The 60,948-nt window shown below is 35.4% G+C and overlaps 1 protein-coding gene across 1 annotated transcript; it reads right to left on the reverse strand.

The window, feature by feature from the left end:
• Positions 1 to 6,217: 6,217 nt before the first annotated feature.
• LOC135074813 (homeobox protein unc-4) lies at positions 6,218 to 57,642 on the reverse strand. The gene is made up of 5 exons (XM_063969193.1): positions 57,591 to 57,642; positions 54,843 to 55,097; positions 26,394 to 26,566; positions 13,208 to 13,347; positions 6,218 to 12,393 (listed from the first exon to the last, which is right to left on the reverse strand). The coding sequence occupies exons 1-5, from the start codon at positions 57,640 to 57,642 to the stop codon at positions 11,877 to 11,879; spliced, it is 1,137 nt and encodes a 378-aa protein (XP_063825263.1). The 3' UTR covers positions 6,218 to 11,876.
• Positions 57,643 to 60,948: the final 3,306 nt, after the last annotated feature.

The following is a 60,948-nucleotide window of genomic DNA, read 5'->3' on the forward strand; positions in this document are numbered from 1 at the left end:
AGCACTTAATTTCAGGCCCATTAAAATCAGATGAAATCATCTTAATTATGATAAAAAATAATCAAAACATTCTGGAGATCTGTGACCTATTCACTTATCAACTGTTTTCAAACGTCTAATAACGTAGGTATAATATCTTTATTGTCATTACATACATTAATGTATTCTTACCGTCACGGGGGCCAGGCGTACAAACGACGCTACCATTTCTCCTAATGCCATGCCGTGTGTTTCCGAATCAGATAAGCGTTCACATAGCAGTAGAAAGCTGAAAGGGCCGATCCTACAATTATAAAGGAATTAGCCCAAAAATTGCGCCTTCAATGGCCACAAATTGATATAATAAAATGTAGTATGGTTAGCGCGCTGGGCGCGGCGTAGGGGTGGCGCTGTGTGCGTTTGCAGCTATTATTTTATTTGGCTTTAGAAAAAAATGGTCATATTTGACGGGGCCTGTATAATTGACGTGCATATGATAGTGGTGTCTCATTCTGGGTTTATGGTAAATTTTTAGTCGTGTTCTTGAGTAATATTAAATGCAATAATAGTTTATTGGAGATTTTTGGAGTGAGACTATTGGTACTCGGTGACGATTTGATGTTTTCGGATTTACGCAATAGATTTTGTGCGTGCAATTAATGTAATTTGCATGCAGCATTGCCTGTCATAATAAGCAGTTATTGCTCTACCTTTATCATGATCTACAAGGCAACGTTTGCGGTATGTTCACGATTCTCAAAAGGTTGACTATCAAGCCAATTTTCTTAAGCAACTGAAACATCTTTGTTATCATTGACAAAAGTGTGTAATTAGATCTTAATCTCCGGCCTCTGGCAGCCCTGCAAGGCTGAGTAAGGTGTCGCTCAATAATTAAGTGGTTACGTTGGGAACGCGTGTCGGTGCGATTTGTATCACTGCTGCCATTAGGCCTGGAAACACTCAACCCTTATTACCTACACCAAAAAGTCCACTTTTGAACGAAACAAACGAAGATTAACAACGAATGGTCAAAAGTTGAAAAGCGAACAAATGTTTCTTTTGCCTCCAAAATACAAGTTTGAACGTAACGAAATTTAGTAGTGGCTATGTAATTCGTTTATTACCTATAAAAGTAATGTTTTACACCATCACTTCGTTTTGATGTTTTATTTTGATTGATCTGATAAAAGTAGTTACAGTTTTATTTATGTTTTGTTCTTATATCTGTGTTCTGATTGTTCTATTTGTTGGTAGAATTTTTCTGACCATGGAAGGATTAATGATTTTACTTTGATATTTTAACAATTTAGTAGGTACTTACCTACTACATATTTTTGTGACACGTTGTTAGTTGATTGAGGTCTTGCATGAAAAGTTATTGAATTTGACTCCTTTCCTCAAAGTATAATATTAAATTGATAATATACAGGGTGTTAGGTAAATGGGTATATGAGCCGACACTAGCCCATGTTAACATGGGCATATAAATGGTATGGTGAAGTCAGAAAATTGATATCTTCATTTTAATTTTCATACAAAGCTGATTTTATAAAATTTATTTTGAATGATAATTAAAAAAAAATGATATCAAATTTCTGACTTCACCATACCATTTATATGCCCATGTTAACATGGGTTAGTGTCGGCTCATATACCCATTTACCTAACACCCTGTATACAGAAAATGGTAGTTTGCAATAGCTAACTTCATATAAGTCGTCGAAATCTATTTTACTTATTCCCAAATCAAATTTCAAACAGCAAGAACCGTATATCTTGGTATAATTATTCAGACGTGTACTAATTGCTTCCAAGCGAGAGATTAGGCAGCGATACCTTTTAATGAAAACGCGCCGAATTGATTCATTTGGAAACGAATGACTTCATTAGCATACGCGGTAATTAGTTTGTTATTCCGGCATAACGGAGTAATGCCTTTGCTGGATTTGCTTTTAAAATCTATGCTCAGTGATTATGAAAAAAAAAACCGCTAAAAAGCGCGCGAAGCTTTAGAAGAAAATGCATTGTAAATTAAAAAATAAATAATATGACAACCATTTCATAAGTGGCCAGTCACTTTAATTTTAAAAAGTACCATCAAATTGTTAACGAACTTCTCGTCTGTTTCTTCTTTCAATATTCCCAATTAACTATACCTACTTATTTACATTAACATTTTCAAGCATTAAAACATAAGAAATGTAACGAGGAAGATGGATTCGGTTTTTATTATAATTTCATTTGAGTTTTTTACAGCTTTTTTGACGGGTGGTTAAAACACCGTGGAGTGTAAAATATAGTGCAAAAATGTCACTTGTTATCTGTCACGCTGAGACCATAAATATGTCAAAAAGTGGATGTTTAAAACGTCACCACGCGTGTAATTTACGATTTTGCATCAAAATTGACGAGTTTTACACATTAAACGTGCAGTTGTTTTAAGTTTGGGCAATTTTATTTCAAAATAAAACTTCGCATTGAAATAAATTAAAATAAACAATTGACAACTATCGATTATAAGTTTTGTAAAAAGAAAAAAAAAATGCTTCAAAACGTTCTTTAATCTGAGGATTTCTTTCGTTCTTTCAGTAAAAAGAAGTTAAATTATAAAATAATATTTTTCGGTTAATCATTTGTTTCTTCTATCACTACTTTCGTTTATTCTTTGCCAGTCATGGCTACTGCGCCACACAATGAAATACATTCCGTATTTACTTACGAATGGGCCGATTATTTATTTTATGCTCTATGGACTTACTGGATCGCATACATGGGAATTATTAATTTAATTGTGCCTCTATAGCCACCAATTTAGACGAAATTAATGGCAACGGATAGGTGGCTACGTAACTAATTGTATTATTAACTTGCACAAAATATTTGGTTCTCATTGTTTAATTTGGGGAATTATGAGATTTAATCTTCGCTGTGAGAATTTGAATACTTCCTAGTGCTTATTGTGGGGGTAATTAATACTGAAATTGCATTTTTGCCTATTATTTTACAAAGAGTAGGTACGTTATTTGAATACGACTAAATTGCCTTGCAAGTCATAGAATTTTGGAGGCAGAGCCTCTTACATTTTTACATAGAGATAACTTCACACACCCACCTGGTACTTTAAAATAAATTAAATAATATAATTAAAAGTATAAATAAAAGATATAGAAAGTACCTACTTACTGTATCTGTAAACTCTATTTGAGACTTAATAACAGTCGTAAGTGCCAGAGTTTTAGTGAGCTTAAATACCGGATGTAGTTCAAATAGAAGAGGCATTACACACTTACCCCTTGGGTATTTTTCTGATTGCAACTTCAAAAGCTGCGTAAAAATTGACAACCTGTATTGCTACACGTGTTGCAGACTTTTTTAGGTGAAAACGTCACTGAAATTAAAATTAACAAATAGAATAGCTTCAAAACTTATAGTTTTTATAATAGGTACAGCATTTTGAAATGTCATATATCCTATTAATGCTTACTACACGACATGCCGATTAGATTAGAACATCTTCTGTTAAACACTTCCGTACTAACCTTAATAGTGGATAAAACATCCCAGTGGGCACATACCCTAAGTCCAGAGCTGAGTTATGATGATTTCATGAGTGCATTAGTGCCACTAAGTGCCTCGGTTAGTGTGCACGCCTCTAATATAGTCAACAAATGGGCTATAATAACAGAAATCGCTAACGATCGCGGTAGAGATGACCTCTAGGGCTGTCCTCGGATGGTGGCAAAAGTAATGATAAAATAGGGTTGTGTCAGTTCTTGTCGGTACCGTTAAATGATACTTCATAGTACTGAAAGATCCTTGAAATAGTTCAAAGTTGTTGGTATAGACCAGGGGTGGTCAACCGGTCGATCGCGAGTATTAAGTCCAGTCGATCGTGGCAAGGCAAAAAATACTACATGATTGTGTACTAAACTATGCTGTTTCATTTAAGATTTCAAGAAGTATGTAAGTGGTAGATCGCCCAGGGTTTTGTTAGTAAACAGTAGATCTTATGTCTAATCAAGTTGGCCACCCCTGGTTTAGACTAAGCACATTATCATCGTCAGTAGCCTATCTAGTAATTGAAAGTTCTAGTTCTATCGAAATGACCCTTGTGAATACGGATTTAGAACTGTTTTTCAATGGGACGACTTCTGAACGTCCGAGATTTTGACTGTGTCAAAATACTTGAGTTAGGCCACAGGTCATACTGCAGGAGCACGAACTTAGTTAGAAACAGACAAAGGCATAATATGTAATAATATTAGTAAAAGTGAAATGTTTAATTCCAAAATTACGTACAAAAAATAGTGCTAAGCTCTTACCCATTTTCGGAGTACGCCTCAAAGCACGATCTCTGCTTCTTTCATCCAGTCATTGCCTGCTATCTTCTTGAGATCGTCAGTCCATTATTATTATTATTATAAAACTTATCGTATTTGTGTATATTTGTCATTCAGTTCCTAAAAGTAAAGTTTCCTTAAGGCAGACACCCCTGATTGTCGCAATAACTCAAAGAGACGGATGAATCGCGAGAAAGTTTGAAAGTAACACACGGCTTAATCAGCGTTAGATCTATATTATAATATTGCCTACTTATATTACTTTGTGTTATGCTTTTACATTTAATATAATCAAGGACATTGTAGGTAATTGCCAACGGCAGTAGCTCTATTTGTTTATATAAAAGGTGCGCGCGGAGTTGAAGGAGGTACAATCTATTGGTTCAACCTAATGAATTTGGTGATATCGCATTTTATGTGCTTTCTTTATGAAAAGTTCTCAGCTTTTGGGAGCCCAACTATTATGAATACGAACCTACATACAGTCAGTACAAAAGCTAACTAATATTTGTTCAGCAATTCCAAATTAGGGCTAATCTACTTAGGTTCTTTTAAGGTATAATGACTAAATGGTGAAATGTGAAGTGACTTTCATTACTTTAAGGGCCTACCTATATTATGTGCGCGAAAACTTATTTAGCTTTCCACAAATTATCTACAGTTTACAAGCAACCGTAACACCTCTTGCGGGATAAATTAGCAAACAAATCTATCACAGCATATTGCACCTGAAATGCTTGCCCTCACCAAAGCAAAAAGGTCGCACATGCGTACGCGCAGTGAGGTCGGCGGTCGCCATTACACGCCTCTCAGATGTCAAAGCGCCGCATTCGCCGTATAATTCGAGCGCATTTAAAATTATAACCGTCCATTGGTCACGGACCAAAATGCGCGTGTCATTTTCCAAAAAGTACTTGGATTTACATTGAATATTATTTTGAGATTAATTTCACAATGAACTGACTGAGTTTCTTCTGACACTTCTTATCAGCACCAGCCGATTTGTAGTGGGTGGGTAAGCTTTATTGGGACCTGTAAGTTCCCTGAAAAGGAAAAGTGAAAATATGATAATTTAATTTTTTCAGATGAAGTCAACAACCGCTTCAAATTGAGTTCGACCTCTGTCTGCAGAAGTCGACTACGCTGCCGACAGTCATCGAGAATTTTCATGTAGGTTCCTTTATGAAGAATCAATTGCAATTTATCTAGCCGAGTCCTAAGGTAATTTGGAAATCAGTAATTACTTCCTGTACAATTTTGCCCGAATCGCTCGAAAACTGAGAATGTTTTCAGACCCAAGACTGATTATATCTGTCAATGCGGCATTAAACCAATTTTGCTATAGGCTATTTGATTCGGTTTTCTATCTTAATCACCATGAAATGCTTATTACCTAAACTGATTTGAGGTTTATTTATTGCGACGGCAGCTTTTTCAGCGTTACAGATATAATTTAAGATACATAAATTAATAGCTCGAATTACATTACACCATGCCAAATAAGTGACTGTGTTGTGACGTAATCGCGGTGGAAATCCCATACAAATTGATAGTCATAAGCGTGTTTGTTGATGTAACAGTAGTAATCTGGTGAGTTCCGTTTCAGTTAAATGATGTCCAATGCTGGATCAATGCCTCAACAACGACTGATCCTGTGCCGCCCGCATTCAGGTCCCCGCCGCAGAAATATTCTCAAGTTCCATGGGTCGGAACTCAAGAACTTTTCTGCCCATACGGCAATCAATTCTACGACCTATTTGAAATTTCAAGATTTCTCGCAGGCAGTTGTAGTAGACAAGCTTGACTAGTAGAGACTAACTAGAGCTTTTTGATACTCTTAAATATCGTATATTTCAGTATTGTTATTTGATATGGTAATAACAAATAAAGGGCGTTCATGTGTTTTTAAATGTGTTATATTTTGATTCAATAAATTACTCACGTAACATACTTTTTACATCTTACACAATGTGATAAACAATTTACAAATATCCATCTATCCTCCATTCATAAATTAACTTAAGTATTTATTTTGTACCTAAATGTATGTGGGTCTACAAATGTACAAATATAATAGTAAAACATATAATTATAGGGACTTGACGGTTTTCTGCTGGTGTCTTTACTATTAAACAAAATTTTAAAATATTGTGAAAATGTTTTGCTATAATTTATCAACTTTTATTTCTCCAAGCCTGTATTTTTTCACAAAGACTGTAATACGTTGTGCTAACTTGATATACAGTATTAAAAACTATCAGTAGAAAATCGTAAAGTTTTATATCTCACATATTATTTCTTAATAAAGGAGATGTTACATTTAAAACAGTAATATTTTATGCGGTTGTTCAAATTATGAAACCCGAATATTGAATAACTTAAAATGGCCAGCTATTATAATAAATCTATGCTAGTTTATTTATACAACTGTTCAACCCCTCCTTGTTCCTCCATAATTTATTATACAAATTAATTTATACATAATATATAAAAATAATCATAGTAAATAGAATTAAACCAACTGTTTTAATAGCAATTTGGTCGTCTCCTAAATGTTTATTGCACATAACATATATAATTATCTTGCCTTTTAAAATGAAAAACGGCAAAATAACATAGAATTCTACAAAGTGGTCGTTTAAAATGTAACTGAACTTTTTGTGAGATACTTAGTCATGTTTTTTTCCTGAGTTAATACAATATACCTCTTTATTTTACATGAAATACCTAAAATAAATAAAATGTATTTCAGTCCTCTCTAGTCTCTAACAGATGTATGATTAATAATTGGAATAAACATATTTGTCAAGCTCACACTAATCATATAATTATGTCAAAAGGTTTAGGTACATGTTATATTTTGCGAGTTATGCGTTTGTTACTCTTTCACAACAAAATAGAAGAAATCCAAGTTATTTACTCTCCATAACATTGAATAGTTTTTGAAATAAATAAACTAATAAGTTTTTAGGTGAGGTAAGAATCTATCCACAGAACAGACTATGGAATAGAGCCTTTTAAATAGAGCATTATACGAGTAAGACCCTATTCTGCATAGCACCTACCTCCAAGTTATTTTAATGTTCATAGATTTTAACCAGAAAAAGTTTTGTACAGGAAATGCGTAAGCGCATTTGCCAGTTTTCATTGCGTTTTCTCACAATTAGTGCTGACGAGAAAGCCATATAAATAAAATGGACATTTTACGTGTCGGTGACTCCAGACAATGGATGCCATAGCCAATCGACTCGAACATTATTATGCAGCGTGTAATTAGGACTTTTATGCGTCGGCGACTTTGTCGTGCGATTTTTTCGACCTCAATATTAATAATTAATATTTTGATAACAAAAACTTTCATTAGCAATTGGAAGTTTTTCAGTTCCTGTAACGGCTTTTAATTTTGTTATTGACCATTGCTTCTTTTATTCGTAAGTATAGAATTTAAACTTTTGTTGATCATTTATTTAAATAGAAGATATTACCTACTCAATATTTGAATAACACTATGGAAATAACGCGAAACTAATAGTCTTCAGAAAACCTATCGTGAGAGAGGTTTACCTACATTATGATAACCACAAAATAATATCACAAGATTAAAAAAAAGTTTTATTGGGGCGTGTAATAGAGCTTTACAGAATATTATTAATACTTTTTGGGTTTATGAATTGTATGTGACAGCTACTCTATTTTAAGACCAACATTATGATAAGCCGATATGATTATGCCATATTTATTTATATTTAACGCGTCAGTCGCACGCGCAGGCACCGATGTAAAGTCGCGGCGGCCATGTTGTTTTGCTAATTGGCCCCTTATCGGAGTTTCGCATTACAAAGTTCATTAATTCTTGTTTTACGACAAGCGATTGTGTTTCTTTCGCCGAGTAATTGTCGCGACGCCATTTTTAATATGTTACATAGGTATTTTTGACCTGGGTTTATCTGAAAAGTGTAGGCATTTCTTTGAACCTATAAGCTTTCAAAATATTGACTAAATGATCTTGATACTTGATTTATACTATTAATACTTGATTTATATTCATTGGAATAAGTAATGGAAATTCTGTGCCTGTAGGCTATAAATGTTTTATTAGATCCAAAGAAAGCGTTCGCCTTTAAAGGTAATTCTTGTAAAAGTAACATTATTATAATTCATAAAGTTATTAGAAAACAGCAATTACCGTAGATCAATTATCTCATCAACAACTCAATTAATGTAGAAACTAAAGCAAAAAAGCCTTTTTTCTACTAAAGCGGAATAAAAAACTTGTGATCATTTTCTATTATTATCAATCACTCAGTCCTGCAAAGCCGCTCACAGGGATGTTATGGATATGAAGTTTCGGTTATGGATACGGTTACGGATATTAGAATAATATTATACCGGTTTCGGTTACAGATATGAAATCATTTCGGATTATCCGAAAGTTTCGGATGTTTTCGGTTACGGATATCAGAATTTTAAAAATGCAAAATTCAAATAGCAAGATGCTGCGCGACCCACATAGCTACTTTATGTAAGTACTTACTAAGACGGCACCTATGATAAAGGTAAAACAGGCGGGGTCAGATGGTGCCAAACAAGTAACCAATATTAAAAAATATTATTATTTAAGACTGCCTTTATCCGAAACCATCCGAAACTTTTGAATCGGTTTCAGTTACGGTTACGGATATTTTTTTATTTCGGATATCTGATAGTTTCGGTTACGGTTACGGATATCCATAAAATCCCTGCTCCATACCTACATCATCATCAGACGGGGCCAGATATGCAAATGTCATTATTGCGGCATAGTAATCGGAAATTATAGATATCCTATCAATTAGTATGACTTGACTAATCGTCATTATGCGCCCGGAAATCTCGTGAATATGTTAGTCCATTTGTAATCCTATATTATTGGGTCTTGGTGGTTTAATGTGGATTATTGGTTAGAACTCTATGATGACATTATTTAAGCTCAAAGTTGAATAAACTGAAAAATCGCCTGGTTTTCAGGCGAATAAGTCTTATGTTCGAAGAAACTTCGATTATTTTTGTTTGATTCTTTTGACTACGATTGAACTGTGTCAAACACCAGGGTTGTGACCGTAGTGGTAACAAATCACACGATGTAATACTGGTAATACTTTTTGAAAATAATTAGGTAAATAGCAGGCTGTATACAGATGATATCGTAGACATAACAAAAATTCAGATAAACGATTGTTGTTATTTATACAGACAACTTAGTAATTAGTGTTCTATATTAAAGTTTTGTTGCTATCCGAATCTCAAAACTTGCAGATTAACGCCGAATTGCGAACTTCAAAGTAGGTTATCTAATAAACAAACTATTAAATAATCTGAAATTATAGTCAATCTATGTAGGTAGTACTTAGTTTTGGATATCAGTATAACAGCGCAAAATATAATTACGCATAAAGGTACGTAACTTTTTTTTACTCTTTGATTGTATTTATTTTAAATAAGCTTTGTATCTTTGACTCGTTGTTCACAAAGCTTTTTAAATATAAAATCAAAGCGAAAAAGCATTAAATTCGCAAATATTTTAAGCTAAGTACTGATGGGCAACGTTACCCAGATTGACTGTATCAGCACGGTTTCATATTTAAAACTGTCATTTGTTTATAAATCTTTGAATAGCGTTTCTTTTGTTTTTCAATGAATATGCTATACTAATTTCTATGTTACACTCGTAATATCTATAAACTCAGCAATGTAGATATCAACTAAACATGCCCATTATGTAAAAACGAGTATTACAGACCAATTAGATAGTCCTCATTCGTTTTAATTAATGTCATTAATAAACACTGGCCGTGTACATAAGCCTAATCCAAGGCGCAAAATAACGATTAATTTAGCAGAATGGACTCGCCTGTGGGAGGGACAGTCTATCTAGAGTAATTGTAACGGAGTTAGCAAATAATGGTGTGCTAGTTATAACCAGTGGCTTTGCTTGGCCATAAACATAATTACTTGTAATTGCTTAAACTGATTATTACCACAGAATAAGTATTAGTACTTTGGTATTACTTGGGCACATTACATACAACTGAGGGCCTATTGAGTATTGATTTATTATCAATAGGAATAGATGATTAAATTTTTTTGGAAATATCATTTAGATTATGAAGAATGCCAACTCGAATTGGTCCCGTTAATTTAATTTATTTAATAAGTATTTACGCATTCAATTTAATGGCGTCGAAGATAATTCTAAGCCTTTTAAAGCAATTTAAGTGTCAACGATAGCTTTCTTTAGATTGATCGCATCGTAACGCATGCAAAAGATGAACTTACAGAAAAACTAATAAATAAGTTAGTATATGTAATGTAGTTGTGAAGGCGTAACAAACAGACATAATCATACAACAGTCAAAGATTACAATTGTAATTAGTGTAATTACCTCGGAGTTTAGTTAACGACCAATTGAAGTAGTGCGGCGGTAATTGTAATTCGTAATGCATCTGCCAGTAATTCGCACATAAAATTAAATTATGCACAGGAACGGGTAATATGGAACCGTTTATGGATATTATGGGGTTTGAAGCACATCATACTTTACATTTTAGTTGCAAAATAGCCTGTATAACAACGAGATAAAACCTAACTGTGAAAATTTGATGTGCTGTCGTCCGTATCTATGTGGATACAACTTAAGAGATCTCCGAAATAGACTTTGGCAGTCTCAAAGTATTAGATTTGATAAAAATCCACTAAACAGAGACTGAACTGTCACTGTGACCTTAACATTTTTCTTTGCAATGTTTGCTCAAATTACTACTGCGACAGAAAGTTTAGTGTCATCACAATTACAAACTTACAAAGATTGCCAAAATTTATTAGTACGTAGGAGTTAATTGTAAAGAGGAACAGATTGGCTAAAACTTTAACAGTTAACTCACACTGAGATGTTTTTGAAAGTTTACATCCTCGTCTGTTTAGTCTTAGGTCATATTATGCCATGTCTGTGTACAGGACTCGAGAATCCATACATATAATAATAAAAAGAAAGGTTTAAATAGATTTTGCTGTTACAATTTGCCAAAACTTACAATAAACAATGAAGAGATCAAAATGAGATGATTTGTTACTTTTTCTCCATAATGAAGTGTAAAGACTTCAAATTAAATACATAATAATTCAGATTTAAAAATATTATCTTAAAATGACACACTTCTATAAGTCTCAGCTCAATAAAATTTATAAATCGTACAAAAAATAAAATACCACATCATCAACAAACATTAAGTAAAATTATTGCCCCGAATCAAAGTAGAAATTATTAACAAGTCGAAAATAAATATGCGGAGTGGTCTATATACACTACAACTATATAATACAGTCGCCTACATCTAATATTCACACTGGATATGTTGTTATGGTACCTATCAAGTCTTTATTACTGAAGCCGATTAAAACTAATGATAATTAACAATTCATTAACGTTAAAGCAAAGGAACATCTCACGAAATGCCGGTATCTGAGAGTCACTGGGTGGTATCGGAGAGCCTCTATAGTCACGTCACTGTCAGTCACTTTCACGTATTAAGAAGGGAATCTATACTGAACGGGTTGTATTTCCTGGTGCCGCCATTTTTGGAGAGGTCCTCGGTGGCCGTGCCTCCGCCGCTGAGGTCTAAGGAGACGGCTCGTCCGGAGTCGAAGTCGAATTTGTCGAACGCGACGGCGGGGTTGCCGAACTGTTTGAAGAACGAAGGTTGAGGGTCGGGGAGGGGGCTGAAGTTCCTGCCAGAATGAGCATCTGAGGTCGAGCTGTCGGAGTTGTTGATACCGTCAGCGCCAGAGGGCGCTCGCAGCCGCCCTGACAGCGAGAAGTCTTCAGGTCCTGAGTCGTGGCAGGAGTCTCCCCCTACCACGTCGATCATGCACTCCTCGCCGTCGCCGTCTCCATCTGAATCAGAGTACAGGCCGCTATTCCGATGCTGGGCCAGGTACTCAGCCTTCAGCGCCTCCAGGTCTACCGCAATGCCCTTAGCCCGTAGCTTCCTCGCCTGCCGGTCTAGTGCTTTCGCCAGCTTCTTTCTTCTTCTCGCCCTGTTGATAAAATCATTAGGGCTTCATTAGTATAGAACCTAATAGCATGTCTACGGAGCTCGATGACAACAGTATTTGTCACAATCGCATTTTTATTCAAATTTTAAACCAATACCAGAAAGATTATCAGATTATGTATTATAATAAGCCTGATTTATAAAACTTAATGAGTGGCTGATTAAAATTTGAATTAATCAGTTCCATAAATTATGTGGCCTTTGATTGGATAACAAAAAGTTTTGGCTTTTATAAATATTTATTTATGGAGTCCTACTGACCCGAAGATAGGAATTTTTAACATACCTGATGCTAGTTAATTAATTTTGACATTTGTGGTTGTCATCACTTCGAAATAATGTAAGATTGGCTTGATTATAAAGGTAAAAGAGGTAAGCTTAGATTAGATTTGCTATGCTTTGTCTAACTATGCATGCATGAAAACATAGAGTTGGTTAATTAAGTAGATATAAAAACTATGATATCTTTTGTTTAATTGTAACGCCCGTATTCACAAATATTACTATGAGGTTTCACAGTGCGCGTGGTCGCACAGGGTGACACACGAACCAATCACAGAGCTCTATTCAACGCTGTGCGTTCGATTTGCTGCTTCACTTAAGCAAGCATCGTTTGTGAATACGGGCGTTAGAGTTACTAAAAAACACTGAGTTTTTCTGGGCTCTTTACTGATCATTTCAAGCCTACAATTTGAATTCTCAGGCATCGAAGAGTCATGGTCATGGTCATGGTCATTTGCTTGTTAACTAAGATTTTTATACTAATTTATATAGTATACGGATTGTGAGTGGCTCACCTCTCGCGGGCCCTCAGCTCATGAGGAGGGATGGGCTCCCCTGAACAAGACTGAGGGTGGGCGTTGTGCGCCGGCCGCCCTGGTCCCTTCTTGGTGTGTTCCTTCTTGCGCCATTTCGCTCGGCGGTTCTGGAACCATACCTGTGGACAAACGGAAAGTTGAAGAGTATGTTCTGAAATGCTGTAGTTTGAACTAGTTGTAGGGCGTGGAGTAGACAAGAGCCGATTAGTCGTCACTACTTTGGGAATCAGTTACACCATGAGCTTATTTCATTCAAATAATGAAGTTTTCCATGTGCAGAAAAGTATTGATTTTTTGGATTAGGTATCAAACCCCTTTTTCATATTAATTTACAAATCTACCATCAAACAGTTCTGTGTTATTAAAGATGAATAAAAGATAATTTTATCAAAGCTACAACCTAAACGTACAAAAGAACGGGAGCCGTAAAAATTCAGTAAATTGAATCAGTAAAAAAATATTTATGTAAACCGCTTGAAATAAATAGAAAACGTTCGTTCGTTTAACAGGTTTTTAAAGCTTATATTTTAAGCAGGGAATACAAGAAAATTCCCAGATTAGTCTAGTCTACTGAATGGTTAAGCAGGATATCTAACTTAGGAGATGATCTGCATCCCTCTGGCGGCGCGAGGCGTCGATGCACGCGCACGCCCTCTCCAGCGAATTTGCATACGAATGCTCGCGCATTGAAATTTAACGTCTCAATCATGCGCGCGATCACCGGCGTACGATCCACACATCGGACTATACAGTTTTATTGCAAAATAACCCCTATTACAACCTCAAAAGTCAGTGTAGAGCTTGACGTATTCTGTACCTTTATTGATGCAGTACACGGATTTAATAGCGATGCGATCATTTTTAACGCACTCGAATATGATTATGCTAATGCCAGGCTATGTTCGGTGCGGTTACTTACACTTTATTGTTTAGCACAAAAAATATAAGCATAAACGCGGCATATAAATTAATTTCGAAGGTTTTTAAGCAGGTTTCGTTAAATAGGTCTGAAAAGATATTTGCATCAGCATTTCTGTCGGATGTTAAGGATAATTTCTTTCTCCTTTACATTTTATGGAACAACATCGGATAACAACTCTTCTTTTGAAAAATTTCGACACAGTAACCCAATATCTTCGTAGCTTAGTGGTTAGACAAGAAGTTGTCTGGCAAGCTAATGATCGTAGGTTTGAGCCTCACTTGAGACAGCTGATCTCTTCAAAGTGAAAAATCAATTTTTATAATTGTCAAATTAAATCGTGATTAACAATGATTAACAAAGTTAAGGTTTGTACTGAGTGTCGTACAACATCCTCTTTAAAAGAGGATTGCAAAAACAGTCTCTTTCATTAATTTAATAACCGACCCATTGCATTAAAAAGGTTACACAAATCGTGTGTGATAGAGGTCAATTTAACGAGCGGCCGTCGCCGTTTTAATGGTTGCGGATTAATTTGGATTAATTTAATAAAATTTAACAGAACGCCTTGCCCCGGCGTAATCGCCGCATCAGTCCCTTGTTTATGGTCAGTAAATTAGTGTTGCGACGGTTTTAAGCAAAAAAACAAAGGTTCCGTGGTTAGGTAACGTACCAACACATGCGTTAGTGCTTTTTGATAGGTATTCTTTCACGCTAGTGTCCGTTACTACAAGCATAAATCGTAGTCGGTAACAACGCTATATTGTACTTTTTATATTTTTTTATTTTTAATTAGTGTTTTTATAATCCTTATAACGAATCAAAATTGTATTTTTATTAAACCTAAGTTAAAACGGCTTGCGTTTAGTAATAATAAACTGTTTTTATTAACTACTTGCATTACATTTCACTAAAAAACCTCATCTAAACAGTCATGATGTTTAATACACCTTTTAAATAGGCCGAGAACAATAACTTTCAGAAAATACGACAGTTCTTTATCAAACTTTTTTCAGAAATAAACAGGCACAGATAATTTTAATTCAAACTACTTAAATAACGGTTTCAATAATCATTCGTCACAAGACCCGATCGAAATAATCGCCCAACTGGTTCTACAATCGGCGCGTACGCAGCGATACTCGTTAGTGTGGTCCGATTCAATTACAGAACCCGATTAAAGATGCTAATTTAATAATTCAGCAAATGACTTCATTTGCAGCGTGCTATTAAGTGCCACCGTTTTCCAAAATGATTATACGTATGTGAAATTAAATATTAATTTTGTCCTTGGATTACTTATGTTCCGGTTTTTTGCCGGGAGTTAATCACTCCGGATAATAATTGCGAGTCAATTGTTTTCTGTTGTGTCTAGCACGCACTTGTTTTTATCATTTTTAAAGATTCTCTCACGTTTATGTCTTTGTGCTTTTAATTTTTTTTCTGTTGATTATTTTGAAAGAAAAAAGAATTATATCGTCATAATGATGTCAGTTTTAGAGAAATACATAATATCATTATATCGAAATACAAAAAAATACGTGGAAATTAAAAAGGGACTTTACGCCAAAACAATTTATGGGTAAAAAGGGGAGTTATTTATGTTTTGACCAGGCCATTTAACTTACTGAAAACTTACTATTTCTTTTGTATGTAAAAGCGTTATGAAACAATCGAATGGTATGAAATTATTATTTTTCCATTGTACCTACTATACATATTCCAATTAATTGGCATAGTAACTCAATTCAATCTGTTCGTTATAAAATTACCTATTCATAATGCAAAAATATCGTAAATGAATGGCGGCTCGATTTCATGGTTTGACATGGATATCGCGGTCTCAGTTATTTCACTTATTTATTACTCAAATGCGTAGCAAAAACAATTGCATTGTTTCATTATGAAATGCTTGACTGGTGGGAAGTGTAACTAGTAGGTTTTATACTTGTACGAGCATCTAAATCGTTTCTATTGACTGAATGGTCTGTCAACGTTCACAATCAAAATAGCTACTGATCTAAAGAATTTAATTTAGGTTTTAAACCTAACTTTAATGTATCGATTTGTTTCGCTTTGAATTTATCAAGAGGATAGAGGGGCTGAAAGCATGTACACGTGTGCCATATGTGGCACATAAATATCTTATACTCCGATTTACATATAAACACGTGATACCTACTTTATTTCTTTGAATCCCTTCTGAAAGAGAAAACTTAGGGGGTTGATATGATATTTTAGGTTTACGTAAATTATCAAAATTACAGGCAAAATCAGGGACAGGAGCTAGTATTGTTATTAAACAATAGCCTTAAATAATTTACTGACGATTCAGTTTCATATACCTAAACGACTGATTAATACATGATTGGGCACGCGCTAGTTTGGTTAATTATACATTCTTTTATATTTAATTGTGTAGTAGATTTTCTCAGTTATTGTTGAGCAGATGTTTTGTGTTGATGGATTAATTTAATAGATTAACTTTACGGCTCATATCTTGAGTGTATAAGCTTTATTATCAATTTAAATGTCTCTCCTAAATTACGATGTGAATTGCATTACGTAATCCTTAATAACAGACGTACAATAATTTATTTTTAGATTTTAGTTTAGTCATGATTCGATTTTAGCTTATCTATACTAATCTTTACTAATATTATAAATGCGAAAGTAACTCTGTCCGTCTGTCTGTCTGTCTGTCTGTCTGTCTGTCTTGCTTTCACGCCTAAACCACTTAACCGATTTTAATGAAATTTGGAAGCTAGTTATACATAAGATCACAGCTCTTTATTTTCCATAGGCGTCTGAAAGGTTAAATTACTCTCCGAAAGTCATAATATTTATATCAGGGCTGTATGGTCTTTACCAACTGGAAAGGAATACACAAAGTAATTTTATACTACAAGTGTCACACCAGGGAATCGTATCCAAAACCTGTGAGTTGATGGAGTCTGAAATTCTAAACTCTATTCCACATAGGAGAAGCTAAAAGCTTTACAATGTACACATACAAATAACATACAACACGAAAACCCTACCTAAACTCCGTCGGAGTAATGTTTTAATTATCCCCAGCCTCCCCTAATCGAACCGCATTGATTACGTCGAGCCGCCGTAATGGCCACGGTAGCCCGGCCCACCCTTAACGAGTGTGTTCGGTACATCACGTGTGTTATTTTGGATTTTACTGAGAGTAAAAAGAGTCGATTGGGCTATTTGCATTTGGATGTTGTTGCTAGTTAAAATTAGTTTATTAAATGCCGAAGGAACATTTTTTTTAGGTATTTTCGTAGCGTATTCAATTTCATTGCAAGTTTTAAAAATATTTGTAAGGCTTTTTAGGCAATGTCCCGTAAAGGCAAGAAAATTCACTGAAAAACTTGTTTGTTTTGTTTTGTGCGACTTTTTGCAGCAAAATCACGCACGGTTCAATCCAAACATGCTTTTAAATATCTTAAGCCCAACTTGTCACCAAACAACACATTATGATAGATCGCCCGGTGCTTTGTCCTGCTGGAAGCTCTTCTGGAAGGACTGGTCTTTTGTTCTAAACGTCCTGCCAGAAGATTATCGCAAGTCCTGCCCGCAGTACGCAATTTGTACGTGTTTGCTTGCTGGTCCTTCCAGCAGTACGGTGACCTTCAAATTTGAACTCATCCTCACCAGAAGTAGTAAACACTTGGTTAGTGTTTATTAAATAAAAAGTCATGTCGTAGAATCATTTTGTTTAACCAGTATTTTACTTTTCTTAATATATTATAAACTTGTTTATCTTCTTTCAACTTACCTAATAGGAACTATAATAAGGAACTTTAAATTAATTACTTTGGTACGTCACTTTGTATTAGAAATTACACCTATCACTTACAAATACACTACAAATTAAAAACAAAAACAAGAAATAAATTATAAATGTTTGATTAGGCTGGAATACTTCACATTCATTATAATATTATCGCCAAAATGTTGCCGACTCCACGCCCGGCGCGTCAAAATGTGTCGCGCGAGCGCGAACGCGCTGCCCCCCGTGTATACTCGTGCGCCATTGGGCTCCGACTAACGGTTAGTCGCGTTTTTCGATCTTGGGCACTATTGGGTGAAAGAGAGAGAAACACTCTATTTTTTCGTGTAAATTTGAAATTTGTACAATGTATACTTACGAAACTGTGATCTTTTAATTTTGCGTCCTACCGGAAGTACTTTAAGTCCTGCTGGCAGGACTCCGGGCGATCTATCAATTACCGTTGACAAAATGGCGTGAAAACTCAAAAATTCAGAGTCCCCTCTCTCCTAAAATTGCCTACTTAAAAAAGTCGGCGATAACGAAATTCATACGACAGACATTTGTGCAATCGTATTGTGTCCGCTATTGCCGAGCTTCCCCACTCGCCCTAGGTGTAAATAAGGCCTGATGCGGCGATACATTGACTTCTATTAAGGGTGTATTCCCTTTTATTTTTTGGGGGAAACCATTCGATCTTTTTGTCCTGTTATTTGAAACGAATCGTTTGTGACTTTTCGTGGAGTGAGTTTTGATTTTGAATGATAGCTGTAATTTACTAGTAAAAGCCTTCTTGAAACTGTTTATAATTTTGAAGTAGGTACCTTGAAGTAGGTAGGTTATTCATATTGGATTTTAGCCTTCAGGCCAGCACAGCGCTATTTGAGTTTGATTTACTTTACTTTGCCCCATCGCACCTCCCGCGACAAGCACTTTCAAACGTATGCATCCCCGCTTCTCAACAATATTGGCACCATTTAGAAGCCTAGTTCTAAACTTCATTTCATTAAAGGAAAGGTTTTTACCCCAAAAATGTGTCTTTAGAAGAATCCAGAGTCACTTCTTCAAAAAATAGGTAGTTACGCTACAGCCAACTTTTATGGCTATAAAACTGTGAAGTTGGGATTTATCGCTATCCATCTGTTAAAGAGGACACGTGAGATCATTATTTGGTTTTATAACCATAAAAATTGGTCTAATTGATCCCAGAGGTAAGCCCAAAGTGAGGTCTTTTTTAAGTCACATTTATGCTATATGTTAATCATTTATTAAGAAATTAAATGTGTTTTTCTTTAAGGATAGTTATTGGGCTTTCAAATAACACCAATATAGTTTGGGCACCATAATGGTGTCAGAAGAAAATCCTTAAAGTTCGCGTCGCGGAAGGTGCGATTTATTTGATGTTGAGTATATTTAAAAAGTTTACCTCAATAGTGCCCTGAAAAGGACCTGGCATATGTATACCAATTGAGACATTCAACTGACCTATACTGAAGAGATCTTGAAGACCATTAAAATAAAACTTTAATTTATAATGTAAATAACGAAACATACGAGTATCTTACACGCCTAGAGTTTTTAATCTTTTTTACTTCGATTTCCAATATAGATATATCAAAACATGTCGTAGTTCTTACCTAATTATCTTGCCTTGGAAAAGTGGTAAATAAACAGACCTCAGTCCGTAATTTAATTTGACGTTAACGAGTGCAGACTTAAGTGCCTACTTGGAAAGTTAATCTCAAATAGTTTAAGCACCCGACATAAAGCTGGTAAACACCTAATTACAAATAGGGCTACTTATATTGAAGAGTTATTACTATCTTATGATTGAGTTTTGATTTGTTGTGAGCTGAAAGTCCCCTTCGATTTTGAGTGAACGTGAAAGAAGAATATTATTTGTTGCATTTCACGAAGGCGAGTGAGCTTTACATGTGTGGTGGCTCGCTACTGTTCATTTTTCAAAAGTTTTGATATCCATTACACTATCGTTATGTGCATATACGCGTATACACACAAGTAAAGCTCACTCGCCTTCGTGAGTTGCAGTAACTATACATTTTTTTTAGTTTAGTTGAAATTAAGTTTAAATAGAACCTTACAACATAACAAATTAATATTGTTGTCCAAGACTAAACCGTCCCAGCTACGACAATGACAGGAGGGCGCTACTGTCAATACTGGGTTATTAGTTCTGATTTTTGCGGCGTTGGACAACACTGAAGTATTCAACATAATTATGACAATGTGACTGATTTTCTTGCGCGGCTTCTTCTCAGTAGGTACTGGCCCATTTATTGGCCCGAAGCAGTAGTAAGGTTAATACTGGGACGTGTAAAAGTGCTATTTAAAAGCCAATTTGCAAGAATAAATGAGTTTTATGAGTTTTTATGACATTTACAGGAGGGCTCTACCATTAATACTGGGTTCTTATTTTTGCCACTTGACGTTTCAGTATTAAGGTAGTTTTCCACAAGCTTGCAAAAGTTTTTACTCAACTAAATAATATACACTAACTAAAAGGATAAAAAAACGATTCAAATGCGCGGTGTTTCAGGCGCTCAATTACAGTCTGTCTCCTTTGTTTCAGAAAGCAAATTGATACTGGGATGCTGGTGTGACAGAGACAGATATATTCACGTGTTCATGTTGTGAGGATTGCCAACTTAGCATTGTTTTAGGGTTACCAAAGTTTGTTTCAAGTAGAGGAAAATCTTTCCTTGTATACTTACTTACTTGAATTTAAATAAACAAGTGGTGCTGTGGAAATTGGTATTTTTTGCCAAATACTAGAAATGTATCATTATAGGTTCAACTAGCGGCCGCCCGCGACTTCGTACGCGTGGATCCCGTTTTACCCCCTTCATCTATCTTACGCGGTTTAGATTTTTTTTTAGATTTTTCATACAAAAGCATTTTCCCGCTAATTCCTGTTCCCGTGGGAATTTCTAAGTATACTATAACTTGCCCAGGAGTATGAAGAATAATTGTACCAAGTTTCGTTAAAATCCGTCGAGTACTTTTTGTTTCTATAAGGAACATACAGACGGACAGACAGACAGACAGAAAGACAGACAGACAGACAGACAGACAGACAAAAATTTTACTGATTGCATTTTTGGCATCAGTATTGATCACTAATCACCCCCTGATAGTTATTTTGAAAATATATTTCATGTACAGAATTGACCTCTCAACAGATTTATTATAAGTTAGATGATCTGCATCTATCTACAGTACATAATGGTGTCGTAAATCCTTAGGGAACCCAAGATTTACACCTACGTAATATTGTACTCGCATCTTGATGTAACATGATTTATGTAACGTCGGAATACGCACACGCAAAACTCGTATCTCATTAGAACAGTAATTACATTAAATCACTTTAATATGAACCGTGGCTCGTTTGAAAGCGAGAAAATTATTCATGTGCGATAATTCGCCGCCTCGGGAGCAACCCTGCGAGCCGCCATGTCTATCTTTTACCGCTAAGCCTAGGGCGGTAAAGTCGGCTCATGTTTGATAGCACCGCACCGAGCGAGACAACAACAAACGGCGATCCAACAAAAAAGACAAGGATGCACGAGATCCTTAAATTTTATATTCTATCCGCATTTTGTCGCCTAAGCGTTCCATTTAGTGTTCCATATTTAAACCTCGCGCCATTCTTTTTTCTTCTCAGCCGAGCGCAGAATGTAAGGCGATTTTCTATTTTTTCTTTCTTTACTTTTAGGGGTGTACCCCGCGTCGAATGTGTGCAGCATACTGATGTGTGCGGCCGCCGACGCCCTGTTAGGGAATGAAATTGGCATATAAATGTAAATTTTATGCTATGAATTTTAAAATGAAGTCGATACTTCCGCGCTTACGGCGGAGCGGGTGAGCCGTTTTCGCAAGTTTTACGTCAGCCAGGGATGAAATTAGATTAGAATACGCCACTTTTGGTAAAGTATGGCCCTTTAACAGCTTTCGCGGAACCCTCATGTAATATAAGATCTCCATTATTCGCAACTTGTCCAAGGAAAAGACTCAGCGATTTATATTGAATACCCAAAGCCGCTGCGTTAGTTCGAATGATGCCTGTACGCGTCGTTTTAATGCCTATAAATGTTTCCGATTCCGAAGAAGTCTTTTATAGTTGAAAATTATTTTATATTGATTCGGTGTTAAAAAGCGCCATAAAAGCCGAGCGGTGCCCATATTGCTAAAGCGCGCTCAGAAACGAAAATTGAGACGTCGAGCGAACGAAGGAAAATAGAGGAATCAAAGAACAGGAAAAAATCCACTTTACAGACGAAAACAAGTCACTTTAACTTTATTGAGCTGTAATCGAATTGTGACGTCCCTGCGAGCGGCGGCGCGCTCGAGGTCGGAGCGGCGGGATCTGTAGCCATCCTTATCTGACCCGCCCATTTAAATCTATGCTATTCAATCGTGCCGTCTCGCTCGCGTCCCAGGGGTGCCGGCGAGATTGCAATCTTTTGATTTATGCCAACTATTAGGAGTGGTGCGGGATAGTCTGTCTCCGAAACGAGATGCTCCTCGATAAACGCGCGATACGATCGACGTAGTACTGATTATAGAAATGGAATTATTTATAACTTTGCTGTATTATTGCTTGTATCAAATTGAAATATTGAGAACTGACTTTCATGAATTGATAAGCCGGCTTTACGCAGTAATTCGTTGGTTCGAATGGTTTGCACTTTTACGACTGTATTAAGCTCTGATGAGGTAGAGTTGAAGAAAAATTATTCTTTTTTGCGCCTGTATAACTTGACTGTTTCATTTAAGTTATAATAGTAACTTATTCTTTTTTCTATTAACATTTTACAGGATTAAATTGTGAAAACGTGAAAAAAGTGAAAACAGTAAAAATAGTGAAAAAATAAAAAAGTAGAGTCAAGCGTGACCTAAGGTCACCTACTACACCACATACCTACCTAATTTACATTCTTTTTGCCCGATTGCGTCAGAATGGAGTGTTATTTTCAATCAGCAAGAAGATATAACCCAGAAAAATATTATTTAACTTTCAGAACACAGAAACTTTTCAGTTCACGTTCGTATCCTGAAAATATTCGCTGCAGTATTGTCCTAACTCGCTGATAGCATGTATCGAATGTGCTGGCCCTTAGATAATAATCCCCGTGGGCAGAAAAAAAGTTGTGGTGGGCAACTCCCCACAGAACGCTTAGTAGCTCCCGAAAATAAGGGAGAGCGTCCCTCATTTATATTGGACGGGAGCCTGCTTTTTGCCTGGACTCTATCTACAAATTGGGGTAAATGTTTGCCCATCGAATTTGGGTTTCAGTATTCACTGAAGGCGAAAGGAATTATAACAACAAAAACTTTGTTAATGTTACGAAATGAGTAGTTACTGGTAGAATACTGTGTGTTTTATTATTTGTGTCTTGCGCTTTTATAAATTGCTCGCTTTGATACTACTGTGGTTTCACCTAGCAAACATAGCTAAGATGATTTTTAAAAGGAAAAGGGACAATCATACTTAACTATAAACGTATTTTAAGTACCGTAATAAGCATCACTACTCAATATAATATACATCTTTTTTATGGAGAATGAGAACCTTTCAACACTGTCTCTTATTTAAAAGAAACACCTCACCAATTTTTATTTGTGAGTGTTGCGTATTTTCAGTGTTATTGTGGCGTGATGTTTAAAGATTAATAATGCCTTAACATTTCTTGAAGAAAGTAAGAACTAGTTAGTAGTTTAGATTTGATCTACCTTGTCTTAATTTCACCATCCTTATTGACCTTTACCCATGCTCCATTAAAAAGAAATTAAAACACAGTTTGCACAAAACAGCTATAATTCAACAATAACAGCTACCGTATTGATTAACTTGTACCTTATTAACACTTCAATTACAGATCGGCATCAAAACAAGGCTGTAATTGCAAACTGTATTTTGAAAGGTTCTTTCAGTGTAAGCTACAGACAAAAGCTCACTACTTTATCAAATTGTGTTGTAATTTTTGTCAATAGGTAATTGTCTCTAGTAAACACTGATAAGATTCCTTTCTGATAATTAATGTTTGTTTAGTACACTTAAGTAAAAATGTAATCTATCTTATTAACTAATTTAAAAGCCTCTGAAAATCGGTATTTTCTTTTTTAGTATGGGTTATGAACACAAATTATTTAGTGTTTCATTATTAAGTAGGCTAAAAAGCTTAAAACTACGTCAATGCAGACCACAAATAAAATGCTTATGAGAATTAAATAGGGTTTATCAAATTTAAAAGACCAGTTCTTCAGCAGTTGTAGAGTCATGAAATCTTATCTTACTAATATTATAAATGCGAAAGTTTGTATGGATGTCTGGATGTTTGTTACTCTTTTACGCAAAAACTACTGAACGGATTTTGAGGAAACTTTACAGTATTATTGTTTATAACCAAGAATAATACATAGGCTATAATTTATGACGATCGGTGACAAACTAAATTTCACGCGGGTGAAGCCGCGGGAAAAAGCTAGTAATGAATATTTGCAGTAGATAATAATAGAATTTAACCCCTTCACTGGCCAGAACCGTTCACGTCCGTTTTGTTCTTGTCCTTTTTAACACTAAACTTCGCAAACGTAAACGGAATTAAGACGTTACCCGTGACGAGTGGGCCCTTTCGTCACATGCTAAATATATTTAATAACCCCGGTCACAAAGGGCTTAATATCTGTGTCTAACACGTAGGAATAATGTTAGTGTTTTGTTATTATGTTTCCTGTCTCTCAATGTTTTAATTTATGTTCTAGCTAGTGTGAAGATTGCTTAAATATTTTACTGTTAGTTAAGGAAGAGTTTAGGAGATACGCATAGAACTTACTTTTTTGGGTTACAGTCGTACGTCGTTTTATTTGACTCTATTTTTTAATATTATTCCGAAAAAGTGTGAATTGGTATTTACGATGTTCTGGTACTATTTCCCCGTTACGATTACTATGTTCTACACGCTTCTTTCCTCATAGTATTTTTTACAAACGAATTGTCAGTTTTGTTATTTTTTCGGTTCGATGTTATTCAAGCATTGACGGCAACAAAAAAGATTGATTAGCCAGCATAAATTGGTATGCAGCAACAACAATTCGTGTAGTTTATTTCCTATTCAATTACGCCTCAATGTAAATACAAATGCTACAAACTACACATTTACAATTTTATTCGACACTGACGAACGTTTTACACTGAATAATGTTGTATTTACTAATGGAAACAAAGGGTTTACGCCCGCGACTAAACGCAGTGAAAATAGCTCTGACAATAGACGATTGTTACAGTAACGTCACTCCTAAAACATGGGTAACATGACGATAGCATTACGTCACACTACATTACATTAGTTAGCCCAAATATGTAGTTTATGAAAGTCGAAGAAATGACAATTGCTAAACTTTATTCTCATGGGTAGGGTCATTAGGATTAGATAATTTTTTACTGAAAATACAGACCAAGTAAAAAAAAAATACAAATATGTCTCAACATTGTCTTGCTTTTCATCTGAAATTGGGTGCTTTTCACGGACCAAAAGAACCTCCACTTATTTTAAGTAAGTTTGACGTACACTTTTCAAGTATTAAACTAAGTAATAATACATTTTCAATCTGTTTTTTGACGTAAGTAGTAGTTTTCTGTGCTACCTAAATAAAAACGTTTAGAACAAAGAATACTGACAACATTTCCATTGTGTGCAACGCCTGTAATTTACTAGCACTCTATGATACACGTTTCCTGTGACAGTTATTATTTGTGTGTTGGCACCGCGTTATCACCGTTTTGTATAATCTGTCAATCGATTTGTCACTATTATGAATAGGGCGGTGCTTGAATAGCTTTCACGAGTAAGTAGTTTAATTCGAAACGCTTTTTAAACATAGTGCTAACTAAAGTAAATAATGGTTTTAAATACATACTGGAAAACATAGACCACAGCAGGCTTAGTATCAATAAATGAATGGTAGGTGGTAAGAATTAGGTACGTGTAGTTATTAAGATATGATAGCGATGTTAGCTGAATGTATTAAGCTCTCTTTTGGATCACACAAACATGCTTGTAAAGTTGGTGCGAGCGCCAAAGGAAGAAATAGAAGTCAAACGTTACTTACAGGGCCTCTACTCTCCTTGAGGCCCAGCCGCACCTCGAGGGCTTCCCTCATGAACACGTCGGGGTAGTGGGAGGCGAGTAAGGCCCTCTCGAGCTCCTCCAGCTGCCACGAATTAAAGTCGATGCGAGCGCCAAAGGAAGAGATAGAAGTCAAATGTTACTTACAGCGACTCTGCTCTCCTTGAGGTCCAGCCGCATCGCGAGGGCTTCCCTCATAAACACGTCGGGGTATTGGGAGGCGAGGAAAGCCCTCTCGAGCTCCTCCAGTTGCCACGAGTTGAAGTCGATACGAGAGCCAAATGAAGATGATAGAAGTCAAATGTAACTTACAGCGACTCTGCTCTCCTTGAGGTCCAGCCGCATCGCGAGGGCTTCCCTCATGAACACGTCGGGGTAGTGGGAAGCAAGGAAGGCCCTCTCGAGCTCCTCCAGCTGCCACGAGTTAAAGTTGGTGCGCGAGCGTCTTCGCTTGCCGCTGTCGCCGTCGTCGTCGCCAATGCCACCTGGCGTGAATAGAAAAAAATAATTAAACACTGTTTATTATCTTAAATGTCATGTCAACAAGTTAGACAATTACTTTGCTTTTGCTACAGCTCATACGATAGAAAAAGAAACAGAACATCTTATAAGAGACCTAGATTTGTTCTGCTAATGTAAAGAATTGTAAGAGAAATCTCTTGAGACTACGCATCGCTTCAAAACTGACAAGGAGGTGCAAAATTCGGAAAATATTACAATTTTCAAGGCATTTTTTATTTAAAAGTTAAGACTGCTTAGTTTTTGTTCATGGAAGCTGTTAGTAGTAGTAGGTCTGTGATATCTATATATGTATATAAAAATGAAACCCGTTTTCCGTTGTCACGACATAACATGAAAACGGCTTGACCGATTTGGCTGATTTTTTTTTGTAGTTTTCTAATACTCTGTACAAGGTTTTTATGGAAAAAAATATAAAGAAAATCTCTACGCTAAGGCGGTACGAAGTTCGCCGGGTCAGCTAGTTTATGATAAAATTAACGTGGTTTAAATGTAGAAAATCGAAACAGTGGACTGTAGAATACAATTAACCTAAGTATAATCTGTTGTCACCAGGAAAGTCTAGTGACAAACCGGATTCATTGAATCCTTTGCAGACGGCGAAGGGGTTAACTAATGGCGAAACTTTGGAATTAATAGCCACAATGGGACACGCACTCAGGCTGAAGCAATGGGGTCATGGTCTATGCATCCCATGGATTTAGGCAAGTACCTATGAAAATCGATAAAATTGCCAAATGTAGATGGTAGAATCTTAATGGTAGTTGTATTCTTATGGCTGTATCTGTCAAAATTATCTATTTTTAAAGAAAATTTTGTTTAATGTGAATATCCATGAACTGCTTTAGACGTTCGTGCTTTCAGGCAGTTATTGCTTGGTAAACTGAATTTGGTTGATGAAAATCAGTGATCTGAAATTTGTAAAATACCAATTGTCTACTTTGAAATAATTTATACCCTATCATTATTATTATTATTATTATTTTTTTTTTTATGGTACCCCTAGGGATAAGCGCAGAGCCTTTTTAATGAAGTTTCAAACGAAGTCTTTATTAATATCAAGTAGCTAGGTAGGCCTGAATAGCCTTACAACTGATAACGATCCTATGATATCTATTTATTCTCATCTGCAATAAAACTACAGTCCCACGTGTTGCAGTTGCACCAAAAAAGTTGACGAGCACAGATTTTAATGGCAAATTAAAACAAAAGCCGTTCGACAAACCGCAGTATTGAAATGAGAAAGACATAACCATAAAGACACCGGGCTGCCTCAACAAAGTCAATTTAGACAATTCTTCAGTCGTTAAACCAAACTGGCGACCGGGGGATCATAAAAAAGAGATAATCTCCAACAAAGCGTCCGAACAAGTTTTTGAAAATAGAATATAATTTCTAATTTTCTCCCGGTGATTTTAATTAAAAATGGTCCCCCGAGAGCGGGACGGACGATCGCCCCGGGCCCGGGTTGGAGAGGGACGCCAATAAATTACGCAGCTTGCTCTCGGAGGGGCTAAATAAATTAGGAGTGATTAAGAGGTGCGCGCTTCTGTACGTTTGAACGTGTCATTATTTTGTTGGAATTATTCGTGAAACGTGAGCCAAGTGATTAACTCGATACAAAGTGTCGTTTAGGTCAGCTAATGATATTGAGTAGCCGCTTATTACGGTCGATACAACATTTCGGAAATTAATCCGTGTGATACGAATCAATGCGTGTTACATTTAAATTAGATTAATACTGTAGTAGTTAAAATATTAGTCCGTTATTGTTGTTTTGTTTTAGTTTAATTGCTCAGGATTTTGATGGCTTTCAATATAGTTTCAATGTTTTTATGTAATATCATTTCATGTAGAGAAGTAACCATAAAATAAACTAGACTATAATCTGTGACTATCTGACGCAAAATCGTTTTAAATTTTTATCACAACTTAATCTCAATTACTTCTCGTTGGAAAACACTCTAGATTCATCGATAATTACGTAAATAAGTAATTTTATAGTATTTGCATCAAAAGTAACTGGCGAGAAGTGTATGCGTTAGATAAGATAAGATATAATAATTTCCAATCTGACGTTTTATTTGAATTTGATTTTAAAATTATACACCGTTTATGAGCCAATTAAAAAAAATACTACAGTTTCTGAAGTGTTCAAACAGCGAACGTGTTAAGTGGGCGAGAGAGAAACAAAATCATGGATTATGTGAAGGGTGGTTAAGCGGAAAATATGATAAATTATTAATAAAAATGTATTATTAATAAACTTTAAAATCTAATTGTCTCAATTGAATATCAATATTAATCACTCGAAAAACGGAAAAAGTAAAAATTATAGGACAAACAATAAGATAGTATATTATGCCAATAGGACAGTATTATGACAGGCTCTAGAAAAGGACAGTTTATAAGTATGTAGAGTCCACATATAAATTAATTTGTCAGACAGTCGATTAAAACTCCTATGTTAACATTTTCAATGGCCGATCCATGCTAGAATTTCCATAAGCTTTGACGAACTTCGGTAGCTCTGCATCACAAAATTACTCGCGGGGGAGGTAGACAGATATACAAGTCTAATAAGGGGTGTGAAAGAGACGAGTATGGTTATTGTATTAAAACAAACGACCGCCTTGGGCCCACCGAGAACAGTTTTGGTGCGCTTTAATTTAGTCTCCTCAATGTTTTAAAGCCACAAGGGAGGGGGGAGGGGGGCTTACTAAGTATCTATTTGAGGGCTGTACAGCGCGGTTAATAAATTCGTACAGTTAATAATTCCGGTTGTTTTGAACTTGTGACGTGGCGGCGAGACGGTTTATTGTGAGCTATGAATTGACATTTCGAATGTATGACGTCAGAATAAAATTGTGTTTCAGTAGTATTCTAGATTTGCCCCTAGAAAATTAGAGTAACGTGCTACTGCTGCAATGGATGAAGTTGTGGACTAAATAAATGACTAGATCATGATGATGAATAAGATTCTATGGGTTTCATTCGTTTCAGTCAAATGACGTCCACTGCTGGACAAAGGCCTCCCCCAAGGATTTCCATAACCACCGGTCCTGTGCTGCCTGCATCCAGGCTCTTCCCGCGACCTTCACCAGATCGTCGGTCCACCTAGTGTTTAGTCTATGGGTTTAAACAAAGAATTTGAATGGTGGGGCTTTATCATTTATCTCTCTTTTCTCCAAATTTGCGACATCGCCAAACAATGTGACAATAGTTGTAATCAAATTCAATCGATGTTATTGCCTCTCTACATCAGCTGAATTTTTTAAGGGTGGCGAAGAGAGATCGCGATAAGCATGCATCTTGTTGTTGACCAAAAAACACTTTTTAATGTACTAAGTAAGAAAACCTCTAAACGCACATTTTGAGCTCACCTATATTCGAATAGGATTCAATGAAAACCTCGTAAAAATATTCAGGGGACGGTTTTTTGTCTCTTCTGAAAAAAAAAATGTTTTCGGTACTCCCGAGGTTTCTACTCGAAAACCTTTACACAAAATTTGAAGAAATGGCGGATGCTTTAAGCTGGAGCCAGTAATCCTTTAAGTGGTACGAGTAATCGAGGATGGGAGTTATTAACACGTTGACATCCACAAATAACTGGTTACGAGCGGTTAACCGGTTCACTAGTTATTATAACGTATTTAATTAAATATCTAGGTCATCATATTTAAAATTCAATTGTAAAATCGTAGCAAACAACAACACTAAAACCATAGAGCAATCTCATTGAGTGTCAATAGAATGTTTATTGCCCCAGATAAGCATAGACAATATTTTTATTTTATTCATAGAGATGTTATCGCTCAGCATCAAGTAAAATTAAGTCCATATTCAATAGAAGCGTTTTTATTCGCAATATACTTTATATTTCTATTACCCTGAGCTAGGGGAACTACCGGGTAGATATAATTTATAGGTTATGTCCGAGATTGTATCTTTATTTGTTGTCTATGCTCTATAGTGGACTAATAAAGTTTTGGGGTTATGGCACAATTGGTTATAAGATTGCCCTTTATGACTAGAGATGTAATTAACACGTTGAGTGCGAAACCAGGTCTATAGACCTTGTGTACGTCTCGCTTACCGTGCGGCTAAGAAAATTATAGTCTTCCTTGTCGTGCGAAAGGCATAACTTCAATTGGGTCCGGTGTAGGAAAGTGATGAATATATATCTATGATGTATTTTTAAAATAGAATCCAATGATGTACCTACCTTAATACCAGGTTTTTAGACCTGGTACCGCACGGAAGTAATAAAATGTCTTCACAATGCGAAACCAGGTCGAAGCACCTTGTACCCTGCGCACCTGGTACCGCACCCCACGCTAGCTTCGTGCAGCCAGTGTTGCCTCGCATTCGTAAGAAACGCACATGTCGACATGGCGTCAAGAGAAACAAACAAAATCAAAACTGCAAATTGATTATAATTTAATTTGCTACACGATTTATTGCTAATTTAAATAATGTTTTTCGTGACAAACATTTGAAGTTGTAACTAATATGTTTTCTTTAAATATAGCTTATTTAAGTATTTATGCACGTATGTCTCATTTGTAAAATATTTAGACTAAATTATTAAAACCTCTTTGTTTGTTACTTTTTTAAATTTATATTAAAACTTAATTTAAATTATCGATATTTGTATTTCACATCCCTAGAATACCCACCAGACTTCCCTACTTCAGTGCGGCACAGGGTGCATAAGCCTTGTATTTTGAAAATAGCTATAATTTTTATACTAAACAAGTTATTCAGGAACGCCTTCAGGTGTATGTCAATAAATGCATTATTATTAATATTCAAAGAAAAAAAACACAATATCTATTAACATGAAGCCAAAAATAAAATTAATATATCTTAAATATTACAAGGTCTTTAAGCCTTGTGCCGCCACAATGTAAGTTTTAATACCAGGTTTACTGACCTTGTACCGAAGGAATGGAAAGTATTAGAAAGTTACTGCCGCAGCAAAGGTGTTAAATGAATTATAGGAAATATGAGACAAGAGGTTTTTTTACAACGAAAACTTTTGAATATTGCTGAAATAAAAAAACACACTTATGTCTTCTACTTCAAAAAAAGAGAAAGATTGAAATGCAGCGAATCACTAGAATCTCTAATAACAGCAGATTTGGTCTTTATAGAATCCTTCTTAAAGAATCACTATATTGGATATAGCGTGCAACGTATACTTAAGTTAATGGCTTTATTTTATTAGCATGAATCTAAGATAACTCAAGATTGCAGTATGAGGGAACGCTGTATTAAGTCGTTATTATCGCAATTTTAACCCTTTCAATAAGTGCATAACTGTCCAGCTACATTAATTGGTTAATGAACAATTTATATTGACAACTTCCAGCACTATAATTGGTGGAAAATATTAAAATCCACTTTACAATCTTTATAAGTATTAAAATGAATTTATAAGAAGAAATTAAATTGCACGTAATCAAAACACTGGCTCGCATTGGTTTATAATTTCATTATTCCCAGAATCAATATATGGGATCGCGGGGCGTACTCGGGTGTAAAGATTCAGTAAATTTCGCCAATAATAATGTACCGTTGTAACCACCTAATAGCACAGTGCGCATGCGGTTAAAGTATAGCCGAACCGATAATTTTGGTACTTGGCCCGACACTATCCCAGCTACGTCATTAAACCAATAACAACTCTACACACACGTCTTAAGATTGCTTTTTCTTTGGTCACGAATGACAGTCGGGGCAATTTGTCTTATGCCCGTGTGTTCCCGTAATGTTCACACTATATCGATCGTCGATTGTCGTTTTCAGGAATCGATTAAAATAGGCGTAGGGTCTTATCGAGAAAGGCGTGATGATTGCCGAATCGATGGCGATTGTGCGGCGCCTTCAGACGAAAAAGGCTAGCCTAGCTATTACTGAGGCAAAGCGAGTTCAGTTTAGCGACTGGTTGTTGTAAAAACGAGTATTACCTGTAGCACGTATAAAGTGATTTTTATAGAGTCGTTAGCCACATTTTTTATTTATTGGACAGAGTATGACATTACACAAATTAATTAATTTCTGCTAAGTTTAGTACGTACATGATAATTGTTTTCAGAAGTTTATAGCAAGAACACGTGAAACACCTGCACATAACTAAGAATTCTGAACAAAACGTGTTATCCCAATTTAAAAATGTCAAGTAATACTATTTTACGAAATAAGAACCTTATACATCATTCAAAAATAATTATGAAAACACCAAGAGAAAATATGCAAAAAGGTCCCCAATCAACGCATCGCTCGCACGCCGCGCCCGCCACCACCGCGCAATTTGCGAGCGATCCCGAGAAATTAATTTCCAAAATCACCAGTAATAATAAAGTTATAATTTTGCCCTGAATAGGTACCTTGCTGTGTGGACAAGTTGTGCCAGGGCCGGACTGGGTTAAACGGTTGGAATTGAGTTTTTTCTTTGCATTCCCGCGATGCTAATGGAGCGATTGAGGGCTGTTTAAAAGTTGGTAGCTAATTTAAATTTTTTACCCTTGCATAATCAATTGATTTCAATCTTATTACGTTTGAATATTTTAAAGTAGATTAAATGCAAATGCTAGTTTGGGTAAGATATTTTGAATCGATTTTGAGAGCTACTTCGTACTATGAAAATTGGATTTGCAGTAGAATGATTATAGTTATTGAAATTTTAAAAGAAAATCGCAATCGAATTGTTTTAAATATTAAAGTACCTACCTACTTACATTATGAATAATAATAATAATGCAATTATAATAACATTATTATAATCATAATGACGCTCAAGTGCATCCCTGGTCCACTAATAAAGTCATCAGCCGCGGGAAATGGCTACCAAAGCGCGCGCGCAGATTCCGCGAACGCTAGAGCGTTATTAAACGCGATGTGTCGCGGCGGACAATAACAGCTTTTATTGCTCTTCTCTGTACTGTCGACGCGAGACGACTTTATTATGAAAGCATTATGGTAATTGAATGACTTGGAATAGCAATATCATGTGCGGTTGAACAAGAAATTAATAAACGCTAAAGTTTTTGAGTGTGATTGTTGTTGTTAAAAGTAAAAGTTTATGTCTAGTTTTGTTTTGTAATGGTTCTGCAGAAGTGAGAAGTTTAACTATTTGATTGATTTTCTGAACGTTTAAATAACAGGCTCATTTATTCAAATATATTATCGATTAAAGTGCCCTGAATAGATTCGAGCTTATTCAGGCACAAAACCCTATTTAACTTTTTTTAACTTTGATACACAGCACAGATCATGAAACTATAGGTACATTTTTGTTAAAAAATACCCCAACTGCATAGGATTTTACTGTTTTTAGCTTGACGTAGTGTCGCCTTTCCAAGCTGCAAGAGCTATTATTATGTACCTAGCAAATGCAAGTTTCAAAAAATATAACATCCACTAACATAAAACGTTTTAAGAAGCCAATATATTTGATTTACTTCTTTATAACTGTTAATCAATAAAAAACTCAATAATCGATAATCAATTTCGCCTCCCGAGTCCGTCTCTGCGCGCGTTGATGAAGACATCGCGGAAAGTGGGCCCATTATGTGCGCGCGCGCGTTCCGCGAACCCGCCACGCCCTCCTAATTGAATTTGTATGGCGTACGTGTCACCGTTAAAACGCGTGATACGGGTTTACGAGATGTGCCTAGATTTTATTTTGATTGATTCAGTAGATTGGATGGAGATAATTATCAATTCAATTAATTGTAGAGTCTCTAATAATTATGTCCTAGAAGGAACTATAGACTGAAAGTTGATTTTGAGTGTATTTGTGATAAAGAGATAAAATGTGGGTCATCTATAAAGGGAATAAAGAAGTAACTAAGTACTTGACTGATACGGAATTTTTACTGAAAGTATTTGCTATAAAGAAAATTCTGCGAAAATTGGGTAAGTAACAAGTATTATGATGATGCAATTTATTAATTCTCAATAACTATTTTGTTATGATAACAACAATAATACTTAATAGTTTTAATCTTACCAATCAAAATCGTTTTTATGAGTATGTCAAGAAACAGCTTTTTTACGAGTATGTCATTCTTTTCACAACGTAATTTTCAGTGCAAATAAAATGTTAGAAAAATTATAATTTCTTGACATATTTTAGTAAAAAACCTAATTGTCTAGGGCCCTACAAGTTAATATACCATAATATCCGTAATATTAAGAGCACCAATGCCATCCATTGGCATAACGCCGTCCAGCGTAATGGCCGCTCATTAGGGGACTTTTGAAATTATTAGCAATATACATATCATTTCAAAGTATTAAGCCATATTAACGACAGACGCGAGTTTTTCCAGTGAATTTTACCAGTGGCTTTTAATATGTGCAGGGTGACCGACCACGGCAGGCGAAATGCACTTTTATAGTGGTACTATTTAGGCACACTTTCTTTAAAAATGGGACATTGGGACCTTTTGAAATGAAGTAAGTCCCATCTAAAATAGTGAGGCGAAAGTCCAATTTTCCAATGTTTTTTTTTTCATTGGCAACTAATAATCTGACATTAACCTTTGTTTTACATTTGTCAATTAAAATAGATATTTTATTGTACAAACACAGTATGAAACCACGAGGCTCAATTTAAGCAACCAGGCATGCAAACACCACAGGACGTGGAAAAATACAAAGCGCTATCAATTTCAAAACAGCATACGGCCCATAATCAGGCGGTTCACCCTACAATTTTTTATACCTTAGAAGTGTGAAGGTGGTAAGGTAATTACCATAGCTGAATTAACATAGCCGTACTTAACGAGAATGGCGTTCGATTAAACGAATTAGTTATTTGACAGGAAAATTGTTTGTCCCGCTCTAATGGACGTTATGATAGAGCAGTAAAAGGATACGGGGAAAAAACTCACAGGGTAAGTACTTAATATTAACTAGGGTATTTACCCATTCTTGTTTATAATATGAGGTTGTTACAACGTAATTTATTGTGGTTTTAGTTTAAAAATGTTTCAATAGAACTTAAAAGGAATAGATGTTGATTATTCTTCATAAATTGTCGACGTTAATTGCTTCCGTAGACGGAATAAAAAAAAACGAAAAAAGTTTAAGATTAAAAAAATCTGCCCCACTCCTGTTCAGATTTGAATTAATTTACCAAATACATGTTCGTTACACTTATGTTTATGCAACGGCTGACTCATGACTTCTAAATCACCATAAACGTCTACCTTATTTATTCCCGAGTTGCCAGTAAAAAAACAAAAAGTTAACCGATACGCTATCAGCGTTTGCCCATCACAAAATAGACGTCTTCATTATATTAGCCGTGTTTTTGAAGCTGGTAGCCCCGGGCGAGTCCAGATTGGTACATGATAAATCGACACTACCACACGGTAACCTTGTCTGGTTGTAGACCCTTGTGGAAACAAAACATTATGTTAGAAACTTAGGTCCGTATACGAAACACTCAAATATTAATTTAGGCTGTGAGAGGTCTACATATTAAAAATGAACGAAACATAGACTTGATTGTGTACTTGATTTGAATTATTTTTTTAGAAAATGTATGTAGAATGTATTAACCCCCATAACCCCTCCACAACGACGAGTATCGGACCCATAAAAACTCATAAAACTCATTTATATTTTGCAATTAAGCTTTTAAAAAGCGCTTTCACACGTCCCACTATAGCTCTACCTGCTTCAGGACAATAATTGCTGAGAATAAGCAGCTACTACTAATACCCACACCCGAATGAGTTCAGTCCGATGCCGACACCATTGAACGTTGTCGCTTCTCTAATCTAATAAAATTACTAATCATTTCTTTCTTCTTTATTGCTAAAGGATGTCCCTTAAAATCTTAGTAGTAGACGTTATGAGTCACCACCATAAAATCATTTCCCTCGAAGGTAGACTAATCGCGAATAATCCAGCTACTTATGTAAAACTTACTTATTTCTGAAACATACTGGTTTTGCTTTGAAGCCATAATTGAAGCTGCGGGCAAGTCTAGCCTCGATAAAGTGTTTAAGTTATGTCCGTCCATATTATTTCATCAATAGGTTTAGTCATAAAATAATAATTTTCTCTTTTAGCTATTTCTTAAGTTTCTACGACATTCTCTTTTCTTGTAACCGTTAGCATTTTCAATTTCTTTGGATCTGTCGCAAGAGGTTAATTAGTATTGCCCTACTATGGGCTGCTGCATACGGAGTGGGATGTAATAAAATTTAATGCTTTAAGAAAATAATATTGGTCGCCTTGGCACACGCCGGTATGGCCAACCTTTTGAGCACAACCGAAAAAAGTTAAATTATGTTTTCCTGTAGTTTGACTGATGTTGCATTGTTGTTTCCAGAAACTTGACTGATGTTGAAACAGCAAGGCTTGTATATTTTAGTTATTTTCATAGTATTATGTCTTATGGTCTTTTACTGTGGGGCTCAGCAGCAGACATAGAATCAATTTTCATTTTACAGAAAAGAGCTGTTCGGGCAATATACGATCTTAAACCACGTGACTCGCTTAGAGAAGTTTTTAAAGAAATCAATATATTGACTGTGGCTTCGCAATATATATTTGATAACATTATGTATGTCCGTAAACATATACATTTATTTACTAAGAAAAGTGACGTCCACTCATTTAACACGAGACATAAGAATAAACTTGCTGTTCCATCATTTAGGTTGCATAAGATAGGTAATTCATTCTTGGGGAAATGTATTACCATATTTAACAAAATACCACACAACCTTGTCGAATTGCCAATAAACAAAGGACAATGGGCAAAATGGTACCCGGCACCAATAGATATGTGTCTAATATCGTTTGAAAGGTCTTACCAAGATGAACAACTTTTACTATGACCACCAGCCTCAGATCTGGTTGTGTACGAAGATATACATACTTTTTTGCAGAATGGTAGCCGGCTCCAATAGTTATGTTTGTAGTGTCATTTGAAAGGTCTTACCAAGACGAACAACATTTACTATGGCCACCAGCCTCAGATCTGGTTGCGTTCGATAAAGATACTTTTTGTGTAACCTAAGTATAATACAGTATGGAAGGCAGACGCGCTCGGGGCAGGGCACCGACAAGATGGTCGGACGCGGTGAGGAAGACGGTGGGCGGGAGTTTGCATCGTGCGGTCCACACAGCTTATGACCGCAGTCTGTGGAGGAACACTATCTGTGGTCGCGATCCTCATCAGTGAGGGACCGAGGAAGAAGAAGAAGAAGTATCATACGTGTCCATCGTATGGTACTTAGGTTATGCGAGGCAGGAAGGGTTTACTGCTCCAGCATCCTTCCTTAACTCTATTATTATATTATTGATGGGGATAGTTGTGAAATAAATATTTTTATTTAAAGAAGTACTACCCCCTTATTAATAAAAAGTTACACCTAGGAAGAACCTTGGATTAAAATGACATTTCCATACCAAGTGACAATTTAAGCCAGAGTTCAACTAGGGTGTAACTTTTATTAATAAAGGGGTTGGAGTTTTATTACTTCTTAAGGGTTTTATTATGGGTTGCTAAAGCGAATAAACCCACAAGACCCAATAAGTCCACCCACAAGATGGACCGACGACCTCATAAAGGTAGCGGGAAGGCGCTGGATGCAGGCCGCCACCAACCGGCCATTGTGGAAATCATTAGGGGAGGCCTATGTTCAACTGGACGTCCTATGGCTAAAATGATCATGATGATGATGATGAAAGCGAATAAAGGGCTAATAGCTTGGATAGTTCATCGTAGGTATAATCCTTTCCTTTTCAATGCTTCTTTTAGTTATATTAATAGATTGTAGTCATAGTAATACTCGTATACATGGATGATTGTGTTATACTTTCATTATAATACTTAGTGGAATTACTGCTTTCAAAACGTGAATTAGAACTGGCCCCATAGCAGACATTTTCCTACATCTAAAGGCCTTTTAAAATATATATTGGTTATGGCTATTGGAGCGGGTACCACTTTCCATACATTTGTGCCCATCATCCTTTAAGATACATATAAAAAATACCCTTATGTCCAAGGTTCGAGACTATATTGATGACAAGGATGCGTGGTCAGTTCAGTCTGCACATATTTGATGTACTTAAATTTGACTATTCTTACCGTTAGATAATTCCTGGCAATAAGTGGTGACTGAGTTTGTTCCGGCGTTTCTTCTCAGCACTTGCCATATGTTTGTCTCGAAGCGCTGGTAGGGCCCAAAAGATAAGGAGACATGTAAAGTGCCCCATAAGGGCTATTATTTTCTATTGACGTTCATAAGTGCCACTTGTGGTCTAAACTGAATAAATATTTTTGATTTTGATTTTTTGTGAAAAGTAAACAGAGTGGTTAAAACTTAAAACATACCTAAGCTGTAGTTTCTCGTAAAGCTCTAAAATTGATTTTAATTACTATATATTAGATCATGTACGAGTATCATCTTACTCTAGAAAGAGAAACAAAACAGTTTTTTTTCTGAAAGTTCAGTTGTCCTAAAACTCTGTGCGTGAAATAGTAGTTTTATGTTGTAGTACCCTAATAGTTTAAAAGGCCATTCTCCTGTGTTTTGTTCATCTTTCTGGTGTTTTTGCAATGTAAACAATATTATAGTCTGATACACCCAGCATAAAGTGTCGGTCCAGTTGTGCAGTGATACAGCAGTAATCATCGTCGATGAGTCCCATGAGCATCGACATCTGACTGTGGTGCTAGTGGTGTACAAAATATCGATAAAGTTTTTAAAGGTAGAGCTTTTGTTAATGTTACTTTTCAATCAATTAAAATGTAGTTTTTATGGACATGCAGTAACATGTGTTTAATTTTGACACTATCGAAAATATCTACTGAAAATTTAATGTAATTTATTGGCACATTAACAATTAATTTAAGTAATTAATTAATTCTGATTACATCTAGTCTCTGTTATCTTTGTGGTCTAGTTAATTTCTGGGACACACAAATCGAAACATTACTGTATGCAATTATTCCTAGATAGCTTGATTGAGCCATAATAGGCTTAAAGAATATCTCCTTAGATTCCATTAGCCAGAAGGATTAATCGAAAAGGACAAAGGTCTAAACAAATCTGAATTACCTACATGATAGCTAAAATCATTTGCATTAGTAACTATCACAAATACACGACTACCAAATAATCACATTACATCACAATAACAACATAGTTCCATTCCACAATTTTCCGAACAAAAACTTATCGGCCACAGATACAGAAACGTTGCAAAAACGCAACATCATCTGTTATTCATAGCATCACTAGTTCTTGCGCCCCAGGGGGGCGATAACTCACCGCTGTGCGCCCAGTTGTGGGGTGTAAGTGTTTGGTGATACCAGTTGTTTTAAATCTGTATGTTTTATTTACTGCGCTTGCCGATTTCGGGTTAGATTTAAAGGAGTTTAAAATTGAGTTCCAATCTGTCCAATAGCGATTATTGATTGATTTTGATTGAATATCCATAAGGCTTCTTCACTTAATTTAATAATGTAGACTGTCTGACTCTATCTACACATTAAAGTTTGGTGAAGACTAGGCTTGGAAAATACTGAAAATTATTTCTTAAGCTTCAACTTACATAATAAAAACCACATAGAAACTAGAACTTGAAATTTAAAACAATATTTTATTATATGTTTAATCCAAATCAACGGATTAAAGATAGATCCATTTTAATAAAAAGCTTCGAAAATATTAAATAATTGTAAAATACTAAGGTTGTCAGCAAGACTGTGACTACTGGTCTCATACGAGTTTAAATTTAATTAATCTCAATCATAATTACGAGTATTTTACCAGTTCAGAAGAACAATGCAGATTGACATAACAAAACGCCTTTTCCCCCACCGCGTTCATAACCGCAAACGCAAACAAACTAATGAACACAAATGTGTGTTCGCAACTCAGGCGCGCTTGTAATCTATTGTCGTATTTATTATAAAACAATGGCTCTCACTCGGGGGAGGGATAAATCAGGCAGTCGGCAGAGACAATTGAGCATCAGAGACGCCGCAGAAGTTAACTTGGAAAGACGTAAAGAAAGTAAACTGTGGAATGGCCATACACGCATAATGTTAAGTGTAGAATGGTCACTGGTTTTCTTTGAAGTCTTATGAGTTAAGCGAACGGTCATGAAAAAGGCGCTTTAGTCCTATTCTCTTTTAGTTTTGTTCTTCAGTTCAAAATATAATGCTCTACAGTCAATCAGGCTATTATACATTTTTTGTTACAAAGTTACAACTATAACTAATTAAATTTATGTAATACATTATTATTTCCGTATATAAACAAAAGCATTGTTCGAATCAATTAACGTATTTTATACTACATATCTTCATTTTAAAAACTATACTAACCTATACTTTTAGAGACATTCGAAATTAGTATTAAAACTGAATATCCTACTAAACACTACATTACTGCATTCATACTTCCTGAAAATTGGATGTTGCCTGCCTGAACTCACGGTTGGAAATATAAGTTACGATAAAAAGCTCTCTATGAAATTGATTCATGAATTTTGGTGTCTGCGTCGCTGAATGATCTGTAACGCAGGCACTCCTTACAACTGAAATTATGAACTCTTAAACCCTTTGAAATACAGGTGAAATTTGAAAAGCAAATGAGTAGGTGCGGTGACATTTCTTGTAGGGCATAAAGCAACGAATTTGAATATTTTGATGAATTGCATATTATTGCGATGGCGAAACTTTTTGTTTTGTTGTGTAAATTTTGTTACAGAAAATAATTGCTTAATAATTTTGCCATTGCACCCCACAATTACATGACTTAAATTGAATGTTCTAGTGTTTTATTACGACTGAGTTTTCATTCTCATGTTATAATGCTACAATTCATTAAAAATAATGTCACATTTTAAGTTTAACGAACATAGGGAATACTGATAGTACTTTTAATGCCAACTTAAAATATGAAATGCTTCACAATACCCTTCTTTCTTGCTTAGACTAACTAAGAAATAATTACCTGACACTTCTAGAGTAGTCCCTTGCAAACGATCTGCGTCAAATAATAGAAATGTTTCAATTTCATTCCTTCTGTTTTTTTTTTCAGAAAATAGAGCCTTCACCTTAGAAGAATCATCCTTCTGAATCTATGGTACTCGTACCTATACTGTGGCGCTATCTGTAACGACGTTAGATTTATTGCACTTATTATCTCTGCCCTTCCAGAGACAATGGAGGAGTGTGCGTATATTGACTTCGCACAATAACTTCATATAGGATAATATTATAGAACTATGTATATGGGATATCTTCATGTCGAAATATAACTTTTATGACTTATTGAGCTTTTTTCATGAACTTAATCACTTAACTTTATTTTCTAATAAATACATACGAGTATATTGTAGAGCCAAGTAAATAGCGGTTTTGAGTTTGTTTCAGAGACTGTTAACTTGATTGTACGCTCTTTTTATTCATTATTAAACTGTGTTTTTATTAAAACAGAGAAACACCGGTCTCAACGCTTGTATTTATTAATAAAGAGTCAATATTAGCTAAGTACGATTATACTTTTTAGAATTACGTTTGTTTCGGAATGTATTATTGTGAACGCAATTAGCTAACTCAATTAAATCTTCTTAGTTTTTAATTGAGCTTTACATCTACACAAATCCACCCTAACCCGTCAAAAGTCATGCCAATATTTGCGTTAGAATAATCCTCAAAAGTGACCCGGGTCCCTGCGACCCGCAGCGTGACGCACGGGTTAATTTTATGCTACATTAATACGGGGGCCACTTTTTAATGGGGTTAGTTATGGGTACCCTACACCCCTGCTTTCTCAGCGGCAATATGTTATAGGGATTCATGGGATTAGCGTTTGTTGTGATAAGCCGGCTTGAGCCGCGCTAAATGGTGTCTCTATGGTGAATGGGTCTGGGTGTTTGTTATTCTCTTAGAACAATGCTCTTTGGGTCTTGTTTTCAATTGACGTGGTACTTGGTGGTTGGAGTACCTACTATTTGCTTCTTGTTTGATAAAGTGTTCTTATTTCCAAAGTAACTTCTCATTCATAGGGCAAACCCAATTAATTTACGTAATATCTATATTGTATTTTTATTGGGGTAAATTAATTCAATACAAAAACCGTTATTTAAAAAGGTCAATAATAGAATTGTAAAAAAACCTTATTGAAATTAATGGCATCATTAATCATTTCACAATAAACAAGTACCTTCCTACTAAATAAGTAACTATACCCAACTTTGGAAGTGCAAATTAAAACACACTAATAAAGAAGGTAAGTATCTAGAATCTCTTCAGGTTTAAACACTTTAATAAAGCTCAAAAAGCTTGTTTCATTCCTTTCTAATAAAATACTATGATGATGATGATCGAGGTCCTCGTTGAAAATCAATAACAAAAACCATCACTTGTAACAATCGCAGATGGCAGTCTGGAGCGAGACGAAACGGTAAACGACCACAATACAAGAAGCCATATTGCTTTTTGACCATTGCCAACATGACAACAAGTATAATCGCGCACAATATCAATTTAGCCAACTGAAAGGTGATAGATTTTTTTTTCTATTTTTCAAATTGTATTTGAATTGTCTTTTTTTTCTTTGCTAAATTGATTGAAAAGTGGCCAGTAATTTTTATTTTGCAGTAACAATACGAACAAAAGCGCCAAGATGTTGAAACTCTGGCATCTTTTAAATTTTTAAGTTTTAAACACGACAATTACGTATATTGTACAACGTGAAATTACATTTTTTCGCAGTCAAATTATTCCTTACCAAAAATTATTAAACATCAAAAGAATTCCGAGATAACCTTGTCTTTATCTGACTATATTTAGTGACTTAATTAATGCAATATTCATTTCTTTACATACATTTCAATAATTATTAATTTCCTAGTGTCGACAGTAATTATTATGTAAAATTAATGGCGAGTTGCATAAATCTCAATTGTTAATTTCGATTGGTATGTAGTAGATATCCTGCCTTTATAGCCGTCATAAACTTGTAACTTTAGTTTCAATTTCATTTAAAATTGATGATTGAATTACAATATCAATAAAAAAAACTTAAAAAAGTAATATACGTGACTACTTACCCTAATAACTAATACAAAACAAAGCATGAATGAATCATATTAGTAATAGGCACAAAAACAAGTAACGGTTCATTCAATCACACAAAAAAACTTAATTTATTCATACAACATACGGGACCGCGAAATCACTTGTTAATTCTTTTGTTTTTTTTAAGCAAAAAAACATGGGTGACATTTTTTTGTTCGATCCCACGCGAACTGTACTAATTTATTTATAGAATTGAACCGATTCGATCCGATCTGCAAAACAATAGATTTCAAAAACTATTTATTATTATTTTTGGTTAATTTTATTGTAAAGCATAAAACACTGGCTAGCACACAGAACCATTAAAAAAAAGTCATAGAATATATTTCTGGCACTTCACAGTTGTTTTGTAACCTTAAAATGTCTTTAAAAAAATATAGAGCGGCTGGATAGTCAATAATTCCTTTGCCCGAGGGGCCTATTTCGGTGTATCGGCAATAAACCGGTAAACCTCGCACATATTGGCGGGAAATCTCGCGTCTCCCGTGACCAATCAGAAAGGGGTGATGGTGAAACACAAGGATGGGATCACCAGATTCCAATTTTGAGTATTTACATGACAGACCTTGGTTAATCTTGCTATAATGGAGCCAGATGTTAGAATCTCTCAATTAATGGTTTAAGCTGTTCAAAATCTGTTCAAATTCTGTTAAACTATGTTAAAATGAGGACTGATATCTGTCATACTTACAAGATAATTGTTTTCACTGTTGATAAATTTAAGCTCTGTTACATCTACTGGCGGTAGCTTCAGTTAATGATTCGAAATCAACACTTCTTTGGGATAATTTTATGAAAGATCATGTTGGTGAAATACCAAAGTAAAGAAAGTCATACCTAAAGTCACTGAAATGTGTACAAGCTTTATTAGATGTAATTGTTTTAAACTATACAGTTAACAGTACACCAGACTAAGGCTGGGTTGCACCATCTTACTTTAACTTTGACAAATGCCAAACTCCATACAAAAAACACCGGTTATCGTTATAGTTGTTGTCAAAGTTAGGTGGTGTAACTCAGCCTAAGTAAACCTTCATTTTTATTGCAAATTAGCACCTATTTTCACATTGTTGCATTTGTACAACATTGTAGTAGCTTATTTTGTTGCACCGGGTGTTATTTTGTACCTTAACTATATAATTTGACGAGCTGTAGGTACACCTATATATGTACATGAATACATTCATCATCATCAATCTCTACAACTTCACTGCGAGCAGTTTTACACTCAACATAGACACGTATATTACTTTCTAGGATTCATTGGTAGGGCAAAACTTAACAAAGTCTATAAAAAACATCATTAGAACAACTAATTTTACTAATCCTCTAATTAATTGTTATATTGGTAGCAAATCTGTCGTCTCGGGTGACCAAAGAGACAGGGGTGACTCTATGAAAAAGTAAACACCAAAAAAGCGGATCGAATTTGACAAATGCGTGTTTTGAGCACGCGCGGCGATTCGATGCGGAGCGTGTGCGCAGGCCTTTATGAGGGCGTATTTTTAGATGGTTTTATAAGCCTTTGTTGAAGGAAACTTTATAAGGATTTCAAATAATGCGACAGATGTGATAGAACTACTGAGAGAAAAAGGAATTAGGAAGAATTTACATTCGTTTACTTATAAAACTTTAAGCTCGTAATGTGAGTAAGCATTCGTGTTCAAAGCTAGTACGGTTGGTAAGCTATTAAACAAGAGAAGCAGTCTCGTGAAAATTAAAGAAAGTAAGCAATTTACCTTCTTAAAATTTCATTTTTCTTTTTTTAATGTCATGCATGGTGTAATTATTAAGTACATATTTTTGAAACTATGAACTTTAAATCAATACTTACAAAATTAAATGTAGGCAATTATAACATAATAAGTCAATAACGAATGAAAGTGAAATGCAGCAAAACATATGACTAATGAATGAATGAGGCAATTACTTGGAAAATAAATAGCTTATGAATTCATAAACGCTTCATCTCGCGATTACGAATTAATAACAGCGATAAGAATAATTAACACGAAAAAAGTAACGCAGATTGTTACTTTGAAAAGTTTGAAACAACAGCTGTGACAGTTATAAAAACATGGCGTCGGGTTCTTATTTTTAAATTCCCCGCGCGGGGTGTGAGTGAAATGGCCCTTGAAATTGGGACGGCTCGGTTACACCGCGCACCTTGCAGCGTTGACTAATAGGCCTTATTACAGACATTTTTGGCCTTTTGTCACTTGTTTGGAGTAATGACGTGGTTTTTGCAATCTCTATACTTTCACCGGGGTGTTTCGCGCCTTCCGCGAAGCTGGTGTAAGTTATCTGTGGCCATGAGGGGCTTTACCGAGATTATGGTTACATTTCGAAGATGTATTTCCTAAGATTTGGTGATTTGATTCGGTTATTGAAAATATCACTTTTATGTCAGTAACATGTTAATTTTTAAGCTAGTATTTTTTTTGTTTTCATTACTCACAACTGAAATATTTAGTCTTTATTTCAATCTTGAGCCACACGAAGATTTGGCGACGTATTCCACTTAGAGCACCCGTTATGGCATTTAGGCAAAAAATTAAATAAAGAAGTAGACACACAGAAGATAGCAATTAATCCTTGGAGCCTTTAAAGCCTTATCTTGACTAGAAAAGTAATTAGTAACTTAAAACTAAAAATATTGTGTGAACTTTCTTGAGCAGACAAAATAATTAATACAAAAAGCTGCCAAAAACCTGCAAATAAATTGGCCTTAGTTATCATTCAATATCACCTACCTAAAAAGCTATTTTCAATCAGCTAACTCGATTGCTTTTCCCTTATTATCCGTTATAACTTCATTAACAGTTTCTATTTTGTAAACAAGTTCATCTACACAATAGGTTTGTTTGGGGCTTGTTGGAGGCGAGTGGAGGGTAGGCGTAATTTATTTGCTGCTTGCGCCCTCGCTGCGGTGACTGCTCTTTTCATTAGATTTACTACAAGTCAATAAGTGGGTACATTGCTAGTATTTGGTAGGACATAATTAGCAATTAATATTGATGATTAGAAGTGATTGGAGTTTTTGTTTGGAGTCTTGGTGATTTATGAGCCATAATCAGAAAGAAAACCATTATTATTCATCAGCATTGACTTCTAGAAGAAGTAATTGTACAAAAACCGTTCTACAAGAAGTAATCGCTAGGTTTTCAGCAGTTATCAATCAGATTAAAAAAGCCCCAGATTCTGATGAAGCTGAAATTTTAACTCAACATTTTAACTTATTTATTTTATAGTAAAACAATGCTATACTGTGATTTATCCATAAGATGGTTAGTCAAAAAAGACAGGTTTACAATAACTCTTTTTTTTAAATTTACTTTTACACTTATTTAGGTAAACTAACGTCACGTGATTAAAGTTTTGATGAATGATGCGAAAGATATAGTTAACGTGCAAAATAAAAAATATTACTGATATTACTAGACCTTATTTATACCAGGACAATAATTCAAAACTTGTTAGTGCTTTGACAAGTAATTACTTACCTGTATCATATTACAGATTTATGAAACTTGTATCTGGTTCAGTAGGTAGTTAGTATTAAGATGAATCTACAGGACTCTATATTGAACGGAATTGCATTAGGAACTGAAATAAGTACCTACTCGTAAGAATATTAAATTTTTCTCTATTTTTGTTACGATTGAATTGAAAATGTAGAGAATCTGCCATAAATAATCATTTTAATAAAATTCTTAGGTAGTTAATTTGATTTGGTAATGTAAGTAGGTTCATAAAACCATGCGTAACATACCAAAAAGTTTTACGCCCGTATTCACAAACGATACTTGCTTAAGTGAAGCAGAAAATCGAACGCACAGCGTTGAATAGAGCTCTGTGATTGGGTCGTGTGTCACCCTGTGCGTCCACGCGCACTGTGAGACCCCATAGTAACGTTTGTGAATACGAGTGTTAATTTTTTTTTATGGACTGCGAACTGGCAGTTTAAATAGCTTCCCCTGTACGCAATGCCTAAAAAAACTAATTCCCGCCACTCTCATAATGTAACAAAAGAACAACCTATCAAGGATTGCAGAAAAAGTGACAGTTCATGTCATTTTACTAATCAAAACAAAAAACTAGACTAGTGTTGGTTTTATTGGGGTGAAATAGCTGGGAGGTTATTTGCTCACTTACCGCCGGCGCCCCTCGCAAAAGCTCTGTGATTGTGCTTTTGACTAGCACGGATTAGTTTACTAACGTGTAAATAGCATGGTTTCAAAACAATTATATTATGATTTTTTTTCAAACGTCCAATTTTAAATATTATCGGTGTGAAAAAATAATGGCATATCCAATTTATGTAAATAAGCAAGTGCTTCTATTTTTCAAAAGCTTGTGCTCTCGCTAAGATATAAATAGCAATATTAATTACGCATCACATAAACATGGCTCTACAGTCTACACTCGTTCGTTCGTTCGTTTCAGCCAAATGACGTCCACTGCTGGACAGAGGCCTCCTACAAGGTTTTCCACTATGCACGGTCCTGCGCTGCCCAAATACAGTCTACACTGATTTGGCTAATAGGTACTTACCCACCTAAGGGTGCAAATGAAAAAAATGGCTAGACTAGTGGTAGTAAAATTATTAAATTATCAAAATATATTTTCCGATGACGAACGCCGATAGAATTTTATATTAACAGAAGTGATAGGTACCCAGGTATAAGAAACACAGATGCGTTATGCAGGCATTTCAAAACTTGACGCATGTATTTTCACGACGATGACGAAATATTTCCATACAATTGCTATAAAATATTCATGTTACTGTCTCGAGCATCTCCACCAAGTTTATTGCGCTTTGTTTTCACAATTATCTTGACATTTTTATTGGTTAATCGCTTTGTTTAATATTTTTATCACGTGCAATGAAATTAATAAGGCGTTTTAACCAACATGGCGGGCGTTATCGCTGGTTGTCTCTTTCTGACACTTGAAGTGTTAAGAAATTGTTATTTTAATATTAACAACCAAGGTTAGATTTGATATAGTAATCGTGGCGTCGTAAGTTTTATAAATAAATAGGTATTAAGTGTAAAGCACAGTCGTCAATTTAATTAAAGCAGAATTGAAAGCGTCACTCAAATCTAAACATTGAATTTCAGCTACAGTGGATAATCACAGCACAACTTATTATGGCTATTAAATTTAAATAAATTAATAGTATAGTTATTTTAACTGGCCCAAGAGTAGGTACCTAAATGAAATCCCATACCTAAAAATAAACTAATAAATAAGTGTCAATTGCTTCAACAACAAGCAAAAAAGCAACTTAGGTATTATCTTCAACACAGACTTAACCTTCTTACAGTCATAATAAAACATTAAATTCAGTCAACCGACATATTTCCAAACCACTGTCCACAAATAATGTTTTCACGAGACAAATGAATTGGATTTGCTCAAACAGACACCCCACAATTGTTTGTTTAAACAATTTCCGTCGACGAAAACAATATTTTTTAAACTCCGCAGAGCAGTGAACTGAAAATATCCAATCAAACCGCGTTTTGGATCATTGATTAGAAAACGCTGAGCTAGTGATGTGCTTAATCAAAACTTTTGCGATACCTACTTCAGTGCTTCTTTAAAATTTTAAAATTTACAAGATTTACAAAATTAACAAAGCAATTAACAATTTAAACATGCGTGCGATTCAAGAACTTAGCGGGATAATTTTATTATTTTACTTAAATAAAGATCAATTTTCCATTCAATTAATTAACATAACACTATAGTGAGAAAAACCTTATTTTGGAAAAGTTTTGGTTTTGAATTTTTTCGTTCACGCTGCTGATTTTCTACTTTATCACAACTAACATTCACTCAAAAATTACATTAGTAGGTATTGATTTTTCACATCACTACAGAAAGCGGATTAAAATTAGCAAATACTGACCGAGTCTAAAATAATTTTCGCCGTCTTCAGTTTCCGGTTAATCACTTTTTAATTACTTAAAAGTCTAGGTAAAAATGACTTAATTGTAGAGTTTACATAATTTGAAGATTGTTCAGAGTTGAAGGAAACGTTACTCTATCACTAGGGTTTCTGCTCGAGCTTTCTCGAACTCGAGAAAATTCGAGAAAATTGGCTTCATTCGAGACGAGAAAAAAATTACCGGAGCTCGAGAATTCTCGAGTTTCGATTTTGAAGCTTTAATATTCTTGAAAGCCGTTCTTTTTAGACAAAAGTAATTTTTTATTATTTAATAGGTCAACGTTGCTTTTAGACTGGCCTAGTCTTTCCTATTTTAACTGATTTGATTTGCAAGTCATGATCTCAATCGAAACTAAGTACATAATAATGTTCACCAACGAGTATGCTATATTTATTATGTATGTTTAATCTGACTGAAAAATTTGTTAAGTAGACAGTTACCTTACCTAACAGACGTTAGGTTAGGTACTCGTGCCTCCTCGTCAAGTTAATTCAAGTTTTTTTTGTTCATAAAAAAAAAATTATTTATTTATTTAAGGACAGCTAACAAGACATACACAATTAACTGGAAAAAACATTGAAAACAATACGTGTTTATAGTGTAGCCTTAATTAAAAGCTGCCACGACATGTGCATAGATTGCGTGGAAGCGTGGTATCGACTAGTCTAGTCTAAAAAAAATTGAAAATTTATTTATTTATTTATCGTAATTATTTTGCTATTTGGACTTGTGTTCTTTAGAAAACAAGGGATTCAATTGTAGCTCCAGATTTTTATTGTTATTTATCCTTAAAGTGCACGCGACTTTATGACTTTTGTTATGATTATTAGTAAATATTAATTATGAAAGAAGATTTTATTTTTTGTTTATTTCCTTACCAAAATAAGTGGTACTAAATTCTAATATTGATTGCTGTGCATAAAAGTAGGTTTAATAGATTAAAAAAAACTGTGTTTTTATTAAATTTCAACCGATTTCAGCAGTTTTCATTAAAAGACTCGAGACCCGAGAAAACTCGAGACTTTGGCCTCGAGAATTCTCGAAACTCGAGAAAAAAAATAGGTCGAGAAATCAGAAACCCTATCTATCACTAAATAATATTAATTTGTTTCTTTTTGTCAATTGTTTCATTATGTTTTTTATCAAGATAATTAAGAACCTCCTTAGCTTTTCTTTTTTTTACTTTTATATTTTCAGCCAACCCAATTGAACAAAAAAGTTTCTATTCCCATCTCTTTCATTGTAAAAGTTAGAAACCTGTTCAGTATGAAAAGTTTAAAAAAGTTAACTAGCTATATCTTAATTTATATCGCACATGTGTGATGAGCACCTCAACTTAGTGTTAGCAGGTGTTAGAATATGCTAAGTACCTAAATTACAGCAACAAAGTCACCCCGGTGTTCCTAGTTATGTGTAATTATGCGAAGTAATAATAAAATTACCTCAGTTTAAATTGAGACCTCATTATTGAAGTAGTCTTTTCTTGCAAGTTACCCATTGATCGCAAATTATAGAAATAATAAAGGCCAACCTTTAATAAGGTCTGAAGTAAGTAAAAAGGTGAGAATAGAGACCTATTATAGCGTTGTTATACAAATTATGTATGTTAGAACGCTGAGCGGAATAGTAACACAGTCGTGCTCTGGTGATTAGAGGCACAAGTCCAGGGTTCAGTTTCTGATAGGGTCATACTTTTTTATGCAAGATTCAAATTCAAATAGTTTATTCAGTACATAGGACCTTTCCAGGGCACTTAATACACGTCCCAAATATAGCTTGCCCTACCACCACTTCGGGACAACATATGGGCTGGTGCTGAGAAGAAGTGGCGGAAGAAACTCAGTCACCTTTGTCATTAATTAGGCTTGCTTCATCTACCTGTTTGTATAAATAGAAATATATTACGTAATTTCAAGCCTTTGGGAGCTTTAGGCCTTTTGCTCGTCACAGATATTAAACCAACAACAATGAAGCGCAATAAAATTATTATTAATCTAGCAATCATTTTATTACTATACTTACTTGTGTATAATGTTATAAACTCAAAACAATAGACTTACATAACATAAAATCAACCGACAAATAAACATAAGGGCATTGTTTCATCACATACGTTCAAGTAATTAGCGCTATAAAATGACATACAAATAATGTTTTAATAAATCAGTTGTAGCGCTGTCCACGGCTAATTTATATAACAATACGCTGTCTGTCCGTGTAAACACGCGAATTAATCAGTACATTTAATTAACGGCTGTTAAAGTAACACGCTCACTATCTGTCCTCCTTGCAATATTGATAAAAACTAAAATAAATTCTATTGAGCTTTTATGTTGTTGATGTAAATTTGTGTTATTAGTACATTAGGTATTATGTTATTACTTAGTTTTTTTAGTATTACTATTAATTAATTTAATGAGTAATTAAATGTCCTGTTCTAACTTTTTGTCTTTCATGTAATTGACAAATTTTTTTGATTATAATATTAGTTTTTTTTATAAAATAAATTAAGTACGTCATAATTTTAGCCAAGATATGTCATCTGTCGAAGGATAAGTACAGGCTACGGCAAGTTAAACACTGTAGAATCTTATTCAGTTTTTATAGAGTCGATTTTACAATAAAATGTACAATCTGAGGTTCAACCACCTTTACAAATAGGTAGTTAGATTAATAGAAGGTATAAAATAGGTATAGACACAGCAAAGTTGTTCATATTATCTCATCTGGGTACGAAAAGGCAATCATGTGAAACTGCAAAACACGACCGACATTTTAAAATTGCTCTCATGCACAATCACGTATTATTTCATAATTCTTGTGACATTTATTGGTTCAATTAAGCCCTTGCGTGGGGAGGCGTGGGCGAAGTGACACCGAATCGCGAGCGATCTTGTTTATTCGATCGAATATTGTTATCGAAAAACACGGTACATTTCACGCATTTGCATAAAAAAAGCCTATTGATATTTCTATTATAATAATGATATGATAAAAAATACACAATGGTATAGGCCACAAAGCGCTATGCGTCATCTTCGAAACATTTAACATCCTAATTTCGTAAGTAACACCTCAGCGCTAGAGCCGACAAAGGCCTCGATAAAATCTGGGCACAGATCGGCGCGCGCGCAGCGGGGGCCGCGCAACTAATAACTTACATTTGGATTACACTCGTTAGCCTCTTCGCACCTTGCCCGACGTTTATTTTTTATTAATACAAAATTTATTCAAACGAGACCCGAGAATATTTCGGGAATAATGCCTTAATATTATTAAAGCTATAACTTACGACTAGAAGGATCGGGGCGAGCGCATTATTTATTTTTGAAGTTATACGGAGTCGGTATTAAGGTGTCGTTGTAAAATAGGCGTTTTATTATTGGATTACAAACGCCGCGTGAATGAGTAATTGGCCTTGCTGGTTGATTAGTGATTTGTAAGGCATTAGAGATTGGGCAGTGCTGTGTCATAAATTAATAACTGATTTTGACGGTCACGCGCAGATAAACATGGCGCAACAAGGCGCAGGTTTGTTTGGAAATTGTACAAAATCTTGTCATCGATCATTAATTATTAGAAGTATAAAGATATCAGCGAATTTCGATTAAGATAGCGCTTGAGAGTGAAAGAAACAATTAAGCGGCATTCAACATTAATCACGAGAATAATGATAACTCTATTACGGGATCTATAGATCACTGTCAGGAGGTTTAAAATAAATCTAATTTGATTTAGTAATGTCATTGTGATACTCGGAACTTTTATGTTCCGAGATATTCTTTTTGTAACGTGTTTTGTTATAAATGTAGAGTTTGGGATATTATGACAATGAAATACACCTACAGGATATTTTTCTATGTGAACTAATTGAAAGACCTACGTCCTACATGCTATTTTTCTAGATGTACTAATTAAGAGCTTGATATTATTTGTATTGTAATTAATGAGATTGTATTTTGCTTTTCATTAAATCACAGAACTATGAAAATAAAATATCAATTTCAAACTTCTTTACACTTGAGATTTTAATAAAATATAATACTCAAAATGGATTGTGCAGTGTTTGGATGTTTTATAATATAGGTCTAATATTTTGAATTTAGGTAATAAACAAATAAATCTTTATTTACCAATAAACATGTTTCAAAAGTTTTTATTGCCTACATAATTCTAAGCAACTATTTAAAGCACTTTGATATACATAGTGATATTTCCTAGGCAGGCATAAAATAAAGGACAAGTATAAAATATTTTGGGTTTTAATATAAATAACTACATTCATTTAATAAATAAATTAAATAACTAATAGGCAAAAAGTTCACATTTAACATATTTAGGTAATTTCTTCGCACTACCTATTAATGTAATTATTATAGGTACATTTGATATTTTATATTACGAGTATTTCCATCCATAACCATCGTCACACACAACAATATTGTTGAAAACATTAAATTAGAATCACATATTTTATTAATATCATTACTTATAAAAGATGATTTTTTGTAATTTTATAAGTACAGAACTTTAAAATTCACCCGTCGGCGGTTGCTGCTACGATGCGCTACGGCGCTTACCTACTACGTAAAATTAAGCGACTCTACATTTAGATTTCTATTGTATCTATTATTCTCCGTTGTATTTCTTTGATGTTATTGTAAATATAATTTTCATACAATTAATGGGTTGCCACTTGCCGCTACGATGCGCTACAGCGTTTATACTACCTACTACGCGCAATATTATTAGCGTCTCTACATTCAGATTTCTACTTTGACAATTTTCCTTATTTGTTTGCTCTTGTTGGAAATTAAATCATAAAAATAGCAGATTCTAACTTATTATTTATTTAGCGATTCTCGAGTAGACTGTGCTGTTTAAATAAACTGGATCTTGATTACTTAGTTGATGTATAAATTCTATTGAATCTTGAAAATCGGTAAAGGTTAATCCTTAAATAGAAAAATATCTATGTGGCCATTTAAATACAAAACTTAAGGCTTCGTAGCAAAAGTTACTTCCTTCTATGTTTGTAAACATTTATTTTTTGTAAGTTTAATAACATTGCTGTGTAGTTTTATTTCGCCATTGTAAATTGAAACATTTTCTTACTCTTAATTATTATTGTCTATTTTTATGACCTACCTTTACTGCTGCCACCGTCTTCGTTAGAGTCCTCGCTGGGCGGCCCGTGCGGCGCGCGCGCCGGCATCGGGTGCGGCAGCCGCGGCCGCGCCAGGAACGGCGGCGGCACGCCGAAAAACGGCAGGAACGGCGGCCACGCCGGACGCGGGGCCAGCTGCGCCGCCGCCGCCGCGTACAGCTGCAGCGGCGCCGGCAGCCCGCCCTCCAGCACCATGCCGCCGCCGCCGCCGCCTCGGCCCGCGCTCGATATCTTGCCTACCGACCCACAACACTACACCCGACTCGCATTCTCAACTGTCATATTCCAAACACAACCGTCTTCTGTTTATTTTCCAATTTCAAGTTTGTTCACGCACTCAAACTTTACGAGTCAAGCACACATCGCTCCGCTCCGTAGTACAGTCGCGACGCTAGCCCGCCCGGCACTGATGGCGAGCCGGCGGGGCGGAGCGACGGCCCCCCTACCCCCACTCCCTCACAAATTAATTCTCCGCCTCCTCCATATTATAGATTTATTCCTTCCACCGTACCAAACGCCGCGCTAAACCGTTCTAAACCTTATGCCGTAAACTCACAGATCGCTTTCGAATAGCCCACAATAAATTAAGATCGGGCATACATTGAATTAACGGAAACATAGGAGACGGCGCGGCCGTCTCGAAATGTGCTTTAGGGGGTTTTAATAACGTCTGTTATCGCGTGGCGGGTGGGCGCACATCGGATTTATGGCGTTGTCGTCCGTTTACACGGCTGCGGCCGTCATAATCTTTTTTAGCCGCATGGCGCGCTACAAACAGAAATGCAGAGAATCGCTAAGGCGCTATGTTATGGAACTGCCGCAAACGCCCGCGTCTTGTCGACGTATTTCCTTGTTATGACAATGTTATTTCGGAATATGAATAATAAACGTTAGACTTTCTTCAGATGATATTTTGATGTTATGAGGAAAAGCTCATTTTAAGGAGTGATAAGACTACTATTTTGCAATTCTGTCTTATCTTGATCAGGAAAATTTACTATGATTTATTAATAGATGAAAATGAAATATGATTATCGATAAGGCGTGCTCAGAATATTATTTCATGATAATGCGAAGGAGCTTTCTCCGACATGAAATTTGAATAATAGACACAATTACACTTCCACTCATCAATTTAATTTGACAGGTGTCAGAGCAATCAAAGGCTGAGGCTGGGCATTAATGCATTATTACGTCTAACAATAGATCGTTGCGTAAAACTAGATTACGCTTCAGCCGCGCTCTAATGACCACAGACTATCAATCATACAAAATTAACACGTTTCAGATTATATTTTTGACAGTGATGAATCATAAGCGACCGAAAGGCAATCAATTTCACAACCAATTCCTTATTCCATTAAACAAAAAAGTAATAACCTAATTGACATAAATAATAATAAAATATGTCAAGACAGCGTAACGACCGCTGGACGCGACATGACAGTTCTATCAGGAATCTCTCACTGACTGTACTGGAGGCCCCGCCCACTGGTTGTAGAGCGCCGCTGGGGGTTCCGATTGGCCGCTGGGTGAAGAGAGGGGGAGTGGGAGGGGCGTATTAGGGGGGGGGGTGTTGGGAAAGCTTAGTGTTGCATGAATTTAATTAGTGTGAAGAGCACCTCGGGCGCATTAGGAGTCGCGATGGGCGAAGCAATAAAAGATATAAAGGAATGAGTATAAATTAAAAGTTAAATAGAGAGTGCGGCGGGAAGGAGCGAGAGGGCTGCGGCTGGATAGCTGCCTCTCTGTCGGCGCGGATGAGCCGCGCGTAATTGTTTGACGATCTTATTAGTATCAGTTAAATGTGGTGCTATCTTTTTCTCCCGCGAATTTAATTACTTTTTAATTAGAGAACGGTTAATGAGAGTTTTCCAGGACTGGCTCGTTTTAACGTTGTCATTTTTGCGGTTTTTGTAGAGCTTCGGTTATTGATGAGATGGTTTCAGTAATGAGTTTGTGGGGATTTATTCGTATTGCTGTAGTTGGGGGTTTTGTATACGTTATCTGAAGGATCAAATGGAAGAAACTGATACGATGTATCGCGTTGATAAGGTTAATGATTAATAATATTGCGATAAGATGTAATTTTGTAGATTGAGCAATAAAGTTTTCAAGGCTGAAAAATTTGTGGTAAAAGACTCACAAACAATAGTAATGCGAGGCTATCTCAATTCGTCTAATAAATAAAAGAAAATACGTCAGAAAATTTGAGTTTTAATACTCAAAGACTACAAGTAAATTGCCATTTGATAAATGTAGAGTTCCTCTTGGAGGAAACATTTTGTACAAACAAGTATCCTGCCTATTTGAAGGTTATTTTGTGTTTGTTTATTTGTTAAATTTTACTTATAGGTACACACGGTACATTGAGATTTAAACGTATTTTTCTTAGATGCGGGATTTTCGCCGATAAAACCATTAAAAATACATAAATCAGGATGATGCAATGCAATTGTTATTGCTAATGGAGATATTTAGCCACTATTTTCGCAAGAAATAAACTAATCGAACTACTAACAAATAATACTTAAGAAAAGCTACAACATAAATACCTAACTCTAGAAAAATCTAAACAAAGCTCTGAAAGCTCACAGATCGCTTAAATGCTGAAGCCAGTACAAATACATTCACTGAGCTCACATTTTTCCAACATACCTACTCGTCCTTAGATTCAGTTTAGAAAATACATCCCTGTCCTCTTCTCGCACATGAAAGCTCGCATCTACCCGTCTCGCTCGGTCCATTAAGGCAGTGCACGCGCGCGCCGTTTCTCCTCATTACGCTCGCGCGTTATGTACTGTCGACAGCACATCCAACTATACTTTTTTGTTGCAATATAGTACCTATTACAAGTACATAAGATGCCTCTGTGTAAAGCTTGATGTGCTGGTCTGTACTTACTGTCTGCGAATGGCGCGCCTTATTTGTTTTATTGCGGACTTTTTCGGATTTATTCGCTTACCAATTTCGCTGTAAAAATTTTTCGTGATCGGAAATACTGAAAATAGACTGGGAGTCGGCACAAATATGCTTTTTCATGGTTCAGTACATTAAATTTTGGTATAATAATAATCATTCTTGTAATTGTGAAAATAATATTGAAGGTTCAATTTAAATAGCAGAAAACATGCAAATAACTTTTACCTACATAAGCTTTCATCATCATCATCATCTCAGCCATAGGACGTCCACTGCTGAACATAGGTCTCCCCCAATGCTTTCCATGTTGCCCGGTTGGTAGCGGCCTGCGTCCAGCGCCTTCCTGCTATGCTACCTTTATGATGTCGTCGGTCCACCTTGTGGGTGGACGTCCCACGCTACATACCTAAGCTTTGCTTTTTTGAAAGGGCCGTTGATGCCTCTCACCGCCGAAATCAGTAAATATGAGTAGTTCTAAATCTTCTTTCATACTAGATTATATGTAACCTAAATGGACAGTTTTGTCTTGAAAAATACAGTCAGTCGCTTCTACTTTTTCAGCTCATGGCTCATCATGAAAACGTTTAAAAACCGGTTCAAACCGATAACTTTCGCGAAAAATCATTTCCCCTTAACAATAAGTACATTTTATCGGACAATAAGGGTCTGCCGCCCCCTCCCCCGGGGGGTTGGTGATTGATGACGTAGGCGTTGCAGCGGCGACATTTTTTATTTCAGGTCCTACCCTGAACAAACTCGTCATACCTACCTACTGTAAATATATGTATTGAAGCTGTTTGACTAGCTGTCCCAGTGGAAGTAAAGATTTAAACTTCCACATTCATTTTAAATAGAATAGAGAAACACGGGTTTCAACGCGACATTTTTGAGTTTCATATGTAGGTACTCACGGCTTGTAGTTTGGTTACATACAAGCAGACTGGTGGCTTGCGGCCTCGTTTATATTCTGATACAAGCAATTGATTGTAAGTATTTAATTCTAAGCCACAAATTATCATAATGCACAAGTTATTTTATAAGCAGTAGCTATCAAATTCAAATTCAAATTCAAAACGTTTATTTGCTAAAAACACAGTAATACAGGGTGACAATATTAAAATAGGATCATGTGTTTAGTCTGATCACAGACGTGCAAAAATTATAGAATTCAATTATATAAATGTCAAATGATTAAAAAAAAAATGTCAATGTAAAATTAAATTAATAGTACCTATCAATGTCGCCAATTAAAATATTCCTTACAAAAATTATCAAATCAAATCAAAAGTTTATTCATTAACACTATAAAATATAGAGTACGAGTATAAGGACGCTACCTAGCTCTATGGTCTATGGAACGAAGCCTTCAGCAGGCATAGCTATGCCTACTGAAGGCGAATGACGAAAGAGATTGAGCTTTCAGTTTCAGGGGAAGCTTAATATTAGAAAAACTATAGAATATAACGCTTAGAAACCAAGTAAGTGCAAGAATAGTGAGGCACTTCAAACTTCTTGTAGACTTAGGCTGAGTTGCACCACCTAACTTTGACCGTAACTATAACGATAACCGGTGGATTTTGTATGGAGTTAAACAGATTTTTGACGTTTGTTACAGTCACAGTAAGATGGTGCAACCCAGCCTTAGTTTTTCCCTTGGTTTTTCCTATAACATCGTGACAGATGGCAAGATCAAACAATATTGTGAAAAAATATGTAAGATGACATTGGATTTAGCATAATTATATTTGCTTAATTTCAAACTAAAATAAAGCGTTAATTGTAAAATATTCTTGATGCTATCTTGCGGGCGCCAGTGTTATCTTGCAATTTTAATTATTTTTGTTAAGTTTATGACAACTTAGTAACCTTTGATGCTTTTTATAGCCATTTGTCACCAACTTTATCAGATTTAAGTATTTGCGACACAACTACGAGTATATACGAGTATTTTATTAATTTATAACATAACTATCGCCCGTTTTAGTGGTTAGAGAGATAACTGTCTTGAATCAGCGCTTCTAGGCAAAGCTTATTGTCCAAAAAGCAAAATGATGGAAAAGTCTATGAAAGAAATTAATTTATCATTGTCCGATCAGCATTGGCCCGATCGAGCCATATCAGACGCCTTAGTTTGACATTGTTTTGACTTTAAACGATGTAAGTAAGAAGAAAGAATTGCTCTATCTACCTTACTGTCTGTCGCCATAACAACTATGTTAACAGCATTGTTGTGTTCCGGCAGTTAGAGGTAAGATAGCCAGTTCCTCCGTGGTTGAGGATTCCAGGTGAAGCTCGCTTCCACCTTCGGCCTGATCGTCACTTACCATCAGGTGAGATACAGGCCAAGAGCTTCCTCGTTGTGGATAAAAAAAACTGATTATAGAGCGAGCCACGTTACGATTGCAAATGTAGACTATCTCTAATTCAATTCCTAGTATAACCCAAAAACAAATCTCAGCGCTAATGGAATGCGATTCTATTTCCTTAACCTGTCACTGCTAATATTTTATAAATATTGATAACACAAGATGGATGAGGGGCACGCGCGACTCCAATTGATTTAAAATTAAATAGCAAACGGGTGATTGATGGACGCGACCCGTCACGCCCAAGTTTCCTGGGAACGGGTTAGCTAAACGTTTTTTGTTGCCGAATCATTATCTCCGGTGTTTTGCGAGGGTTATGACGCAATCTGCGAAAATGAGCTCGAATTGACTAAGCAAATGGAATCCTTTGTGTGGTCATTTTGTCATATCTTAATTCATCGCTGTTGTGTATTGGTTTAATTGAAAAAGTATAAAATTCGCAACTTAGAACTTTGAAATCAAGTGTAAACTACCTAAGTCACTAGATGAAACAAAGCTTGGACTTATTAAACTTTACTCAAACCAAAGAGAGCTTTCATTTCGGTAACTCAATAATATCAAATATGATAAGTAATGTTTCGTTAAATGAAATGCTCATCATAATAGCACTAACATTAATTTATTGTTTGTTTTTTTTTAATAAGATATATCACTTCATGCATAGGTATACGAATCTTAGTACCAATTACTATAGACTTGGTAATTATTTTACTAAAGAAGGTTATGGTAGAAGATTATACTATTATGGGAATAAAGTGAAGCCTCCTAGCTACAAAATATCTACAGTTCAACAATACCT

This window comes from Ostrinia nubilalis, chromosome 9 (assembly GCF_963855985.1).
Source record: "Ostrinia nubilalis chromosome 9, ilOstNubi1.1, whole genome shotgun sequence".
NCBI lineage: Eukaryota > Metazoa > Arthropoda > Insecta > Lepidoptera > Crambidae > Ostrinia > Ostrinia nubilalis.

Coding starts and splice junctions, on each gene's coding strand:
- LOC135074813 (XM_063969193.1), bottom strand. CDS start 57,642: ATGAGGAGAAACGGCGCGCGCGTGCACTGCCTTAATGGACCGAGCGAG. Junction 55,098..57,590: donor TAATGGACCGAGCGAGACGG/GTAGATGCGAGC, acceptor GTGGGTCGGTAG/GCAAGATATCGAGCGCGGGC. Junction 26,567..54,842: donor AGACGGTGGCAGCAGTAAAG/GTAGGTCATAAA, acceptor TATTCACGCCAG/GTGGCATTGGCGACGACGAC.